Raw genomic sequence first — 72,089 nt, 5'->3', positions numbered from 1 at the left:
GTAAATAATGCCCTCTCCGGAAAACGGGGTAAGACATAGATAAATACGTACTATGTCCCGTGAGCATAGATTTAGATTTAGAGTATTTCATGTTTTGCTTGTTTATGCTTCATGATTTCGGCTTTAGCTTCGGTGTTTGTATATATTTAATATACTTGTCTTGTGTAATTGCTTTTATGCATTATCGGGATTTCAAAGACTTGCCCCGGGGGTAAGCTCGAGAGTGTCGATGATCTTGTCGGGTCTTTTAGACTCACACTTGTTGATGTTGTATGTGTGTGTGTGTGGTTAACGGTGACCAGATAGCCGATATTTGATTCATTCCAGCTTTGTTCAGTCCAATTCAGTCGAGGTGAGCCACCATTAGATCATGGCGGCCTCTTCTTCTTTAGTTGACTTAGTAGTATTCCGAGCTACGTCTCGTACTTTTATATTCAGACTAGTAGTTCCATGACTTAGACATTTTTATGGGGTTTATGGGCAAGACTCAGTATTTGTATTTCGCTTCCGCACTTTTCTTTATATTATGAGACTTTGCGTATTATTCATTTTATTCGTTAATTTTCGCAGATTGCGAAAGAGGATTCCCCAGTTCCAAAGATCATCTCGAGAAATCCCTTTCTCTGCTTATGATTTTACCATATTTTGGGGACCATTCTAATACAAGTTTTAATAGGCATCTGCGTAAGTTTAAACAAACAACATTTAGCAATGATATTTTAATTGCTATAAGATATATAATGTAAAATCGTCGCATAAGTTACCTTGGAGTTTCCTCAGTGTATTTAAGTAAAACATGAGCAATCATGTTTATATCTAAATTAAAATGATCTGCTCGACTTTGTCCCATATCACAAGTGTGCATCGGGTGGAATTTTGTGATTTCCCACAGACCATCAGGCTTAGCAATTCCTGAAAGCAACCATCGATAGCCTTGAGTATGTCGCTTACAAATCAGCCTCCACACCGAGTAGTTTGAGTCATCAACCTTAAACTCCCTCATATACTTTATACAATACATTCTCATGTACTTCGTCGCAACATCTTTTTTTATGTGAACCGTATCTCTTTGCAAGGACGCTTTCGTCACCAGTGGGATTTTTGGTTCAATCCACGTTTTTTGGCGACTTTGATCATCATCTTGTGAAGACAAATGCATCCTCACGACCTGTAGGATGCACAAGATATGGAATATAGTCGAATGCCACCGCACTGTCGTGAATTGGGTTTTCCGGCCATCGGAGGTGGTACGTGGTGGTGAGTTGGTTTCCGTTGCTTCGGGGACTAAAATGCGTATCTTCTTCATCCCCTTCACTCTCTTCATCATCGGTTACCTCTGCATTATTAGCTGGTTCATCGCCATCACTCTCTGATGTATCCACATAACTTGGACAATCAGCGCCATCTAAAAAAGGCCTCCTTCTACACGATAAAAAGCATATGTTAAATTCCAAATTCAAATCTATATATATATATATATATATATTATTTAACGTCAAGGTGATGAACCTACACATATTGATAATGAGCATGGTGTGGAGAATGATCAACTCCACCAAACTGAGAGGACTGCCTTTCATCCACAGTTGGTACCACTGGTGAGTTTTGATAATAATCAGCTGCACCGAACTGAGAATTATTATAATAATTAGCTGCACTGAACTGAGAATTATTATAATAATCAGCTCCACTGAATTGAGAGTTCTGATAATAATGAGTTGCTCCACTAAATTGAGATGATTGCCCAATATTACTCGTATCAAGTCTATGTCATACCCTATTTTAACCAGGGTCAAAATAGTTTACAACATCCGGGTAATTCCGGGGTTATTTAAAGTTAAGGAGTCGCCACCTAATTATTTATGGTGAATTAGGGCACCTAAGGTAATTAAAGTAATTATCTAAAGTCGATTTTAATTTTAAAGTCTACGAAACCGAATGATTCTAGGTAAGGGTTCAACTAACCTAGAGGGAAGGTATTAGGCATCCTCTAAGTTCCATTAACAATGGTTAATCCGACCGGACTCAAATTTAATTAGGCTAAGTGTAAATATAATATTGTATAAAAAATTACTTTATAAATGTTGTTAAAGTTATAAACATAATAATGTTATTTAAAATAAGACTTGTAAAAATATAATAGCATGTGTAAAAGAAGAACTTAACGGCTATTTTAAAATATGACTTATAAAGATTGTTAAAGTTTTAAAGAAAGGATATAATGATGCTATTAAAAGATGCTTGTAAATATTATTAATGCTCAAATGGAAATACAATAATATTATTCGAAATAAGATTTGTAGTAGATATAGTAATTTGCATAGAAAGGGAAACTTTAAATACTATTGAAAGTAAATTAGAAAAACGTAATGATTTGTATATAAATAATGAATTTTTAACAAACTTGAGGTTTGACTAAAATAGTATTAATAGGATAGATGCAAACTAAATCTAGCATTGTTTTATAAGGATGTGAATTTCTTTCTCTTTATTTAACTATGTTTGGCTAAAAATATGCATAATTGGTTCAAAACTTAGAGAGTTATTTATAAAATACATTTGAGTTTATGTTTGCATATTAGTGGTGTTTCGAAATTTTGAAAATAGTAATAAATAAGACATAACTCCTTTAATTCAAAATATACTATTTGAAGATCAATTGTTCTAGAAGTAAATATTATAAATAACTTAAACACGAAAGAAAGACAAAATGAAACTTATGGAATTAATTATTGGTTCATCCTACCCATTTACTAAAGCCAACCCGACTAGATTCGCTAAAGTTCGCCTAATCTAAACAAATGGCAACAAGTAAAATATTAGTAACGTAATTTCAATTTAAATGCATAAGCAAAAATAAGGTAAAGGACTGAAATGATTTAAATGATTCAGACTATTTTAAGTCTGCCAATGTTCACTGCTGTTGGGCCAAACCACTGTTCACTGCTGTTGGGCTTTGGCCCAACAGCCTCAATATGTTCTTTGCGGATGGCTGATGGAGGGCTGACTCGGTGGGAAGTGTTTTGTTGGGCTTCGGCCCAACATTGAATGCGGGTGGAGAGGAGTCCGAGGACTCAAAGGCGATGTTCATGCATAAAAAATGAAGGAAAAGGATTAGTTCGTAATAATGTGAAATATACAAAAATGTAAACTCAAACTAAATCAATAGACTATGCATATACTGTGTATATTTAATGTATATCTCATATACACACTCATATGATGTATGAAAAGAAGAAATGGGCAGCAAGGTCGGGCGATATAGTGATACAGGGTAAAATGAAGCAAAGAGACTATCATTATAACTAAATTCAAGGATTATATCCGGAACACATGGGATGAAATTCCCAACAAGTAGTTAACGGAAACTAAAATTGAACATTGGCATCGGTTTGGAAGATTCGGAAATGTGATCACAAAAAGCCATTTTTCTAATATTCTTGCTTAAACAGAACTGAATTCATACCTTAAGAAAATTTCCAGTTTAAAGATTAAAACAACATATGTTCTTCCATTCTACAACGCGTTAAGATAAGCGACAAAAATTCGATATTTATATCTCTGTAATAATTTTAATCATCATTTTGAATAAGAATGGTTACCATTATACCCAAAATAGATTCAGCAGAATACTTATATTACGCGTTATCGATGATGTGGTTTCCTTATAACAAAGCTATCATCGTAGATTCTTAACTAGCCCATTTGACTTTTAACAACAGCATTTAAGCTAAACATGATCATCAGAAAATCTATTCACATAAGAAATGCACCATCTATCTTTGGCTCGACCAACACATACAAAACAGAATACACAATTCCTTCATGATTTTGTATACAACAAACTTTAAATCATGTTTTCTACCTGGAAACCAAATAAACTATAACTCACATATTCAAATAAACGAACATTTGTTAACACCAAAACACAATAAACGGGGGAAGAAATTTAAAGTTGCGGACCGGTTATTGCTATCAACTTTGTTGCTAACCACCGCATTTTCTTCACCGGTCTTACTTCGGTTCATTTTTTATAAGAAAATGCTAGCGTGAGTGTGATTAGAAATAGCACAAAGAAACTAAGATTCTATTTAGCAAGACCAACTAGTTAATATCTCTTTCCACCTTTATTTATCTTTCAAATTTGGGTCACTCGATTAATTATAAAGAATGAGATTCACGAAGTATTCTCAGCCTCGACAAGCAGAGATCATGCATATGTGAATTCGCACTTAAATACGATAAGCAACACATGCAGAAAGGAAAGCCAATACCAAACATTTTAGGACGGGGACGATATACCGAGCGAGTTCGCTTATACATAGCATAAACATGACCTCGATTAACGGGTATATCGGGGTTATTTAAGAAGACAAATCCCTATAACAAAGTATGCGGGCGATTTTAACAATATGTGCACTAGAATTTGAATTCACTAACTATAAGCAAATGATTAACGTAGAACTTAGTCTATACTTTGAGTTAGTCCTTTTAAACTAGTTCATTTTTTTGAACAGACAAAGGGTAACAAAGCTGTAAAGGGCTCATTTTCGCAAGTTCGATGAAAAGAGAAATAAGCTCAACAAAGACGCAAAGATATATGCATTCACATAAAATCGAAACAAAGCCATAACTAACTCCTATTCCGATTGAGATTAGACGACTAAATCTTAACTAACATTCCGACATCTTCATAAAACGAACTAAAACTATTAAAACACAAGAACAAAATCAAGCAAAGGATAAGGAGGGTTATTGACCTTTTGTTGGCGAAAGGAATTAGGGGTGGTCGGGTCTCCGATCTACCCTCGATTTTTAAGGTAATAACCGAATTGAAAAACAGTAACCCACTTGGTACTTCAAATGAGTGTTTCCAGATACAGTAGTTGAAAAAGGTAGATGTTTTAAGAGAAGTTTCAGCCGCTGAAAAGAACCCCCCCTTTCTTGAGATTTTTCAAGATGTATTTATAGGGTGATTTTAGGGTTTGAAATTGGGCGGGATTTGAAACTTAAAAGTTTGAAATCTCCTCAAACTTGTTTGAAATTCGAACGTTTGAGGAGCTTTTGGACGAACCTGTCCTGTTCACGTGATTTGGTCAGATTCATGCTCGAAGTGGTGAGATTTTGTTTGAGGTCGGGTCTGCTCTGCTCTGGTTTTGATGTGTGGGGAAACTTTACACGAGAATGGTACTGTGGGATTCTGCCATGGCTAAAAGGGAGGTGGGGTTTTGGTTGAAAGAGGAAAGAAGCGAGGGAGATGAGAGAGGACGAGAGAGAGGGGAGATGCCACCAAGAGAGAGGTTGAAAGAGAGAGATTTTTGAAACCTAAAATTTTGTTAGTTTGGGCCGGGTCGGGTAATGGTTGCGGATTGGGCTGAAATGTTGGGTTGGTCCGAAAATGGGCTGCATATAATGTGGGTTGGGTAATAAAATGTGGGTTGTTCATTTGGCTGAAAATTGTTGATCCTTCCTCCGCTAATTATTCTTGGGCTTCTAATTTGATAATTAGTACAAAACATATTATGATAATTAATGATTGATATGTAGAAAATAAAGGACTTGATAAAATATAATTAACTCAATGAAAATAAAATGACGACGAACCCTTTTGAAATTCGCGATAAAGAAGTACTAGTAAAAATAGTGAAAATGAAGGTAACAGTATTAACAATAGTAGAAATAAAAAATAGTAGTGAAAAAAAATAAAGTATTTAGCTCGTCAGTAAATTTAGAAACCCGAGTAAATTAAATAAAGGAGGGACAAAATTGGGTGTCAACAGTCTATAATCCCTAAAAAGATTTAAAAATGGTTATTTACCAATACATATAATAAACACGTGCTACTACACAAAATAATAATATAAGAATGCATATTTACCAAGTTTGATTTAATTGTTGGGTAAGATTTTTCAACGGCACCTGGCCACTCAAAATACCCCCGTAAGAACTAAAATCTTCATACGTGTTAGCTTGACTGGGCTATTCTTGCGGGACCTCTCGGGGTATCTGTTCAACATACATCTCAAGAACATTAAGGGCGACTAAATGTTTTAATTCTTCTGGCGCATTCAAATAATCCCTCAAAAAATCATCATCATTGATATAATGCCTACCATAAAGCACTATACCATTGGAAACTGATTGTGGATATCTGCCTGTTATAGAGATTTCATACTCATTTGTACTAACCTTCATTTTTTCATATATGTAAGTGATTAGTGATTCATAAGACATTTCAAGTGGACATTTAACATGAACGTTTGGTCTTTTATTGTAACGAAGCGTACTATTGTCATCAAGGATAATACTATCCCAATGTATTGAAACCTTATCGTGGAATATCTTGAGCCACTTTTTTGTAGGAACTTTGATTTTTTTTTTTGAATGACTTAAGAGAGGTTTTTTTGAATGACTTAAGAGACTTAAACTTATGAAATTGATGAGTTTTTACCTCGTCCAACATTCTTCTTAAAGAGATTCATATTTTTTATTGCGCATTGAAACATTGCGTAATATGAATTAAATTCAAATAAACGGTGAAAAATGCAGCATTGTATTGTCAAATCGGTCCTTTACGTGTCATAAAAAAGCTCAAATTGGCATGCATGATGTGTTGTCAAATCATGTTCTATTGCGCATTGAAACATTACGTAATATGAATTAATTTCAAATAAATGGTCAAAAAATGCAGCATTGTATTGTCAAATCGGTCCTTTACGTGTCATAAAAAAGATGAAATTGGCATGCATGATGTGTTGTCAAATCATGTTCTATTGTTCATTGAAACATTGAGTAATATGAATTAAATTCAAATAAACGGTCAAAAAATGCAGCATTGTATTGTCAAATCGGTCTTTTACGTGTCATAAAAAAGCTGAAATTGGCATGCATGATGTGTTGTCAAATCATGTTCTATTGCGCATTGAAACATTGCGTAATATGAATTAAATTCAAATAAACGGTCAAAAAATGCAGCATTGTATTGTCAAATCGGTCCTTTACGTGTCATAAAAAAGCTGAAATTGGCATGCATGATGTGTTGTCAAATCATGTTCTATTGTGCATTGAAACATTGCGTAATATGAATTAATTTCAAATAAATGGTCAAAAAATGCAGCATTGTATTATCAAATCGGTCCTTTACGTGTCACAAAAAAGCTGAAATTGGCATGCATGATGTGTTGTCAAATCATGTTCTATTGCGCATTGAAACATTGCGTAATATGAATTAAATTCAAATAAACGGTCAAAAAATGCAATACTATATATAACATGATTGACAAACAACTAGTATTCACTTTAAAACGAGTTATCATGACATTTTACACCCAATTTGGTAATCTTGATTCTATTACATGTTTTACCCCCAGCAAATATATTTGAAGCAATGGGTAGGACATGAGAACTAGATGATGATGATTTTCATTACTGAAATAACCCTAACAAAAGATTACCAAGAATACAATAAAACAATGAGAGAGGAGTGGAATTGGCGTGTTAGGGAGGCTGAAGCACTGGAGCAAAAGTTAGCCACAGGCTTAAACGCCCAAAAAAACGTGCTATGTCAATGCCTCGCGGAACTCCACAAGAGTTTAATTTTGTTCTTAATCCTTTTCGCGAAGAGAACAATCGGATGCAAATACGTTACCATAGGGTAGAATATGGTATACATGGTAGCATAAGATTTAGATCCAAGTGGGATTCAGACTGTGAAATGTCCGATGAAGATTAATATTTTTCTTATAATAAGGTAAGTAGGTAGGGGCATAAATACCCCCCCCCCCCCGGAGGGTATTTGGGGGTTTGCAACTATATAAGTAGCCTTTTCTTTTGCTATTACACTACAACGTATTCAATGTCGAGTAGTAGAAACTCAGCTTGGTCTTTACTCCTTCCAAAAGAACCAAATAGGAGTGATGATGAGAGTTCAAATCATAGCAGTTTTTCGAGTGATACACGTGATTTCAAACTAGACGAGCTAAATACCCACCTTCTTATAGAGCGTAATGATGATTTCTGTAGTGTGAAATATTCAGATCCGCAAGAATATTATTGCGGTTTACGCCGAGAATGGTCACATCGGATTGCCAAATTAGAACGTCTTGTTCGTGACTTGAAAAATCTCAACGCTCCAATCCCAACAAGGTACTCAATAACCATGCCTCGAGTAGGTCCAGCAACTTGCGAGCTTGCCGTACAAAGGATTAGAAAAGAAAACAATAGAATGCTGGCAAGACGTTGTAGATTTTACATGCTAAACTTGGCCGAAAAACAAGCATCATCAACGGGTAGAGAACTAACATCTCCTGAAAAAAGATGTGTGTTAAGAGACCACCAATATCGTTCTGAGGACGATATTGAGGACTTCTGTTCTAATGACGATTAGGGTCTATTTAGGCTCACTGTCTTAGATTATGGGTCATTTAAGTTTCGGACTAGGTCGTTAATTTGTATTTTTATTTTATAATGAAGTCATAAATTTGAATTAGTTTGGCATGTTTTTAATTGTTCAAAGTTTATTGTTAATGTCTATTATTAATTGACAATTTGACAAAGAAACACAAATAAATTAGTACATAAAGGGTGCGGATTACATTATAGGGAAAAAAGTACAACTAGTAAAAAAACATAATCCATACAAATATTAAACTTAATAAACAAAATACATATAAATAATGAACAACAACAAGATGGCACAAATAATCTTCCACAATTTAAGTTTTTTCTTTCAAAGCTATTTTCTCGTGTTGAGCCTCTCTAAGTTTAGCCTTCAGCAAAATTCATTTTTTTTCGAAATCGGTGAGCAAGACCTCCAAAAGTTCAATTTTTTCTTCAGCTTCCACAAGCTTAAATTGCGAGCCCAACTTAGCGGTATCTCTAAGATACGTGAAGTCGCGGTATCTCTATCAAAAAGTGAATTTTTAAACTTCGCCGCCACCGTTTTATCCACGTGAATGCTATCTTCCCCCGAAAGTATTTGCAACCGCCCATATCCTATAAACATTACAAGAAAATCGATTGTTTAAAGTAAAATATATGGATAACGTGAAAAAAAAAAACACTAAAAAATGTAAAAACACTTACTTCGGGCACTTTACAACGGCTTCGAAAATGGCGACCGGATTATCTTGGGTCTTTGATGTTTTTAGTTCTGATAATAACGCATTCACAAATATCGTGTTGTATAACAAACATTGAAGTTTCAAAACTTTGAGACATGTTTTTGAAAGTGCAAAAGTGTGTTGAAAGGGTGAAAATGGAGGAAATGAAACAGAAGAGCATGCATGTGTTGGGGTCGGGGGTTTTTGGTAGGGGTTTCACTCAAAGATTCTGTGCATGAAAGGGCGAAAGTGTAAATGTACACTTTGGCCCTTTCCACCATTTAATCTGTGCAGAAGCCTAGTTTGGTTTTTTTTTTTTTTAATGGGTTAGTTTGGTTTCAATTTTTGTTTTTTTGTTTTTTTGGGTTACAAAAGTTTCGGGCTCTCAAAAGAAACAACATTCTTTATTTCACACAATTCACTATAATATTACTCCCACTCTCTATTTTCTCACGGACTATTTTCCTCAATAGTATGTGTTACTCTCTCTACACTCAATAACTCTCTCTGATTTTGGTGTACATAAAATGAGGGACCGACTCCTCCATTTATAGGAAAAACTTGCCTCAACCTCAGCCAATTAGAACAAAGTATGCATCGCAATTCGCAATTCGCAAATTGCAAATTGGTTGTTAGCAACTTGTTTCCATCGCAACTTGCCGCCCACAATTGCAATCAACCAATCACCTTTCTTTTCTTTTTCCTTTTTTTTTCTTATTTTATTTCAATGTATTTAATTATTTAGGCCCCACAGCCATGGCGTCCATTGGAAAACTTGTTGACAATTTATATGAACAAAAGTGTTTGGCTGGTAAGTTTAGGAAAGAAAAGAGAAAAAGAAATTGGATTTAGTTGGTGAGGTGGCATGCGATATGATATTTATTTTATTAAAATATTAATGTCATGTGGAATTGGGTTTCACTTTGTCACTTTGTATATGTTTGTATATTTTGGGCATTTTTTGTAATGTAAGTTTTGGGCTATTTTTTTGCAATATAAGTGACCAACTTGTATATTTCTGAAATTTTCCCTAAAAATATTTGTTGCCATTTCTTTTTATATTTTATCTTTATTATATTACCCCTTAAGTATGGCAACAAAAATCTAATCTGTTCGGTAACAAAAAGAAAAAAAAAATTGTGGTTAAAAGTTTTATAATATAGTAACGATTGAATCAATTTGTTGCCATTTATTAAATTTACAAAAAGTTGTTGCGCTTTTATATATATTTAGTGTATTTAATTTATTATATTAACTATAGAATATGGCAACAAAATTAATACGTTTGCCAATAAGAAAACTTTTGTGGTTAAAAGTTCTACTAATAATATAGCAACAACTAAATAAAGCTGTTGCCATTTATTTATATTAGGAACAATATTATTGTTGTTAACGAATTGTTGCCGATCCTATATATATGATGTGGTTTATCCTATATTATTCCCTAATTATAAGAGAAGAGAATTTTTCACCTGAATATCGAATTACTCTACAAGAATTTTCATCACTGTTTCGAGGAGTCGAATAAGAATTTCTCTCTTTTATTATCCAGTTCATCGATTGTTGTCTGTTGCTTCATTTATTATTTTGATTATTACCTGTTGCTTCAATCGCTTAAATCAGAGGTTTTATATAATTTAGATTACTTACGCTGCTAAAGACTTCTTTCAAATAATTTCCAATTGATGCTTTTCCAATAAACGGGTTTTAGGCTAAACAGTTTGGCGCCCATCATATTTATATGGATGCATGCATGCACGTATGACTGTATATATGCATGTCAGCTAGTCATGTGTGTGTATGTATGAAATGTTTTGGAAAAAAAAAAAAATCTATTGCTATGTTTTGAAAACTTAATAATATCACCATAGTTTGTTATTAGACGCATAAATAGTGCTATTTATGAAAATCCCTATAAGAATACCCATTTAACCCATCTATCAAAAGCTTACTTCGATAAAAATAACAAATCTCCCTTGCCTTTGCTTGTAGCCTTTAGCTACAAGTCTTGCCTTGTGTCTTTCCACCTCTTCATGGGCATTCTTCTTTGCCTTGTATACCCATTTGACTCCAATTGCTTGATGACCCTTGGGAAGAGCTGTTAATTTTCGAGTGTTGTTCTTCTCTATTGACTTGATCTCCTCCTCCATGGCTTGTCTCCACCTTTTGTCTGTAACAGCTTCATCAAAATTCATTGGTTCACTATCAACAAAGAGACAATACAAAAAATCAAAATTAGTAACTTCTTATGTATCATCATAGAGCCCTTGGATGCTCCTCATTCTCCGTGCCTTTTCACTTGAACCTTCTTGAGAAGAAGAAGATGCAACATTTACTAGAGAAGGAGGTGAGGTTGCATACTGTCCAGGTGACATCGTCTCCTGTTCTTCGTCGTCTCCAAAGTATGGAAGAAAATCATGTCTTTTCTTCCTGAGCCTCCCAATTCCATGTCGCTTCTTCATCAAATTCAACATCACGACTCACAACCACTTTGTTGCTGCTTGGGTTGTATAACTTATAGCTTTTGAATTTGTGTCATAGCCAACAAACAAATGCTTGACACTCCGACCGTCAAGTTTCGCTCTCCCTTGATGTGGCACATGAGCATAGGCTATGCTCCCAAATATTCTCAAGTGTTTAATAGTTTGCTTTCTTCCGCTCCATGTTTCTTGAGGGGTTTGATCTATAACATTTCTTGTTGGAGATCTGTTGCTCAAATACACTGCACAAGGCTTGACCTCGGCCTAAAATTCTTTTGGCATATTTTTTAGCTTTCAACATACATCTTGCCATACTAAGAAATGTCCTGCTCTTCCTCTCCACAACTCCATCTTGTTGGGGTGAGTAAGGTACCGTTAGACGGAGACGAATTCCATGAGACTGACAAAAGTCATTAAATTCTTTTGAAGTGAATTCGCCTCATCTATCAAATGAAGAGATATGGTGAAGAGTTGAATGATGATAGGGTCGTTGCAAAAATACTATGATCCCTAGACTCAAAGTTTAATTATATTGTTGTTGCCATTGAAGAGTCCAAGGACTTGGACACCATGACCATAGAAGAACTCTCGGATTCTTTATAAGCACATGAAGAAAAGTTGAAAAAATCGAAACAAGAGTCAGTTGAACAAGCTTTGCAAGCAAAACTTTCTTTGAAAGAGAAAGATGAAAGGCGTGGCTCACAACAAAGAGGCCGTGGGAGGGGAAGAGGCCGTGGTAGAGGAGGAAGAGGTGGTAGTCAACCTCCGATCAAAGAAAATAGAAGTCAAGACTCCAATTAAGGAAGAGGCAGCGGAAGAGGTAGAGGATGGAGGTCAAATCAAGGAAGGTATGACAAATCAAATATTGAATGTTAAATAATTTGGAGGAGATAAATAATTTTGTGGAGAGAAAAAATGAAGATGAAGATGACACTTTACTCATGGCATGTAAAGAAGAAAGTATAGAAAGAAATAAATGGTACCTTGATTCCGGTGCAAGCAGCCATATTTGCGGGAAGAAGCATTTATTTGAAGAGTTTGAGGAATTTAATGGTGGCAACATCACTCTTGGAGATTCTTCAAAAGCTCAAATCAAAGGAAAAGGTACGATTTTAATTCATTTGAATGATGGAAGTCATCAATTTATCTCCAAGTTCAAATCAATTTATGACATTCATTTGAAAGATAAAAAGTTGACTATGAAAGATGAAAATGGGAGATTGTTACCCAAAGTTCCTATGGCTAAAAATAAAATGTTTATTTTGAATCTTCAAAGTGATGTACCGAGGTGCTTATTTTTATGTATCAAAGATTCATCCTTGGCTTTGGCATATGAGATTTGGCCATTTGAATTTTGATAGTCTAAGATTGATGAAAAAGGAAAGTATGGTGAAAGGGCTACCAACAATTAACCATCCTAATTAACTTTGCGAAGGATGTCTTTTTGGAAAGCAATCAAGAAAAAGCTTTCCTAAAGAGTCATTGACAAGAGCACGATGCCCTTTGGAGTTGATTCATATGGATGTGTGAGGACCTATCAAGCCAGCCTCACTTGGTAAAAGTAATTATTTCCTTCTCTTTATTGATGATTATTTTCGGAAAACTTGGGTTTATTTTTTGAAGGAAAAATCTGAGATTTTTGAAAACTTCAAGAATATTAAGAGCATGGTGAAGAAACAAAGTGGCTACCAAATTAAGTCACTTCGGTCCGATAATGGTGGAGAATTCACTTCAAATGAATTCAAGGCTTTTTGTGGAAAAAATGGAATTCGTCATTTTTTGACTGTTCCAAGATCGCCTCAACAAAATGGCGTGGAGGAGAGGAAGAATCAGACTATTCTCAACATGCAAGAAGTATGTTGAAGAGCAAAAATATGCCAAAGGAGTTTTGGGCTGAAGTAGTTGCTTGTACGGTATATTTATCAAATCGTCGTGACACCAAAAGTGTTCGTGGCAAAACACCACAAGAGGCTTGGAGTGGTTTCAAACCAAAAGTTGCTCACTTGCAAGTGTTTGGAAGTATTGCTTATGCACATGTGCCGGATGAAAAGAGATCTAAGCTTGATGACAAAAGTGAGAGGTATGTTTTCGTTGGTTATGCTCAAAGATCTAAAGGTTATAAGTTACATAACCCACGAAATGGCAAGGTTACCACAAGCAGAGATGTTGAAGTTGATGAAGATAGTGCTTGGGAATGGAAATCTAAAGAGCAAGATTACTCTTTTAGTCCATTCCTTGATGGTGAAGAAGCTATGGATCAAACTACTACACCACCTACAACACCTCCACCACAAGTTCAAGAAGTTAGGGAATCAAATTCAAGCAGCGTACCTCGGAATTAAGACTAAAAGTCTTCGTGAATTGTATGATACAACAGAAGAGGTAACAGCAAATTTAACTGATTTAACGCACTTTTGTTTATTGGTGGACAGTGAGTCTTTAAGTTATGAAGATGTTGCCCGTAATCCAAAATGGAGAGATGCGATGGATGAAGAAATCAAGGCAATCAAGAAGACTAACACTTGGGAGTTGGTGAAAGTTCCAAAAAGAAAAAGCACCATTGGAGTCAAATTGTTACACCTCTCACTTTCATACGTTGAGTTTCGCCAAATGCTAATTGTCCTAGCCTTGGGAAGTAGGACAAATTTTTTCGAGGTCATGGGGATAGATATGTCCATCTTGAGTATATAATGGAGTAAAACCATGTTTAGTAAGCCTCGGGAAGGTTTAAGACTCGTCGGATCATCGGAGTTAAGTTTCGGTGGAAGTTTGGTAAAATGTCACATTCTGGCGCACTTTGTGGCACAACATGCGGGCAGCAAAGCGCGCTTTGAGGCCACGCAGTTGCGCAGCAAAGTGTGACAGTGAAATTTGGTAATGTTTCAAGGTCTGCGACACAACATGCGGCTAGCAAAGCACGCTTTGCGTCTAGCAAAGCTTGCAGCATGCTGTGTCGGTCCAGAATTTTCTGGACCACTATAAATAGACCAAATTCGACCCCAACTCATTATTTTACCATTTTTGGACATAGAAACTCTCTCAACAACTCTTCTTATGAGCTAAGACCAAAATCAAGAGCAAATCCAAGAGAGATCAAAGATCAAACACCAAGAATCAAGAGACTCGAGTGCAAAGAGGCTCACTAGGGTTAGTGGAAGTCAAGAAAATCCTTTGGTATTGGAGTTAGGGGTTTTTCTCAAGCAAAGTATCTTTATCCAAAGATAATTCCTACACTATCTAAGGTAAGTTTATGGTATTTTCATGTTGTTTAAGGTATTGAGAAGTTGAAACACTTGGATTGTAGAAGAATATAGAAAATGGGTCATAAATGTGGGAATAGTGTCATTGTTGAGCCATAGCTTGGATTGAGTCATGATTATTGATATGTTATGATTGTAAGTATGTTATGAATGACATTTAGAACATGGGATAAGTATTATGTGTGAGAAAACGTAATAGTGAACTATGACCATGATTGTGGAGAAATTGAAGTGAAATTGTGAAATGTGGATAATGTAGATGAATGATGATTGTTGCCTATAATATTGTGATTGTTGTTGTGAATGTTTGGGAGTTGATATGGAATACGGAGGAAGTTGTATAAACAAAGGAAATGCTGCCCAATTTTCTCTAGCATTAGTAAGCACGTTCGTATAATCGATTAGCTAATGTTAATGCGAATTCTCTTGAAGGTAGAAACGTGGGCATTGAAGGAAAATGAGCAAGCGATAGAATAGTTAAACGAAAAAGGTATGTGAGGCTAGTCCTTTCTTTCTAAGGCATGAATCTTATGGCATGAATTCCTCATTCTTCATGAATCTCCTATCTTCAAGAAAACTAAAAGTCTGTATTCAAAGATAGTCATATGAGATAAGAGATACACTATGAGTACGATAATGACGATGATAAGCTTAGGTTTAAAGATTATAGAGTCCATAATATGATGTTCCTATAAAGCTAATGATGCTATCTATAATCCATTGATGTTCTCTGTCATATACACTCACCTTATATGCTAAATTCCTTCAAGGTGAGGCAGAATGCTTATGAATGCTCCATAATGTAATCGGGGGTTCACGACCTTATGTCACCCCGATTAAGTGTAGTTGTCCTTGAGTTTCCATGCATGCATTATGATGAGCACATGATGATGACATTACACCGCTCCTATATGGCCGGGCAGACACCGCTAAGGCGGGCGGCGTATACCCATGGCCGGATGGCGAGGGCATACACCACTAGTGGGTGGCATGAGATGGTACCCGGACGCGGGAGGCACGGACGCAAGCTAATGCTAATGATTATCACACCGTACCTATATGGTCGGGCGACTTATACATATATGCATACATGATATGATGATGATTATGAAAGTAAGCCAACATGCATTATTTCTTTTATGATTCACAGTCAGTTACAGATTGTTCCTCATTTGATGCTTCCCTATTTCATTGATGTATTATTATTGTTAATGCCTTACTTACTCGAAAAATGTTCGTACCGACGTCCGTTTTCTTTGACGCTCGTGTTCATGCCCACGAGTAGACGGGGGAGGCGATCCGGACCGTAGGAGCTATTAGTCGTATTCGAGAGCACTCCATTTTCCGGAGGTGCCATTGATTATTCTTTTGGTATATATGTATGTGTATGTTTTGGGCATGACGGGGTCCTGTCCTGTCCCTATGTCTAGCACTCCAGTAGAGGCTCGTAGATGCGTAGTGTGGGTGTTATGATCTCACAGTTTCTCATTATATATATATATATATATATATAATTTTGATAGCCGAAGGGCTTATGCATATAAAGGTGAATATGTTTCAAATGAAAATAGTTTTCTATGATCATGAGCATAAGAAATATGCATGGACGCAAGATGAGTAGTAGAATGAGTGGTGCTCGGTGGTTAGCCCCGGGTGCCCGTCATGGCCCTAGTCGGGTCGTGACACAAATGGATTTACAAGCTAAAGAAAAATTCCAAAGGAGATGTGGAGAGGTACAAAGCAAGATTGGTAGCAAAGGGGTACAAGCAAAAGGCTGGTATTGATTATAATGAGGTGTTTGCACTAGTTGCTCGTTTGGAGACAATCTGCTTGATTATTTCTTTGGCAGCTCAAAACCAATGAAAAATCCATCAAATGGATATGAAGTCAGCTTTCTTGAATGGGGTTTTGGAGGAAGAAGTTTACATTGATCAACCTTTAGGCTATAAGGTTGAAGGACATGAAGATAAAGTGTTGAAATTGAAAAAGGCTCTCTATGGCATGAAACAAGCTCCCTTTGGCTTGGAATTGTAGAATTGACAAATACTTCCAAGCAAATGTTTTTTCAAAGTGTCCACATGAGCATCCACTTTATGTAAATAGTAATGAAAATGGTGACATATTACTTGTTTGTTTGTATGTGGATGATTTGATCTTGACAGAAAATAATTCAAAGATGTTTGAAGAATTCAAGAAAGCAATGACGAGAATTTGAGATGACGGACATTGGCCTAATGTCATACTATCTTGGCATTAAAGTGGAGCAAAAGAAGGATGGCATTTTATATCTCAAGGAGAATATGCAAAGGAGATTCTCAAGAAATTTGAGATAGAGAATTTCAAGCCTGTTAGCACCCCCGTGGACTGTGGAGTTAAATTGCCAAGGCATGAAGATGGAGAAAATATCAATCCCATATAGTTCAAGAGTCTTGTTGGAAGCTTAAGGCACTTAACTTGTACAAGACGAGATATCCTTTTTGGTGTTGGACTTGTCAGTCGCTTTATGGAAACTCCAGCAGCTTCTTATTTAAAAGCAGCCAAAAGAATACTCCGATACATCAAAAGTACACTGGATTATGGAATTTTTTATTCATCTTCCAATGATTTCAAGCTTGTTGGCTATTGTGATAGTGATTGGGCTGGTGATGTTGATGATCGAAAAAGTACTACCAGGTTTGTTTTCTATATCGGTAATTCTGCATTTACATGGAATTCCAAGAAACAACCAATTGTGACTTTGCCAACTTGTGAAGCGGAGTATGTAGCAGCTTCTTCCTGTGTTTGTCATGCAATTTGGCTAAGGAATTTGTTGGAAGAACTTCACCAACCACAAGAAGATGCAACTAAGATTTGGCCAAGAACCCGCTGTTTCATGAAAGGAGCAAGCATATTGATACTAAGTATCATTTCATTAGAGATTGCATATCGAAGAAGGAGGTAGAGCTTGAGTTTGTGAAATCTCAAGACCAAGTTGCGGACATTTTCACCAAGCCGTTGAAGATTGATATTTTTCAGAAGCTGCGGATGGCTCTTGGAGTAGTGAATCAAGTTTAAGGGGGGATGTTGAAAAAATAAACTTGTTCACATTATTTAATTTGTTCACATTATATTTAATTTTGTTCATGAACTAGTAGATTAATGTATTAGAAGATACCCGAATTGGTGAAAAATTCTAGATTAGTCTAGTGAGTTCATTCATGTACTTTGGGAGATGAAGTCTATCATGCATGTACTTTGGGAAAAGGAGAAGTCTAGACTTAAATGAAAATGCATGTACACATTAGCTAGATACATGGTGTAGTTCACCTATAAATACCCATGTATGCTAGCCATTTTGTTGAAGTCAAGTTGAATAGAAATTTATCTTTCCTCCATTTCTCTTCTAGTGAGTTTTTGAGTGTTGTTTGTATTGTCTTGCTCTCCCAAATTTCCAACAAGGAGATCCACTAGGACTGCATTTAGGACATTGGTTATAAAAAATTAAAAATAAAAAACTTAGTATATGTTAATTATAGTTTTACATTTTTCCAATGTTTCAATTTCTTTAATTAATTTATTTTGCAAAATTTTAGATGATATCTAGACATATTCCATGGCTTATAAATACAACCGTCTCAAAATGAGATGTTTGTTCTATTTTCACCAATTATTGATAAAACTCAAATTTCAAGTCTCCGTTTTTATGTATGAATATAATGGTTGTCTAGTAATAAAGTTAAATTGCAAAGAAGCATGCTAGCTTTATTCTTGCTTCTTGAGTTATTTTTCTAATAAATTTGCCTAACGTTTTCTACATATGACTTCTTTTTTCATATTGCTTCCTCTATGGTATGTGGATGTAGACGCGTGGACAAAATCGAGCAATTAGAAAATTCACAATTTTGGTGAAATAACATCAAGTATTTCTTTTTCTTGGATAGGAAAACCACTATACTCCCATTAGCATTCTTCTATCAACTCAAATATTTCTAAGTAGCAAGTGGTTTGAATTGTTAAATAATTTTCTCTTAAAAAGCTCGTTGAGTATCAGAATAAGAATGCTAGAGCCGATCTAGAAGACATGCGATATCTCAAATTGGACACATTTTCATATTTTCTTTTTTATTTTTCTTAAAAAGGACTTAATTTTAAAAAATTATATATTTTTCTTTTATAACTCAAATATTTTTTAGTAGAATTATATGATCGTTTTCCAAGTAGTTAAACTAGACATGCTACCCACTTTGATCAATTAGTCGAAAATTGGCAGGATTTGAAATCATTATAATTTGCTAATTTATTGTTCCGCTTTCAATTATTTTAAGTTGATGAGCGCTTCTTTGATTAGGAAATATTTTTATTATGTAAAAGGCTTAATGTTCTTAAAAAGATACTACTATAAGGATAACATAAAATATTTGTGTAAGATTTTCAAGTGTAACTATTTGATTTTAAAATAAAATCAGGGAGTTTATCTAGAATTGAGATATTACAGGGATGCTTAAAGTAATTTACTCGGATATCTTTACACCGAATTTGTACAGGATTAGAATTAACAATCCCTTATTAGAAAGAGAAACAATTCAACAAGTCCCAAGTGGACTTATTATAGGACTCCTCATGCATGCAGAACTCTTATCTACCTGCATTAACTACTACACTATAAATACATACCCTTTAAGCCTCTCCAAATTCAGTTGGTACGATCAAATTAAAGTGCAACTCAAAAGTCAACCTAGAAACCAATTAATCCTTCTTTAGTTTTCGGCCTTTCTTCAATGGCCGTAAACATGCAAGAAAAAATCCAACAAAACGATCCAGAAAAAGTACTTGTTCCTCAAGAAGATGATGACGAAGAATCGCCAATAGAACAAGTTCGTTTAACAGTATCGAACGATGACGATCCATCTCTTCCAGTATGGACTTTTCGTATGTGGTTTTTAGGACTTTTGTCGTGTGCATTGCTATCGTTTCTCAATACTTTTTTCAGTTACAGATCAGAGCCGTTGGTGATTACTATGATTACTGTCCAGGTGGCGACATTGCCACTTGGTCGTATAATGGCTAGGGTTTTACCAACGAGGAAGTTTAAGATTATGTCATGGGAGTTTACGTTGAATCCAGGGCCGTTTAATATGAAAGAACATGTTTTGATCTCTATTTTTGCGAATGCTGGATCTGCTTTTGGGAATGGACCTGCTTATGCTGTTGGGATTGTTGATATTATTAAAGCTTTTTATTTTAGGAATATCTCCTTCTTGGCTGGTTGGATTCTTGTGATTGCCACTCAGGTATTGAACCTCTTCTAGTTAATAACTCTCTTTCTGAATGTCTCGACTTTCTTTCTCAAACCACCGGACAGGGGTGCGGAAATAGCTTCTTCCGTGATGAACTGTTGGCACCAGTCCTACATTTTGCCTCTGTGGACCGAGGATAATTTTTAATTGCATAGACATACATGCAGGGGCAGATATAGACTTTTGATGCAAAAAATAAGTTTATGTGTAAACATCTATTAACATTGCAACAAATAGTTGGTTTGAAGCCAAAATTTTAAAATAAAATGGATTTTGTGCTTAAAATTTTAGAGGTTGAACCCATAAAGATTAAATCTTGAATTCGCCTATGCATATATGCTAGTAGTCATAAGTCAAATCACTCATACTTGGATTTCGAGTTTCGACCATGATAATTCCATGAGAATGTCGCAAAATTATATGTACCTGATATGGAAAACATTATTGTAATTGATAAAAATAGTAACAACATAATAAACATGGCTCTTCATGTTAATAAAGCGATGGGAGTATCTATTTAATTTGCTACGCCTGAACGGATTACATCTTGAAGATGTTGTGAGCCCCACTATGTATTTGTATTTCATTCTAGTTTATTCAGACCTATTAGTTTATGTTGTTATCTTTGAACTTCAATTTCATTTCTTTTTCAACTCTTTAGTACTCCTACTTGTTAGTTAGTCCTTCTCTAAATTTTTATAAAATCAAGCAAGATTAAAGTAAAATTTCCATGTGCACACCTCATGCTTTAGAGGGTAGGGATTTTTATAATTCTAATATAATGTTTGGTACGTATCAGGTTCTGGGATATGGTTGGGCAGGAATTATGAGGAAGTATGTGGTAGACCCTGCAGAGATGTGGTGGCCAAGTAGTCTGGTTCAAGTTTCTCTATTCAGGTAATTTTCTCAAAATTTAACTTGCATATTAGCTTCTTTTTGAATTGGCTTGCTCATCGTGGGATGATAAATTTTTCTTTCTTCGTTTTTGTTTTCGTTTTTTTCCCAGCATAATCAATATAGGATATTGTCTCAATTTGAGAATTTCCTAATATTTCTGATGGCTCTTTGATTAGGACTTGCAAGAAACAAGAATTGAACTAAATTGTCCTCACTATCTTGCTGCATAGTTATAATCTAAAGTAACAAGTATAGTTTCTCTTGAATTTGGCAGGGCTCTCCATGAAAAAGAAGGAGAAGGGAAAAGCTCAAGAGGGAAATTTTTCTTAGTTGTACTAGCTTGCAGCTTCATATGGTACATTGTCCCTGGTTTTCTCTTCCCAACATTGTCAAACTTATCTTTGCTCTGCTTGGCCTATCCCAAATCAGTGTTAGCCCAGCAACTTGGTTCAGGCATGCAAGGACTTGGAATTTTTTCCTTCACTTTTGATTGGGCAGTTATAGCATCATACCTTGGTAGCCCTTTAGTTTACCCCTTCTTTGCCATTGTCAATGTCATAGTGGGTTATATTGGAGTAGTGTATATACTAATTCCAATTTCCTATTGGGGGTTGAACATCTACAATGCCAAGAACTTCCCCCTATTCTCCTCACAGCTATTTGATGTTCGGGGGCAGATATATAATGTTACATCCATTGTTAATGATAAGTTTGAGATAGACAAGGTATCATATGCACAACACGGACGCATACATCTCAGCATGTTCTTTGCTGTTACTTATGGCCTGAATTTCGCAGCTGTTGTGGCTACTATCACTCATGTTGCTCTATTCAATGGAAAGTAAGTGCTTTGTTAATTATCTTTTTCCCTCCCCCACCCATTATCGACTTTTTAGTCACTTATTTGCCGTGATGGATCTAGACTAGAAAGCACTGCATCTAGCTTGGAGTTTATGTGTATAAAATGTATGTGTGTGAGTGTGAGAAGAAAAAAATTGGCATATATATAAAGAAGAGAACCTGTACCTCTAAATAATGGAATGAGTAAGGGGTTTATACTGCTTGAACACTTAGCTATTTTCAGATAGTTTCCTGTGCTGATAAGGCTTTCATAATTAGTTAACCAACTAGAATAGAACCAATACATGAACTGAAAAAAGAAACTCTCTCACACACATGCAGAGAACCCCCTCCATCTCTTTACAAGGCCAAATATTAATCAACTTAGACATTGTTTCTATTGGTTTAACTAATGAAATAACTAGTGCTGCAAAGAAAACTATACTGATAAGTTCACTGAACAGGGAAATATGTCAGCGATTCCGAGCCTCATACAAAGGAAAGCCTGATATTCACACAAGACTTATGATGAAATATAAGGACATACCTAGCTGGTGGTTTCACCTCATGCTTGCACTTTCAATGGTTTTGTCTCTCGTCCTATGTATCTTCATGAACGATCAAGTTCAGCTTCCGTGGTGGGGGCTTCTCTCTGCAGCCTGTATGGCTTTGATATTTACCCTACCGATAAGCATAATAACAGCCACCACAAACATGGTTAGTCTTGAAAGTTGAAATTATGTTTATTACCTTTTGTGGATGCATTCATTCTCCCTTATTAAACAAATTTTTGCTTCTGATGACAGTCACCAGGACTAAACGTGATCACAGAATATTTTATTGGTCTGTTATACCCGGGGAGACCAATAGCCAATGTTTGCTTCAAGACTTTTGGTTACATGAGTATGAGCCAAGCTGTTTCCTTTCTCCAAGATTTTAAGCTTGGTCATTACATGAAGGTTCCTCCAAGATCAATGTTCATCGTTCAGGTATGACTTTCTTGTTTTCTTCCTCTTCATTTGTTTCCATTAGTAGTATTATCTCTTATCCTATTAATTAGTATTGTAGTAGTTATTATTGGAAGCGTAAGGAGTCAAATCTATTGATTGTATGGAAAAAAAACTATAGCAATTATACTGTTTCTTGGTTCTACGGAAGATGGACTAAAACTTCTATTATTCTGAACCAGCTAATCGGAACCATACTTGGTGGTACAATCAATATGTGTGTAGCATGGTGGCTACTTAACAGCATTGAACACATATGCCAACCTAACTTGCTTCCTCCCAACAGTCCATGGACCTGTCAGAGTGATCGAGTCTTTTTTGATGCATCAGTTATCTGGGGATTAGTAGGACCGTGGAGAATATTCGGACACCTTGGAGAATATAGTGTCCTCAATTGGTTCTTTATTGGAGGTGCAGTGGCTCCAGTTTTGGTGTGGGTGCTATACAAATCATTCCCAAGCCAAAGTTGGATTAAATTGATCAACCTTCCAGTACTTTTTGCAGCTACAGCCAGTATGCCTCCAGCAACATCATTGAATTTCAACAGCTGGATTCTCATTGGAACAGTGTTCAATTTCTTCATTTTCAGATACAGAAAGAAATGGTGGCAGAGGTACAATTATGTCCTATCAGCAGCACTAGATGCTGGAGTGGCTTTAATGGGAGTGGCTCTGTTTTTCTGCATTACTCTTTGGAATGTTAACTTCTCTTGGTGGGGAACTGGCGGAGAGTATTGTGATTTGGCTTCTTGTCCCACTGGCAAAGGCATTTCTGTTGATGGATGTCCCTTGACCTGATTCTATTAGGTTTTTATTTTTAGTAGTATTGTTAGGCTCCATACTTAATTGTCTTTTTTCTTTTGTGGTTATTTTTCGTTAGTAGTTAGCTCATAGTTTTTGTAAATATAAGCATTCTAAAGTAATACTAGTAGTGTGTTTTTTTGGTACATAATACAAGTAGTTTCTCACTAGCAGAAAAAAATGATCTTGTGCAATCCAAATACTTTACTTTCTTTTTTCTTTATTAATTGAATTGATTTAATAAAAGTACTGCTAAATCAACTGAACAATTCAAATCAATAGGCCCTTACTAAGATATCGTTGCGAATTATGTTGTTTGAAATAATCAGTTATGAATTATGGTGTATGGTCGGGTTATTCCATTATCAATTCCATTGTTAGGCTCTTATCGCAATTAGAGCTGTTCTTTCTCTGTGTGCGCGCGTGTATCCTTTTTGGATCTTCAAAATATAATCAAATTACTTGGATGCGTTTGGAAAAGTTCCATATGTAAATCATACATGAAATCACCCAATATCCTTGAAAATGGGTGGTCTTGAATTTTAACCTTGCTTGTTAGTGGAAAATATTAGTATGCAAAAATACACCGTCACTCTGTAAATTAATAATCTACAAAAGCTCTTGGGTTAAGAAGGCCTTTTCTCTTGTCGGTTTTGCTCTCTCAAGTCTGCAGTCTAAATAGTGATCACATAAGTAAAAATCTATATATATGTTGCCGCCTCTAGACTGGCGAAATGCTTTTCCCGTTTGATATACTGATAAGTCCAGTAATTAAACAGTATGAAAATGACAATTGGAATTAAGAGAACAAACTGAAAATCAGTGAGAACCTAATCAATCACTTTGGGGAAATGGAGAGGAAAGAACAGCACTAGTATAAATTGACAAGAGGCAGTGACCATTGCAAGTTAAAAATTCAGTTACACCCAGCCTCAATGTTCCATCAAAAAGGCATAAGAAACATGACTCATCCTAGTACTCCCTTTATGTTGGCTTCATTAATCGTAAGGTATTTGAATATAAGCTGCATCACACACAAATGGAATGTCAGCATACATCCCAGCAAGTGCGCATCTCATGGACTCTAAAACTGTGAACAGATAGGCAAATGCGACAGCGGTCCAAAAATGCATGCCCACCTTGCCCCAGTATACCGCAAGTGGCATCCAACGGCTTATAGTCCCAATAACCTGCAGGGCAATCTCAAGTAGCATCCCCATCACCACATGAAACCTAAAGAAATGAGGCCATTCCTTTCTCCTCACTACGCCAAGATAAGCAACAAAGAAGTATGCCATTAAAAACCAGCTCGGTAATCTCCCAATAGCTCCCAGGAAAGGGTATGTCAGAAACTCAAAATCTTCCAAGAAAGGGTGGAGATGATATGCTGTCTCAGCATACATCCAAGTCTCGTGAAGAGGCATCAAGTAAGGGAGGCATGCTAAAGATCTCCACCACCACCTTGGCTTTTTGGTCATCGGAGGGAATCTGTAACTATAGGGGACATCCTTCGATGCTCTAGGGGCAAAGGACAATTGGCTTCGCCTTGGTAACCAGGGCATAGCATTTGGAAGACCACCATATTCACCACGTAAAAGAAGTGATGATGCAGAAGAAAGATCAAGGAAGCTGAATCCTGCACTGACAACTCAACTTTAATAGGTTTGTTACCTTTCTCAAAAAAAGAACTCAACTTTAATAGGGACAATAGCTTTAAATCTTTCAACTAATAGAGCCAACAGAAACTATTCCAACAGAAACTATTATACCATATGCTTGTAGAGATAAGATATAGATGACTTTCTTCCCTCTATCATCCTTCTTATTTTTTTTATTTTTTTGAGATTGCTCTATCATCCTTCTTATAACAAACACCGAATCCTCTAAAAGAGCTACATATGACATACTGTACTCCCTTAAACCTCTATTTTTAAAGTAGCCGCCTTTGCACATTTGTCTATTTGAAGTGTGTGAGAACAGTAGAAAAAGGGAATGGAAGGATATACATCTCTAATAAGCAACATCCACTAAACATGGGTGCATAAGAACTCGAGCCATTTCAGTTTTTTAGTTTAAGTCTTTGAGGAAAGAAGAGATATATTACTCCTTAAAGAAAAGGAAAAAACAGGGCTAATGAGAACTAACATAAGAATCAGATCTATGCTTCGGTAAAACACAGCTTTCTCAAGCTAAAGGCCAATAGCCTGCTGGCCCCATTAAGAAACCAAATATCAATATAGTTAAGTTGCAGTCATGCGTATGATGCAACAACAAACACCATTTCAATAATGCGTTTATTTTTAACTCAGAAGTATAGATTGAAAATGACATGCAAAAGGATAACCATCAAGAATTCATACACACCATTAGAGCAGGATTTTGAATACCGATGAGGTGCCGGTGAATGTCTAGCACATGCGACTATAACCTTGGAAGGCAGCAGCGGGATGTGTGACGATGCAGATGCATAGGATTTCAAGCTACATGCTTTGTAAGGATTACAAATACCCCCAGAACTCAATAAGCATCCATTTAGGATCATATTCAATCCCTTCGAGAAGATCTACAAAGAACAAAAACACATAGCACCGTAAATGCACCGGAATGCGGGTTAGAGACCAAGTGGATGAAAATGGAAGTATCTCCATAAACTCTGCAAAGAACTATCTGAACCAAACATTTCAATGTAAATTTTAAACGAAGAAAATGCAGATAAACATGACTGACTATCAAATCCAAAAGCTGGAAGTTTTACCATCAATAATTACATAATATGGAGAGTCCCTAATACAATAGGAAGTTTGTCGTTATTCACAAGAAGAAATTTATGTATCCCTGTAGTACAACTTTATGAACTGATGAGCAACACAAACCTTTCGTAATGTTTTCACTAACAGAAAGCTCGAGGTTTTAAACTATATAAACTGCAGTTATTTGCAAGTTTGAGTAAAAATACTAATATCGTTCCAACTAATGATCTAATACTACCCATTGTCCATAAAAAGGGAGTGGTTTTACATTCAAACTTGTCCCTATGATCATAAAGAAAAAGGTGAAATTGTCCTAGGCCTTTCACCAATGTTAAGGGAAGAATTATTCTACGAAATGCAGGATTAACACTATAATTCTAAAATCACTTTCTTCAACCAGCAAGTGAGAAACTTCCGGTCGTAGTCTAATTATTGTTCCATATCACTTACAATCTAAAAGGGAATAAATGGTTATGTTACTGTCAAGAAAAACTCAGTTTATTTGTCAGGTGAACGGTATTTCAAATGTCGAAAAAAAAAGGGTACTTGCTATACCCTTTGAATTTCTTGGCCTTATTTGACCTCTTTTTATGTTTTTCATGCTTTCTATTGAGCCGAGGGTCTTTCGGAAACAGCCCTCCTACCTTGGTAGGAGTAAGGTCTGCGTACACTCTACCCTCCCGCACCCCACGTTGTGACCAGACCCCACGTTGTGGGATTTCACTGAGTTGTTGTTGTTGTTGTTGCTATAGAAGAAAAACAAACAACAACAACAACATACCAAGTGTAACCCCACAAGTGAGGTTTGGAAGGAAAAACATTACAAATTTTTTTTTTTGGTACAAAGAAAAGACATTATATTGGGATGCACAAAACCAACAAGAAGCAATACCAACAACCAGATCCAATTGAATCGAAATAGCAAGTTATAATCAACAGCAACGAGCCCTATGAATGTTATGTGAAAATAATTGAATTTTTCCAACGGAAGAAAGCGAAGAAATCAAAATATGAACTTTTCTTATTCAAATTAAGAAGAAACTTAAATTTAACCCTATATATGTTCGATTCAACTAAACGTTACTACTTTACAACTATCAATTTTTACATGACTGCCATCTCATCATTAAAACTCCTATATTCCAGAGTGACAAGATAATTACTTTCTGGAAGGCGACAAATAGTGGTAAAGGGGAAAACCATAAAATCATCAAATAATATTGTAAAGACGACGTTATTGAGGAACAAAATTCAATAATAACCAAGCATTGATACTGTACCCATTTATGCTTAAAAAAACCCTAGTAACACAAAGGACATTCTTCATTTGACAGAAAGAAGGATTAGGTACCTAATTGAAAGGCATAGAGAATGTAACAGAGTTATGTAAAAGTGCAGAGTGTGAGTAGAGGAGTTCTTTCTTATCTGCTCGGCTAAGGTTTTGGCGAGGCGGAAATGGTGGAAAGACAGAGCGAGCTGTCATGGGCCGTCTTATGGTGTATGGGCTTGTCGGCTCATGTAAATTTGAGTCGCGGGTGTCCTTAATTTTTGCGCTTCGCCTAATACTTTGAGGTTCTAAATTTGAATCCCAGCTTAGTAAAAAAAATTCACAAGGCAGAGTTTCGTAACAAAATTAGACCTATTCGGGCAAAAATTAGGCCTTAAGGCGAACCTTTTCCTTAAGGCCTAAATTTTGTCCGAATAGATCTAATTTTTGGGGAAATGTTAGGCTTTAAGGCAGAGGTTTCGTGAAAGCCTTGCCTTGTGAAATTCTTTTTTTTTTTACTGAACGAGGATTCAAATCCAGAACCTCGGAGTATTTTCGACCACTTTTTTAAGCGAAGAACAAAAATTAAAGACCAGCAATTTGAGGGGCAAAAATTAAAGATCTAGCGTTTGAAGGACAATCCACACAAAAAAAATGAATTATGCCCAATTACGTTGTGTTGACAAGAAATTACACCCATTGACCTTGGAATGGAAATGAGTAGTCTTTAACTTACGTCCTAGGCTTGCCTTATAGAGAAATCTTCCAGATCAAAAGTTAAAATTCGTTAAACATGATGTTTTGTGCATGAGGCAAGCGAAGTTAAAAGTTCAAGATCATCCACCTCTAAAATCATTTTTGTAAGTCACTCATAATTGAAATGGTAAAAAAAGCATGGGTGACTACTTTTTGAACCTATAAGTGCAAAATAGTCGGTGTTTGTAAAGTAGTTGAAAATTGGTTTTTTAATGCGAATGTAATTTTTTTTTTTTAAAAAAAATACCTCTAGCTAAAGTATGGAAAGAGTTCAACACATAAACTCTTGCATGTTAACTCTAGTGCAATGTACTGAAATTTGGAATATTTACAAGTGAGAGTTTTGGGATTCAAAATCACATTCACTTTTTTATCATGTGCTTTCTACAATTAATTAAATTTCAATACTATAGTGAATACATTCGTGTGTCGCTAGGATGGCATCCAATAAGTTAAGGTGTGTGTGTGTGGGGATGTGGGGGGGTTCAACTAACACGAAAATATTTCTTATTAACTTATAAAAGTTAGGTCTTAAACACCCATAAATATAACCATAGCAAGAAAGTGAGGTAAACCATATAAAAAAGAATATTTCATTTCAGTAACAGTTGAATCTTACAAGAATATCGTACATATGATATTTTACAGAAAGTATAACAGAAAGATGAATTAATAAATGAGGTAAATAACCATAAAATCCTGTATTTTCTATATCTAGCCAAAAAAGAGAAAGAAAAAAAAAAAAAAGGAAAAAGAGGTTATAAGCTATGCTAATCTACTGCTCCTTTCAGCCATTTTTCAAAACTGCTCATTCCTTGGCTTAGTGACCAGGTCCTCTAGGGCTAGGTCCTGAAGGTAGTCTCTCAAGCAAAAATGACAAGTTGTTCTTCGCCTTCTCATATATCGATGGGAATGTTGCGAGATTAATTGTTTCACCAGAAAAATCTTGTAACAATAATCTAGCTGCCTCAACATGGTTTTGACTCGTTAGAGCAACAAAGATGGCGAAAATTATCAACAAAGTAAATATTCTTCGACAAGTCATCCTCGAACGCAACAAATCAGAGATTAGAGCAGAACTATCGGAGAATACTTTAACTGTGACGTAGGGTTACAACTCTAAATATTCCACCAATTTCTCTCTTCTTTCAAATATCTCTAAGTCAGTAATTCACAAAAATTTTGGTGCTCTTGAGAAAAAAAGAGAGGGTTGTAGTTGTACTCTACTTTTGGCTAATGAATGTGGATGAAGAAAGTCATTCACGGGCTTTGGTATTTATAGCAATTTGACTGAGGTATCTTTTGTTTAACTTTGAATAGATAATAGTATTTGTTGAATTGAAAATTATGTAGTAAGGAGGACGTGTTGAACAAGTAAACAAGAAAAGGTCTTGCATGTAACACTGTCTCGAATTCCAAAAAAATGCCCTGTTGTGTGTGTTTTTGATGCTTCAGAAAGAGGGTAAGATTGGGATTTAATTTTGAAGGGTGATACACTGATGGGAACAACGTAAGAAGTTCAAAATAGTCCACAGGTTTGAAAGTTTTGTAGTTTGACTTTGACCAACTGTCCTTTAATGACGGAGTAATGAATGAGCCTGAAATTCCGTTATTGCCCTTTTACGTAAGAACTCGTCTGCAACCTCATGGCTAGACTTCACAAAAGGGTGTTCGCGCATTTGGGTTATCAAGAAAATTCAAGGAGCATTACAAAATATAAAAAGTGAGAAATAAACGACTGCATATATCTTATTTTTTAACTACTAATTATCATACAAAAATAAACACCGAAATGAAGTCTAAACGTTTTGATTAGTAACAAAAAGTCGTTTCTTAGGCTTTACCAGTTCATCATTCTTCTTCATAGCTAATTGAGTAATATTGCAGATTCATTGGAATAATTTTGTTGGCAATTACAACCCTCATAATTGTTCATCACAAACTAAATTTATTAAACACATTGTAGAAATTATATTCATGCATATGTCAGAATTTGCAGATCACACCTATAAAGATGTTTAATACTCCCTCCAATTCATTCATAATAAGTGGTGTTATTAGCTTGGGCACCTTCTCTTAAGAAAATTACTCACTTCTAGTAAGTAAGAAGTGTTTTTACTATTTTCCCCTTAATCAGATGTCTTGAAAAAGAAGTACCTTTTTAATAATTTCTTGGTTATGTAAAACTCCATTCAGATAAGGGTAAAATTGGAAGAAAAAATTAATGTCTTCTTGATTTTGTGAAACACCACTTATTTTGAAACAAAATGAAAAGATAAAAACACCACTTATAATGAAACGAAGGGAGTACTGAGTTCAACGAAAGATGTCACAAAAAAGGAAATTAATTTGAACTTATTTCAGGGCGGCTAGACTATAAGGCCAATAAAGCAATTGGGGCCCCATTTTTTCCTTACATATATATATATATATATATATATATATATATATATATATAACTCTTGTCTCGGCGAACGAGAAGTTTTTCAAAATTAAAACTGATAAAATCTTATCTAATATCAACAATGTCTCAAGAGAGATTGAATGGATTAGCTATTTTATCAATTGAAAAGGAATTGCTAGAACAAATCGATTATAGTACAATAATTAATGACTTTGCATCTAAAAAGGCTAGAAAAGTAAACTTTAAATAAAAATATATATGACGATCTTCCCTTTAAAAAAAATTGGGGCCTCTCTCTGAAGTGTGGCTTTAAGCCCCAATGCTGTTGAGGCGGCCCTGACTTATTTGTTTGTCTGGACAGTTTATAATGAAGTCATGTCCAAACAATTCCTTTAAAATTTGAGTTTATCTCATAATAAAGGAAATTATCCAAGTCAAAAAGTGTTATCGAGATCTTGAAAAGGGACACTAGGCCTCGTACAACGACATAGGCCGACGACATAGGCCGGCGACATAGACCGATGTCCGTCCGACGTAGGCCATCGAAATAGACCGGCGTTCAACGACATAGGCCGACATCTAGCATCGCCGGGGCAGTGACATAGGCCGACGCTAGGCATACGCCCAACGACACTAACACGACGCATGTGTGACATGTCACACAATTAAAGATTTTTTGGGTTGTCAAGTGTGAGGCTGACACATAGCGACATCCCAAGGGCAAGGCCGCGACACTAAGACGACACATAGTGACATGTCACAATAAAAGGTTTTTTGGGTTGTCAAGTGCAAGACCGACACATAGTGACATGCCAAGGGCAAGGCCCATGCCAAATGACACTAGGCATACGCCCAACGACACTAAGACGAAGTCCAGCGACATAGCCCAACGCACAGTGGATTGCAAGTTGCCTCTGTTGGGGAGCGCTTTACCCCAATGTGAGATTTTTTGGCACCAAGTTGAATTTAATTGGGCCCAAATGTGAATACCGAACATTGAGGGAAAAAAAAAAATTAAAAAAAAAAAATCAATATCACGATAAAACATCCTTTTGACCAAAAATTGGTGTGTAAGCAATGAAAGTAATAATAAATGTAAAATGTGAAATCAACCTTTAATGGTTCAATCTTGGCCATTCTAATACTGCGGATTCTCATTTCGGTAACATAATTGGTGTATGCTGACATTTGCTCCAAACTAAAAATGCTTAACAATTTATTAGTCCAGGAGGCAATTGAAGGGGAAAGGTGTACATAATAACAAGAGTGATGCTACAAAATTACAGATTTATAGTGAAGCAATATTGAAAAGAAAATTGCTATTTTCAAATTGGTTATGGGGATTCAAGATTAGCTTCTGCTAATATAATAAACAAGAAGTCCATGAAAAAGTGTATATGATCAATATTTACATTCAAAATTACTACTATTACAGTAGCTGACTCTGTTGATTGTTTCAGTTCATAAGAAAATAATCAACTACCAATAAAAACTTGCTTGCAAAAATTAAGAAAAACTTAGACACGAGTACAAGCTCCGTAGGAAAAGACATCACCAATAATAACATTTGAAATACATAAAAGACCACAATAAATTTAGAAAACTATGTAAACATCTCGTAATCCAAATATACATAAAGGCTAATAGCTACACGTACGATACACTAGAATCTTCAACAGTCATGACCAGAAAAAGAAAAAAAAGAATCTTCAACAGCTACAATTTAGGAATTATCCTACTTTGCATTGTTTTTCTTTATTTTGTCCAAAATTGTGTCAAAATAAAATTTTAAAAAGAAGGTATGGACCGATTTCACGTCGTAAATGTCATCAAAGGAAACAAACCGATTCGAGGAAAGAAACAAATTTATTTGATCTGCATGAAGATATTACTTTATTTGCTTAAGCATCTATAGCTGGCAATGGGTGCAAAAAATAAATTAAATTGCATGTATCCATGACAAGGCAATTAAACATTTGAAAGTTTGAATCCATCCCATTTTCACGTCAAGAAGCAGAATCATAACCATTTTTGGGCAAACATTAATTAACTCCACAGAGATTTCTTAAATCCCTCTAATACAATCTATATATAAGTATATCTTCTCATAACACCATATAACCATTCAAATTTCCAAAGAAAAAAAAATACAAAATTTTCTCCATGGATAAGAATCATAAAGATTTAGCATACATTGAAAAAGGAGAAATATGGGAGAAAGTTGATGGTGAAGTAGAGGAACAGTCCCCTGTTGAAGAAGTTCGTTTAACAGTACCAACAAATGATGATCCTAATGTCCCAGTATGGACATTTCGAATGTGGTTTTTAGGGATTATTTCTTGTGTACTTTTATCATTTATCAACATTTTCTTCAGTTACAGGCAAAATCCACTTATTATCACCATGATAACTGCACAAGTCGCGTCGTTACCATTAGGTAGACTCATGGCAAAGGTACTTCCGACGAGGAAGTTCCGTTTGCCAGGATTTGGATTAACTTAATTTTCGCTTAATCCAGGTCCTTTTAGCATGAAAGAACATGTTTTAATTTCAATTTTTGCTAATGCTGGTGCTGGATTTGGTGGTGGAACTGCTTATGCTATTGGTATTGTGGATATTATTAAGGTCTTTTATCACAGGAAAATCTCCTTCTTGGCTGGTTGGATCCTTGTCATCACTACCCAGGTTTATTTCTTAATAATCTTTATGTGTCTTAATCTGTTTGGCGGTGAATCTTAATAATACTTCAGTTGATTGACTATATGAAATACTTCAGGTTTATTTCTTAATAATCTTTATGTGTCTTAATCTGTTTGGCGGTGAATCTTAATAATACTTCAGTTGATTGACTATATGAACTTTCACCTTGTTGGTGAGTGTTCGATTCTCCACCTGACAATCCCCTTCCCCTCCCCCGACCCTCAATTTATAATAATAATAATATGTTTGGCGCATGGGACTCGCGACATGTGTCGTGTGGCAAAATATGAATGTACAACTTACAAGTTCTTTAATTTTAAATTTACAAAGTGTAAATAGTACTACTAAACAAATTGTAACGAACGGAGCATTCTCTAAGGGATAAAGAGGAACCTTTTTTTTTTTGTTTGCAAGTTTTCCCTTTAAAATTTTGTTCGGAGAAGCCAATTTTGAAATTACACATGTGATGCAATTGCAGAAGCACTCGATTTCAATTACGCTGGAATATCTTTATTCAGTGTAAAAAAAAAAAAAAAAGCAGGAATTAGCGATGAATAACTTATGCCATTGAACTACAAAAATTCGTCGTTAATCCGATTTAGAGACGGATTATTAAGAAATTTTGTTAGTTATGGGTTATTTAGCGATAAATTTCATGGTTAATTCCTTTTTTTTTATTATTTTTTATGTAGTGATTTTCTTTTGTATTATTGGCATTTTACAATTGATTCAGGTTTTGGGATATGGTTGGGCTGGTATCATGAGGAAGTATGTGGTAGAGCCTGCAGAAATGTGGTGGCCATCTACCCTTGTTCAAGTCTCTATTTTCAGGTAACAAATAAATAAAAAAATTGCATCATCTAGTGAAAGAGTCCTCAAGTTTTAATTTTAAGGAGGTCTAAATATTTTTGTCAACCCAAATATTCTTATTTCACTTTTCAAAGTTGAAAGTACCACACTGTCATAGAATCTGTAAAAACAAGATAGATAAATGTTCTGCCCGCCCCTTTTATTTAGTCATGAATTTAGTTACTCTTTGCCGGGCGGAGGTAGAGTATTAGCTTTTGCTTAGTCAAAAAATTCATTAAATATGCATAAATACTTAATTGCGAATCCAGTAACTAAAATGAGCTAGGTTTGGTGACAATTTCTGAACACATAAACTTTAAATTTTGTCTCCGCCTCTGCTTATTACTTTGCTTGTAGTTATTAGTCATCCAATAATCAATCTAAATACTTATTAGAACAAGTTTTGGTTCTTGATGACATTTTGCAGGGTACTACATGAGAAAGACAACAGTGGCAATTACTCTAGAGGAAAGTTCTTTTTAATAGCAATGATTTGTAGTTTCACTTGGTACATTATTCCTGGATACCTCTTCAAAACTTTGTCAACAATCTCTGTGCTCTGTTTGGCATTTCCCAAATCAGTGTTAGCCCAACAACTCGGGTCAGGCCAATATGGGCTTGGCATTTTATCTTTCACTTTTGATTGGTCTGTCATTGTGTACTTAACCAGTCCACTAGTCACTCCATTTTTTGCCATTCTCAACATTTTGGCTGGCTATGTTATAATAGTCTACATGATGATTCCTGTAGCCTACTGGGGTTTTAACCTCTACAATGCCAAAAATTTCCCCCTTTTTTCGACTGATTTATTCGATGCCCATGGGCAGATATACAATGTATCAGCCATTGTCAATAACAAGTTTGAGTTAGACAGTGTTGCATATGAGAAGCAAGGACGAATAAATCTCAGCATCATGTTTGCTCTTTCATACGGACTCAGTTTTGCAACAATCATCGCTACCCTTACACATGTCATCTTGTTCAATGGGAATTAAGTGAAAATTATATTTGGTTGCACTTACCTGGTTGTATCAAGTTACTATAAGATGTATGATCACAAGTTATGTTGCACGCATCGTTCAATGCCATTGCATAGGTGTCAAATTATTTAGAAATGCATTATTTTTTCAAGGATCCGAGCAACATAGATAACAAGTATAAAAGATCACACTTACTAGACTAATGTTGAAATTTTTATAATTGAATAGGGAAATATATAGCCGATTTCGTGCTTCATACAAAGGGAAAATAGATATTCATACAAGGCTTATGAGGAAGTACGATGATATTCCTTCGTGGTGGTTCCACACGGTCCTTGCTCTTTCATTTGCTCTGTCCCTCCTACTCTGCACTGTCTTGAAATCAGAGGTTCAGCTACCATGGTGGGCACTCATTTTCGCTTGCGCGATTGCCCTTATTTTCACTCTACCAATAAGTATCATTCAAGCCACAACAAACAATGTAAGTGAATTATTTGTTTAATTTGCCCCTTTTCCCACTCTCTTCACTAACCAAAATTTAATTTTCCCAATATCTCAACCGTAGTATGTCCATTTTGTGACAGGCACCAGGACTAAATGTCATCACAGAGTATATTATGGGACTAATATACCCAGGGAAACCAATAGCCAATGTTTGCTTCAAAACATATGGTTATATTAGCATGTCTCAGGCTGTTTCTTTTCTCCAAGATTTTAAGCTTGGTCATTATATGAAGATTCCTCCGAGATCAATGTTTATGGTTCAGGTATTACTCTAGGAAAAATGAACAATTCTTGACTTCTTTTTTCTTTTAGAACCAATTTATAGCCTGTTGGGCAAAATTTCCAAAATCGGCTTCTCATGTAAAGTGGTTTTTGACAAAAGTGCTTGAAAAAGTATTTTTAAAGAGTAACAATTTGTGTTTGACTTTTACCAATATTAGAACAACCATTTGTGCTTGAACAACATCTGCTACCTATTGTCCCCTTAAATCTTGGTCAAATACCTCAACTCTCTAAAATAAACATATTAAAAGAGAATAAGCACTTTTAGCTTACCAGAAGCTTGGTCAAACAGACTAGTGATCCTTTTTCTCTGATTTCATTTTTCAAATTTGCTCTCTGACATCTGATTTTGCTATCCATTTTCAGCTAGTTGGAACCTTCATTGCTTCAACAATCAACATGGCAACGGCGTGGTATATGCTGACACACGTCCCGTACATATGTCAATTGGATTCACTCCCTAAAGGCAGTCCATGGACTTGTAGAGGTGACCATGTTTTCTATGATGCATCAGTTATCTGGGGTTTAGTAGGACCAAAGCGATTTTTCGGCCCTCTAGGAAACTATGGTGCATTAAATTGGTTCTTCTTTGGAGGCGCAATAGCTCCAATATTAGTATGGCTACTGCACAAATCATTCCCAAAACATAGTTGGATCAAACTTATAAATATCCCTGTATTACTTGGAGCAACAGCGGCGATGCCACCAGCTAACACTTTGAATTTCAACAGTTGGATTGTGGTTGGATTTGTGTTCAATTTCTTCATTTTTCGATACAGAAAGAAGTGGTGGCAGAGGTACAATTATGTTCTTTCTGCAGCATTGGATGCTGGATTGGCTTTTATGGGAGTTTTCATATATCTGTTTTTTGGACTTACAAATCATGATAACATCAGTTGGTGGGGAAATGTTGGAGAATATTGTGATTTGGCTCATTGTCCAACTGCCAAAGGAATTCAAGTTGATGGTTGTCCATTGCTTTGATCATTGATCTCTACTTATAGTATTGTTAAATTTCGGCTAATGTTTTTAGAAGTATTATTTGGTCTTTGGCTATGTATATATATGATGTGACAACAATGGGTTTGATATTTCAACTATTGTGTGTTTTTTTAATTTTAATTATGCTGTTATATATATTTTGTCTTCTGAAAACATATTACTCCTATTTGGGTACGAGAAGACAAAATCACATTGGAACAAACAACCTAAATTAAGTGATTCATTTCTCCCAATTTTCATAAAGAAATCAGACAATCAGTCCAGAAATCAAAGTGTAGTAGCACTTTACTTCCCAATCTGCAAAACTTCAAATTGATACACCATACAAGAATGACAAGTTATATACAAGTTCATACGGGAGAATTCAACAATTAAGATAAGTGGCTTCGCCTTTCTTTATCGATTTCACAGGGCAATTTCCCTACATATTGTAAGCCAAAATAGGTAAAAGAAAAAAAAAAAAAAAAAAAAAAAAAAACAAGAAACTAAAAAGTTGGACAACCATCAATAGATATGCCCTTTGCTGTAGGACAAGATGCTAAATCACAATGCTCAGGGTCATTATTTCCCCACCAATTTATGCTTCTATTCTCCATCCCCACACTAAAATAGAGCATCACAGCCATAAATGCAACTCCGGCATCTAAGGCCGCTGAAAGTATATAATTATACCTCTGCCACCATTTCTTCCTGTACCTGAAAACAAAAAAGTTGAAAATCGTCCCGACCAAAATCCAAGAATTGTAGTTTAGTGCAGTTGCTGGTGGCATCATAGCTGTTGCTCCAAGAAGCACAGGAAGGTTAATGAGGGGTATCCACGTCTGTTTAGGGAACGATTTGTGTAGTAACCATACTATAACTGGCCCAAGCATTCCTCCAAGAAAGAACCAGTTTAGTGCTGAGTAATTGCCAAGATGGCCAAATATCCGCTTAGGACTCACGAGACCCCAAATGACTGATGCATCAAAGAAGACGTGATCATCGGGGCAAGTCCAAGGGCTGTTGGAAAATTTATCCTGGTGACATATGTTGTCAATAGATCCCAAGAGCCACCATGCGACGCCTAGGTTAACTGTTCCTGCAATTATGGTTCCAATAAACTGGAACAGAGAGAACGTCAAGTGGTGATTCTAAGAGTAAGGAACCACACTAGCGAAAAGGTACGAGTTAAAATCCATCTTGATATCTGTTGGAAATAGCTGTTGCGTCGGGTCCATCCATAAGGGGTGCTAATTAACCTGTTAGCCCATTAGCTTGTCCTGTAGCATATAAATACACCATTATGGGCGTTGGAAAAGATGGTTTTTCACATTAATATGACGGTTGCGATTAGTTTTACAAAGAAAACGCTCTGCATCTTTTGAGGGTTCTTAAACTGTGGAAGCAAGGGAACCCATCCGCTTCGTGAGGATGGACACGAGTCATGGTTGTTGCAGATTCGCTTCCACCAAGGAGAAACCCGTAGGTCTCCTAACTAGCATCTAATCGATTTACTACAATATCCAATTACATGTTCCGGTTCTGATAGTATTTTTGTGTCTTCCGAACTTTTGCATCACCTGATTTAATTTCACATTTTTGAGCTTTTGCGCTCTCTACCATAAATTAGTAACTTTAACACTTTAGAATTTGGAAGGTTATGGCAGATTTACAAGCTAGGTTGAAGTATTTAGCATGTCTAGAACTATGCATAACTGATCATGGATAAAATTGTACCTGAACTAAAAACATTGACCGCGGAGGTATCTTCATATAATGACCAAGCTTGAAATCACTGAGAAAGGAGATTGCTTGTGTCATGCTCATAAAGCCATAGGTCTTGAAGCACACATTCGCAATAGGTCTTCCAGGATATATCACCCCCATGATGTATTCAGTGATTATGTTTAGTCCTGGAGTCTAATGTAACGAATCAATACACAAAAACAATCAGTCATTTGGAACTTTTCGGCCATATCAGATAATCAAAGAGAAGGCTATATCAGCGTTTCGATCAATTACCTGATTAGTGGTTGCAGTAATGATGCCGATGGGAAGGGTGAATATGAAAGCAAGTGCAGCTGCGAGGAGGAGTCCCCAGAAAGGCATCTGAACTTCGTTCTTCAGGAAGATGGTAAGGGCGAGCGATACCAGAATTGTCACGAGAAGAAGCAAGTAAAACCACCACTGAGGTATGTCTTTGTATCTTCTCATCAGCCTCGTGTGGACATCAACCTTTCCCTCTGAGGAAGATCGATAGCGTTGGTAAATCTCTCTTCATGAGATACAGGTTCATACATACACAAATTCATCAGTCGACTTAAAATAGGAGGCAAAATACAATCTAATTCCAACAAAACTACCACGACAAGACTAATGTGCATACTAACAATAAATGTGAAATGTCGGGCTTGGACCATATAAAAAAGGGCTTTTTTTTTTTTTTTTCATTTTTGGCCCGCCAGCTGAAATTAATTAGGGGCGCTAGCCGAAATATACAAAACATATACACTGATCATATATTTATATATAAATATTATATGTATATAAGATGTATATTATATAAATTTATCTTAAATATACAATGCATATACGTTTGTCAGCTATTATTTTTTTGGAAGGTCCAAAAAGGTAATTATCCAAGGGAAGCTCACAAATTTAAACCAAGTAGAATTGCTTATGGAAAGGAAAATGAGGAGAATATTACCTTCCATAAAACAAGGCGACGTGAGTAAGAGTCGATGCAATGGTGGCAAATCCAAATCCATAAGTGAGAGTAAAGAAAAGGCTCAGGTTTATTCTCCCTTGCTTCTCGTACTCGGCTAGATCTATATTAAATTGGTTATTCACAATCCGTGTTATGTTATACTCCTGACCTTGTGCAGTGAACAAGTCAGAGGAATATAAAGGGAAGTTTTTGGCATTGTAGACATTGAACCCCCAGTAGGATATAGGAATCACTACATACATTATCAAGGCATAGCCAACAAAGACATTGGCTATTGCAAAGAATGGACAAATAAGAGGACTGAATAAGAATGAAGCTACAGTGGCCCAGTCTAACGTAAACGCCCCGACTCCAAGGCCATTCAGGCCTGATCCAATTTGTTGAGCTGTGACAGAGTTTGGATATGCCCAGCATACCCATGAAATACTTGATAAAGCTTGGAAGATATAACCTGGGAATATGTACCACGAAAAACTGCATACTAATGCTATCACAAAGAACTTTGCACGGGACATAGGCCGCTTTTTTCCATTGCCATTCACAATTTCATTGTCATCTTCCTCTTTTTCATGTAGTGCCCTGTAAAATTAATCACTTTGTCAAGAGTGCTTGTTAGCTAAATAACTACTCAAAAATATTACTGTACTATATAAACACTGCATACCCTTTCATACATCATCGACTTGCTTATTATTTTCATTTTACAAATTTTTCCAAATTCAAAGCAGAGATTTTATCCATATGTTGATCGGTGATGCAAAATCAGTATGAGTTTCATTTATTTATGAATGACATGGTGGTAACATGAGTAAGTAAATACCATTTACTTTTCTAATCTGGTCCTTAATGATGTAAACTTGATAAATAAACTAAATCACCATCTAAACTCTTGTATATGAGTTATGACGCGTATTATATATATGTATATAATAATTTTTTATATTTTATATGTGTCTTACAATTTTTTCTTGAATAAAACAACTAATACAAGGAACCTTAGAAGACAAAAAGAAAAATAATTTAAAATTAGATGACACTATATATGATTGTGTCCATAAGTCATGTATGGCAAGGAGAAAAGTTCATAGGCTTTATAGTATTTTCTTTTTGGTTTGTTTTTCGAATTGCATACAAAAGTAAAGTAGACAAACTTATCAGTTATCATAATTCGTGACCCAGTTAGTGATTGTCAGCATCTTGTTTTTTTCTTTATTTTCAAGTGATTGTCAATATCTAATAATTGTAAAGAGATGGTTCACCATAAAGACACAGACAGCATTGAAAACTAAGTTTTGTATTACTATATCATGCTTTTCCCCCTTTTTTCACCACTCCATTTAAGAAAGTACAATTGAACTCAACAACAAACTACATATCCTGATAAGCTATGAAATTAAATTAATCAGTAAGGTGCATTGGTTTAGGGTACAAACTCTTTATTTTCTTCTTTAATTTTTCCCACTAGCTTTTCTTTATTTTTTATTTTTTTGGGTGGGAATTCTTTTCTCCGAAGATATTCGTGTTCGATTAAACCAAAGACAATTGGCTTACTATTCAAAATAATAATAATTTTAGAAAACAATGATTATATGAAAAAGGTTTCAGAATAAGATTCTCAATCCACAATAATTTTCAACTAAGCAGAAATAAAAGCGTGACATTATCATATTGCAATTTGCAGCTTGTAATTATTAGATAAAAAAAAAAAAGAGTATGTAAAGAAGAAAAACGCACCGAAAAAGTGAGATCTGAACAAGTGTACTGGGCCACCACATATGTGCCGGCTCAACTACGTATTTCCTTAAAAGCCCAGCCCAACCGTATCCCAAAACCTGCCAAAATCCACAATTACGTGCACATGAGTCATCAATATTTAGTACTCTATTTACCAAAGGAATAATAAAAGCCAAGTTATGTAAACACTTGTATAAATTGGACCGATACAACTATCAATGTTTTGATTGCTTTTAAAATGATAAATGAATAAAAAGATTCACCATCTCAATATATAAAGTGTTACTTATCATAGTGCTCTGAAAAGGAGGAGGTTTGACCTCTTTTAATAAAATGAAAAAAGTTCATAAGAATAATGATAGAAGAAATTAGGGAGAATTTGACAAAAGATTTTTAATTAAAAATGAGTGAACTTCGAAATTTATAAAGAAGGAACAAGGGAATCTAGCATGTCAAAATTCTTCACTATCGGTTATCACTAAAATAAAATACTAGTACTATATTTAATCATACTTTACAAGATAAAATAAGCCAGAACGTAACTCAATATGCGTTTGGACAATTTGGTTGGGGAAAAGGGTCAAAAATGGCCCTCTATTTTGGGAAAAGGGCTAAAAATATCCTCCATTATATATTTGGGTCAAAAATACCCTTGTCATCATTAAAATTTTCAAATATACCCCTGTCGTAACGGAAATCCCCAACATAACCCGATTTCAGTTTTAAATCTGCTCCATTTAAATCCGACCCAACTACATAAAAAACCCATATGCGACCAACTAGTTCTCGAGTACTACATCTGGAGCCACTAGCATAGGAGCGGGTAACCCATATGGGCTTTTTATTTAATTGGGTCGGGTTTAAATGGAGCAGGTTTAAAAAAGAATCGGGTTATGTTAGGAATTTCCATTAAGACAAGGTATATTTGAAAACTTTAATAACGAGAGGGGTATTTTTTATCCAAATTTGTAATGAAGGATATTTTTATCCTTTTTCCCAAAATTGAGGTGTATTTTTTATCCTTTTTCCATTTGGTTGAGATTTGAAAAATAAAATAAAAGTAAAGTTGAAAAATAATACACTATTTAAAAGTCGAAGTTGTGTTTGAACATATTTAACTTGAAGAACAGTTGTCATGTGAGTGAAGTTTTACGAGGGAAAATCTTTTTTTTTTTTTTTTTTTTACTGAAAAACTAGTTTTGGCTCATTTTTAAAAATTAACAAAAAAATCAATCGACAGTATAATCAAATAATATTTTTATTTTATTTTAAAAAATCTATTGGCCAAGCGGCTTCTAAGTTATGCTCAATCGTCTTCTCAAACCAGAAAAGACAAATACACACATGCCTGAGTAGTGCCAGTGTCTCCTCAACAAGACAACAACGTCCATTTTTTGCTGTCATGACCCAAATTACCTAGTTAAATTTTCATCTTTTACTACATTTCTTCTAATTTTGTCGTTAGTTTTTCATTTACTTAGCAGAAAAACAGAGTACATAACATGAAATTAAAGTAGATATAATACAAAAAGAATAAAAATGTAAAACCTGTGTAGTAATAATGAGAAGCCAACTAGCACCAAAAGAAATACTCCTTCCATAAAAAGCTTTAATAATATTAACAATTCCAACAGCATACGCAGACCCATTTCCAAAAGCATACCCAGCATTTGCAAAAATAGTAATAAGTACATGTTCCTTCATGTTAAACGGACCCGGGTTAAGTGAAAACTCTCTTGACCCGAACCCAAGGATCCGAAATTTAGTAGTAGGTAATACAGCTGCCATGAACTGACCAATGGGTAGAGTAGCAACTTGAACGGTTATTTGTGTAATAATAAGTGGTTCTTTTCTGTAAGAGAAAAATTGGTTAAGAAATGAAAGGAGAATGCAAGAAAGTAAACCAAGGATCCACATTCGGAATGTCCATACGGGTAGGGTCGGGTCATCTGTGTTGGGTACGGTTAAACGGACTTCTTCTATAGGTGAGAGTTCATCTTCGTTTATATCTTCTTGTTTTTGTTGTAATTTGGTTGTTGGGGATTCTATTTCCACTGTTCCCATTTTGGGAAAAATGGAAAAGAATGGAGAAAAATAGAGAGGAAAAGAAAAGAGTGTAGGGAGGGAATTGTATGTAGATAGAAGTAGGCAAGAAGGAGGGAAATGGGGTGTTATTTTATAGAGGGTATAACACAATAATTTGGTATTGGTTATCTTTTGCAATTTGCAACTTGCAAGACTGGGTAATGATTAAATTGGTGCTAGTTAAATGATGACCTTTCATCTTTAGCTTTACACCTTGTTTGGAACGTTGGTACCCACCGTATCGTGTTGTATCGTTATCATAATTATAATGTTTGTTTTGATTGTTATTTAAAATGCATTATATCATATTATTAAGTTTCGTCGTTACGTAACGATGAAAAGCCCTATTTTATATAACAATTGATTTGATATTATTTCATCGTTACCTAATTCCTCTTTCCAATTATGTCCTTACTTAATATTTCATAATCTTATTTTACGCTTTACCCTATATTATTTAACTCCACTCAAATATGCTTATTCACTTCTTCTTGTCTCCTTCTAGGTTTGGACGTTTGCCTGCTCTTTTTTTTTTTCATTATATATCTCTCTCTCTCCTTTTGCGTGTTGGTAGAAATATTTTTTTATTGATTTCAATTAATTATTAATTGTTAAATTTTGTTCTCCAAGTGCTATTTTGTTCGTTTATGGACGTAGTATTGCCAATTTGGGTTTGTGGGGGGAGGGGAGGGGGGGGCACGGATGCTGAGTTTGTGCGCTTTTGTTTCGCGACTACACATAAATAAAGAAAAGATTTCTTAATATTATGTTTTACTTAAGCATTTGGCCATAAAAATTATTCACTTTTTTCCGGAATTTTTTTTCACTTTTTTTACTTTTAACGTTTGGCCATAAAAATTATTCACTTTTTTCCGGAGTTGTATTCCGAAATACTAAAAACAAAAAAAACTTGTTTTTCAAAAAATTTTCACTTTTTTACACTACATTTCACCGAAAACTACAATTTCAAAAATTATGACCAAATACAACTCCAACTCCAACTTCAAAAATTCCAAAAAAAGCGAAAAAAATTTTGGTATTTATGTCCAAACGGCACCTTGCACGAAACATGTCACTAATTGTTATCGAACTTAGTGAACTCCGACTAGCAGGCTCTTTGTGGAAGATGGTTAAGACCAAAAAAAGAAATAGGGAAATGGAATGACAGAAAGGTTATTAACAACCTCTTGGCCAAAGGTAGGGAAGAAGTGTCTAAAATAGGCGTTGATTTAGAGGGAAATTGTGACGTATTCGTTCACCCTTTGCTCTTTTATTAATCTCGTTCCTTTCAATTGTGTGGTATGATATTTTCTAGGCGATATATTAATTAAATTATGGAGATCAAATGACATGATATTTCCTTAAGTGAAACGATCGACTAGGTAGCCGTATCACCTTATCAATCAAGCGAATGACATTTTTTAATTGCATTTTTTAAACACTAAAGATTTAGCTGATTAAAGAAAATAAATGTGGCCATGTAAAACTATATGAGAAAGAATAAAGTCCGACAATTCGTAATACCTTAACTTTGCCAAAACAGGTCCGAGTCAAATAAGATTTGACTAGGAGTCAATATTATGAATATGTAAAATACAAGATTTTCCAATCAGCCAGGTATAAGAAGGAATATAGTAATAAGGGGGTCGTTTGGTTAGTGAACAACGAGATTAAATAATGACATAATTATTTAGTAGATATACTTCCGTTGGTAAATATTTGGTTTATCAAATTAAAATTTGTCACGACCCAATTCGCGCGTCGTGGTGGCACCTACACTATCCCTCCGAGTAGGTGAACCACATTACTATTAACAAGTTAAATAAGCGAAAAATTGAATAAGAATAAGTTATCAAGTCTTAAATACTTATCATAACTAGAAATGTCACGACAACCCCAAAATCTGGTCAAAGGGCACAAGAGCGCTAACATAGGTTGGAATAAAAGTCTGAAAATACCCGAAGGCTACATACTGTCTGTCGAATAAAAAAAAAACTGAATTAAATAAGAGGGTCCTTCAGGGGTCATGGATGACCAAGTAGCTCACCCTGAATGACCGAAAGATGTCACCCTCGCGTATTAGCCACGGGGCGTAGAACTGGAGCCTGGATCGTACTCTGCACTCAACAAAAGTGCAACAAGAGTAGTATCAGTACAACACTAGTATCGGTAAGCATCATAGGCCGACAATGATTAAATAACGCATGAAGAAGTGGAAACTAACAAGTAGCACATAGAGCAAACAGGTATGGTCACGTATCATATATAAGTAAAGTGTAAAGGAATCATGAAATCAACCAAGACAGATATAGTTCACCAGATGATCAGTCAAATATATGAGTGAATGAATGCAATGCAATGCAACAGTCACCTTTCTCACTCCACTCTCGTACACACATGCTAAGGGCAGTGCCTCGAAGCCATGATCCATGGGGGACCCGCAAAGTCCATGTACCACTCGTGCTCTCCGGCAGAAACCTCGGAGGCTATCAATCACTCTCAATCTCCGGCAAAGACCTCGGAGTCTTTCTGTCACTCTCAATCTCCGGCAAAGACCTCGGAGTCTCTCAATCACTCACCTCACCAATCATCACAACAATAATATGGAAAGCATGTCATGCATGATATCAGTCTCAACAATATCACCAATATAAAATCAACAAGTACAAATCATATTACTGTCCCCGTTCAATTATCAATATTACCATTCCTTTTTATGTGATGAGTGAGCTAATATGTGACGGAGATACAAACGGTGATAATCACGAGAAAATAACACATTTGGCGACAAGCCAACGGTGACAGAACCAACCTAATTAGAATTCATCCGCACTTCATGCCGAAGGCCTAACATGCTATCCCCGTCAAATTCTACAACTACATACGATTTTCTAATCAGAGTCTAACTAAAGTAGACCGTAACCTACCTCAATGCCGAGCGGGTGCCACGAACAATCAAACTAATGTCTTCCTTTGCGTAGAGCCTCTGAACGATCAAAATCTATAAAATATGCGATCTACGTTAGAATACAAATTTAAGGACACCCACATTGCTATATTTATATTCGAAACCCAAAAATGCACCCCAAAAAGTGGCCTTGGGCCCACAAGGGCAAGATTGGAATTTTATTGAAAAATAATTTCACCCATTATCTAAGGATCGTATATTTTTAAAATTGATCAATTTCATCTATAAATGGACTCTCAAATCATTAATTCTCCTTTCTTAGGACTAGGACTCGAAACCTTTAATTTACCCCAATATTCAATTACTACACCCACTATATAAAAAAAGAAAATATGAAACCGAAACTAAGTTAACAAACCAGTAAATTCAACCCCGAATTAAAAATATGCAGAACATTAACCTATGCCCTATTCATCCATTCTATATTATTTCTCAATGATTAGCTCATAATCAATATGTTACTCAATTTGAAAACTCACAAAATTGGCCCCAATTGTCTCTGCCTCTAACTTGTCCGTTCCCATTTATTTTGTTGACTAAATCGTCACTTTCTTGTAATAATATACAAAACTATTAAAAGTCCTTCTGTACTTTCACATGTGATAATAACCGGATGAGTTGATAATATCATCTAATAATTGATAACCATTCTTGCGCGTCAACAAATATAATTTTAGTCAAAGAAATACAACTCCATACCTGATGTCCCTAAAATTTACTTTCAAGAGAAGAAATTTTCTTTCAGTTGTTTGCCTCCGTGTAGTGTCAAAGTGTTCCCCTTCCTTTCTTTTCTTTTTCTTGCTAAAAGTTAACTGTATTATTTGATAGTTGATACCCTATGCCACTATGCTATATGGGTAATGAGAAGTGGGCTAAGCCCAATAACTTATTCTAATAGTTTTTACAATTTAATTATTCACTTAACCATTTATACAAAATAAAGTCATTCGGTCAAATATTTTATTTACCAACTTGTATCTTAAATGAGCAAAACTCATATTTCTATGAATAAATTATTCACATATATTAAATAAATAGATTTCAAAAAGTACCGCCAATTAAATTACCGTGCCACCAATTCCCGCAAGTCAAGAATACCCTTTAAAACTACGAAAAGGGTATTTTAGCAAAAACGAGTTCAAAAGTGCTAAACGACCAAACGGGTCGTTACAAAATTGGTGTATGGGGTGTTATATCAATCTTGTATTTGGTTTTAAACTAGGAGCCTGTTTGGATGGGCTTAAAATAAGCGAACATAAGTGGAAAGCTTTTATAAGCCAAAAAAAAAATAAGTTGGGGTAGGCTAATTTATTTTTTTGGCTTATAATTTGTTTTCACTTATAAGTGCTTTAGATAATCTAAACCAAACGAGGCCCAATTATTTTTTTGTCTTATTTTACGCATAAAATGACTTTAGTAAAGTAGAAACACTCAAAAAAGTTGAAAACAGCTTATAAGCAACTTATAAGCCAATCCAAACGGGCTCTAGATTAGTTAGGATAAACTTTTATTTTCAAATTTAGTCTTAGACCTTCTTAAAGGACTTTGGAACTAGAACATCTTTGTCGCTTCAAATAATTGTCTGACTTCGTGTAAGATGGCAATTTTCTTCGTAAGAAACTAACAAATTTTGCGGTTTAATAATACTAAGACCTTTTTTCATCAGCCAATTGCTTACATCCAGTACTGGTTTATATTTCAAAGTCAAATGAACAGTTGGTCCAGCAAAATATGTGAAATATATATGCATCTCTTATTTTCCACGGTCATTATGAGGCATGTAATTCAACTTTTCTTTATAATCCACTCTCCACTAAATCTAACCTTATGGTGTCCAAATATCAAGATGTCGACCTACGATTTTTTTCAATTGCAGTTAGAATTTAGAAACAGTAAATTTTAATTGTCATATAAAATTTTACAGCATAGACATTTGAAGGTATGACATGTATCTTCCTCTCACTTAGGCCTCGATCTGGTCCCTTTCGCATTGTTTTTGTTGTTTTTCCCCTTATTCCCCCATTAAAAATCAATCAGATCGTGGTGGCTTTAACTTTTAGAGTTCTTTTTTCTAGGTTATTTTCTTAATTTTTCACTCTAGGTTAAAGAAAGTTGAATATCCCTAACCTTAAAAATCCTAATTTCGCACTACTTCAACTTGGACGGATTAATATCAGTGAACGTAACTATTAACTTTGACTCGAACATGTGTGTGTATAATAAATCTTATTCCTATCTACTTTAAACGGCCGAATGAAACAACATGGGTTGTGGTGGAGCACTGCCCACAAAATGAGCCCTGCAACGCGGGATTCAGATTTAGTCGAACTCCAACAACAAATAGGCCCTATGACTTGCTATCCAGATTTAGTCAAACTTCAATACGAATATCAGATACCAAACAGAAAATTAAAAAATAGCCTAATGATATCTACGGCCGGTTCCAGATTGGAGGAGCTTCAATTATTAGTACGATGAATTTGACTTGTGTAGTTGTTTTGTGAAAGTGTAAGTCACTGCTTAACCAATACTGAGATAAATAAACAGTACCAAAATGAATGATTGTGCACAACTTGTCTTCGTATGACAATTCCCAAAAAGAGGCGACCGTCTTTTCTTTTGTACTCCTTTGCGTTTCTTGAATGAACCCAATGTATCAGTATATTATGACTGAATACATAGATAAACCCTTGAATTTCTCACCAAATTTTATTTTAACTTTTGGACTAGTCTGTTCCAATTAATGAGCACATAATAAACTGTTCATACACTGTAATTGCGCGTGGTTTTAAGTATTTATTACGTAGATAAGTTAACCACATAAAATATGTCATCTCCTTTAGTTATACAAATCAACCTCAATTAGAACAAACTTGTGATTTTACAGTTTATTGAGACTCATACGTATAATTAAGGGATACCACATTTTAATTAGTTGTTAATTTATCGATGTAATGACCGCTTGAGAATATGCGTAATTGTTTTCTAAAATTTGAAATGAAGCTAATGAAAACACTTTATCATACTTTAAGATGCTCAATCGAAACAGACCGTATTTCGAGTGTCTAAAATAAATTCATTCATAAATTTATGCGCTTGAATTATTCAGCCTGTATTTAAATTCATGTGGTACGTCATTGGAATTCTTAGGTTTGATATTACAAGGTTCAGAAATGTGGTCAATGAAGCGTGAATCTGAATACAAAATTACTGGTGGGATCGAAATAATAGGGCGTCATGCAGAAGCTTACAATTGCAAGTCTTGAACATCATAAATCAGATTTCAAAGAAAACTTATAAAAAAGACTTTAATAATATGATATGAGTTTGGTCAATTGACCTACGTATTGAAAAACTAATATAAATAAGCATAAAATCTACTGGGAGAATAATCTCCCCCCTAAACAAGACTCTTTTAGGGATTATATTGTGGATGCTATTGTGTTGTTTATGAGAAGAGAGATCTCCTATTTATAGAATTCCAAAACTTCTCCTCCAAGAAAAAGATAGACATGTAGAATCCTTTTTCACAAAGAAAATCTTTTCCACCAAGAAACATTTTTGAAGTAAAACACAACAAAGGTAAAATTCAAATAAGGCAAGAAATTCAGGTCAAACCCTAACAAATCTCCCCTGGCCTGAGTTCTCTGGCAAAATAATTTTGATTTTTCATCTTCACATAATCTTCATCACTCTTTGCTTGCATGGTTAAAAATAAGGTTAAAAATATTATGGTTTAACAATAGTTTGCTTTATTTTTAAAGATATAACAGTAGCGATGTTGAAACAATGGTTGAAAATTCATCTCCACATGTAGTATTCTGGACAAAATCTTCATTTTCATGAAATTGGTTACAACTTGATTTGAACACGCCATGAACCTGTCTTCAACCCACTAAACCATTGGCTCGAATACTACTTGTTGGGATCGAAATAACAGGACCTCATGCAGAAGCTTACAATTGCAAACCTTGACCACCATAAATCAGATGACAAAGAAAAACTATAAAAAAGACTTTAATAATATGATATGAGTTTGGTCAAGGACCTATATATTGAAAAACTAATATAAATAAGCATAAAATATATTGGGAGAATAATCTCCCCCCTAAACAAGACTCTTTTAGGAACTATATTGTGGATGCTATTGTGTTGTTTATGAGAAGAGAAAATCTCATATTTATAGAATTCCAAAACTTCTCCTCCAGGAAAAAGATAGACATGTAGAATCCTTTTTCACAAAGAAAATCTTTTCATCCAAGAAACCTTTTTGAAGTAAAACACAATAAAAGTAAAATTCAAATAAGGTAAGAAATTAAGGTCAAACCCTAACATTTACTTGTGCGGAGACAAAAGCCCCCCACTCATTGGATAACTTGATCTGGTTTTCACGGGTACATATTTTGACATAGGCAACTTGTTCTAAATTCAGTTCAATCTTCTTTGATTGTCGTGTTTTTTCTTGTTATGTGTGTTTTCAGTATCTATTTGTTTGACCCATGAATCCTGCATTATTCTTGTAAACTAACATGGGATTGCCCTTAAAATTCGACGTCTCCCTTATCAAATCTTTATGTAAAAATCTAAGACCCAACGTCCAGCTCTAGTTCAAAAAGAGGTTTAACTTTTACTACTATATCAGTTTTTTGTACTATCAGATTAATTAAATCTTAAATTTTAAAAATCGTTACTACAAGTAATTGTTATAGTAAATGCTTATAATATTATGGAGAACACTCATGCGGTAATAATGTATTGACCTTGGAATGAGCAACGAGCATCGTCAAAAGTTGCTCACACGCTCACTTAGAAAGAGTTTGAGACTATAGACGATATCAATCTATATATAATATAAAGTTACGTATAAACAATCCTATGTGGCACCTCTTTATGGTCTCCATTGACATTTATCTTTTTTTCTCCTTTTTTTGGCCTTTTCTCTATTTTATTGTATTTTTTTCTAAATACATTGCTCAATTAATGAGGAAGACATTTAAGAAAATAAGTTACCAAGACCATTATTCTTTTCCTCAACTTTTGACTTTTCATTTTCACCTATACTAAATGAAGAAGGAAAGAACGTGATGTAGCAAACAAAAACAGCCAGCATTTCCTTTCAAATTAGTATCATTAATTCCTCTCATTATTCTTTTACCGAAAAGGCTATAACGTATAAGTGGGTTGTATATATACTAATTTGAAGTTTTTGAACTAAAAAATCAGATCTTTAGTTTGGTCTTTGTAAATGAGTGTTGACAATGCTCATTGTTGACAGGCTGTGTTTCTAGGGAATGCAATGAGCGAATAGTGGATCCCAATCCAAAATGGAGGTGTCGTATACAGTGTAAACATGAATGGCATGCGTGGTTGTTATTTTTTTAATCATTTATATTTGAACATTAGGAATTTCGATTTTCAATAATTATATATTGAATAATTTCTCCATATATGATTGGAAAAATTTTAATGTCTTACTTGGGTTTCGTTAAAAGCGGTCGTAGGGAAAAGTTGAGCATTCGAACTTCCATTGGTTGACTTTTTGAACAATATTAGAGAAGAAGTTTATTGTCCTTGAGAAATACTCGAAGGTGCTGATTCTTCATCTTTTGATTGGTGTTTTATTTCATGTAATTATGTATTAAATCTTCTCTTTTTCTTTTTTACAGGGAATTTGGCAGAGTACGAAGTATGAAAACTCTAATCAAAATTTTTCTTGAACATCATCTCTTTAAGAGAAACGATAATGGAATTGGTTAACAGTGAGGCGATAGAGGTATAGAAACAAAGCCAATTATATTTTTAGCAAATTTTTTCATAGTAAAATTCATTTTCAGCAAATTTTTCAGTCATCTCACCATCATGAAATGACCCATATTTTTATTTATTTTTCTCCTTGAACTTCGCTTTGTACACGATTTTATTCTCATTTTTGTGTTTTTTCCCTTACTTTGTTCTCTTAACTCATTTAGTATGAATTTTCTTAATTGATCAATCTACTAGTTATTTTCCTTAAAGTTTAGGATGTTGTTTTTCTCATTTCAGGATTAGATGGGAACCATCAAATTAGGTTGAAGCAATTTAATTTCAAATGTTCCGAATATGCATTTACAACAAAACAAAGGCACTTGAACGTTTCTCTGTGTATTACTACTTTTCGGTCTTTGTGGGGTTAGATTTTGAGTTATTAAAAATTATTGTGTTGGTTTAGTTGGGAGTTGAACTGAAATCAGTTAAAGATAATGATCAAAAGCATATAGAGAGAATGTATATGAAATTTGATGTGCCAAAACATTTTTCACTTTACCTGTTATAACTATTGTAATAGTTTTATAGTAAATCATGAAGAAATATTTGATCAAATCATTTTCTTTTACACGACAAGAAATATTTAGTTATACTTTATTTTTCGAATAAATATATATGTTTTCAATAATTCTCTATTAATTAAAAGAAAAAAGAGAAAAAAAAGATAAATCACTTTCTTGAGCCAAAGAGAGGTGCAGAAAAAGTGAACTGGCACCTCTCTTTAGCTCAAGAAAGTGGTTTGTCTTTTTTCTTTTAGCGTCTCTTTTCATTTTTTCTGTTAAATATATGTTAACCATTTCTTCCTTTCGCAACAATTGTAATGGTGCAATTAAAAAGTAATAAATAATCTCTTTAAATTTCTACAATAAGAATATAGAATGTAAAAGGCTAATGGATTATTCAAGTGTAACTGTCTAGGCTTTCACATTTATTTTGCAATTAATATATTTAATTTGCTTCAGCCATAAATCGTGAGAGGTCAAGGATTATTCATATCCCTTTTGTTCGTACTAATTTTCTCGGGGAGACAATTGGTAGCAGTCAATGCGATCTGTACTCAGAGAGAGATATAGAGTTCTTTTTAATAAATTTATCGCTTTTATATTTATTAGCAGGTTAGTTTTATTCTATGCATTTATTTTGTAGTTTTCTTTTTCTTGGTTGAAACAAATGTTTTAAACTAAATATATATATATATATATTTTCGATAAATTTTTTATATTCAATTTTTACAATTCTAAGAGAAACTATATATCTCACAACCACGCGAAGCGCGGACCTTTTCACTGGTTTACTATAATAAAGTGGTATATTGAGGTGATAATACTCCGTACGGATCAAAAAGAGTATCCACTTAGCCATTTGCACACCCCTTAAGAAAATACTAATTCCGAGACAAAAATAAATAATTTAACTAAACTGTCCCTAATTAAATAGGTATTGAAATTTGATCACTAACACTTAATTGGGGCAAATCAGAAAAAATAAGGTTAATTTTTTATTGATTTGATAAGTGGACACGCTTTTTTACCCAAAAATAAAAGTAAGTGAAGTGGACACTCTTTTTGATCTGGAGGGAGTATATACTCCGCATTAATCTCTCGAGATTAGTGATAAAAATACATATGAAAGATACACGCATGTCATGCTTTCATAAGTGTGAATAAGTTTATTTCCGCATTACCCGCAATTGGCTTCTCATGTTTTTTAGCCCCACATAGTTAAAAGGAGAAAAAGGTCTATGAGTACGTCGAAAGAGATTGATGCAGTTGTTTTGGTCCCTTTCCGTGAGAAATATGTTATATTTAGACTATTTACAGAAGTATAATACCATTTTAATATAGAATAACAATGTATAAGTTTAACATACACCGTCGAACCATTGAAAATTTGTGAATATTATGATTTTGGAAGGAATGAAAAAAGAATGGATACATACGAAATTAATAATTATTTTATGATTTGGAAGAAATATAATAATTCGATTCCATTAGAACCTTAAAGACTAATTAAAATTAGACCAAAAATAGAAAGGACCTTCATCATCGGAGAAATTAAATACACAAAAAACATATTTTTGGTTTGGAAAGGGAAATCCAATAATTGCACTTGGTATTAATCATATCAAGGGAAAATATCAAACCAAACGAGGAGTTAAATATCATATTAAACAACTTCACTGTGAATATTTTCGCAGAATTAAAAAGAAAAAAAGGAAACTGCTCTCCATTTCTATTTCTTCTACACTTTTCTGCAGGCCAACTCCCATATTCTGAAGAGTAATTCGCATAACTACACAATGTTAAAAAACACATTGTACATTTTTAGCACTAAAATTAGTATATCAGTTTTTAGCCAAATCAATTTCCCTCTTATTGCTCCCATCTAAAACCGAAGCCCATAGCCTAAAAATCTCACACTTTAAGGATTAGTTCCTTAATTTATCTCCAAAATCGTGAATTGTAAACAAAAAAGATACCCCAATCGATTACCTTCCTATTTTTTTATTTTTTTTTGGATAAAACCTTGTATTACTTAACTTGCACAGATTTGGTTAATTATTTCTTTGGTGATTTTTTATGTATAAATATTTAACTTTTTAATGATAGCATATACCAAGTATATATTACTATAATTAAGTTCTAAACTATAAATATATCACAAATATACTATGTATATACATACACACACGCACACATGTTTTTTTCTTTAAGCTTTTTATAGTATGCTATATTTTCTAGTATAAATGTTTTATATTTCAAACATACCATGAATATACTATAACTTTGTCAATTTCGTATATTATCTAGTCATAATCATGCATATCCTTAAAAATATTTGTTATGTGGTATTTACCATCAAAATAATATCAGAATATGCTTTTTATGATGTTTTAGCATTCATTCCCTAATTTAGTTTGGAAATAAAGAAAATAAAAAGGAAACAAAAGCCCAACATTCAATCCCTAATTTAATGGGAGAAAGAGGTAGATAGTATTAAGAATAAAAATTAACCCTACATTTATGAATGGGAGAGAAAGGGGATGGATTTGTGGGACATAAGATTTGTGATCTCTTCGGCTTCAAGCAGCGTAAATCTTCTATGTATCATGCGCCAACGGTCTCCCCGAAGCGTTCAATAAGACTTTGTGTAACTTGTTGAAGAAAGGTTGTCTCAAGTCAAACGAGATTGGCATGAACGAATGAAAGAAGCTTTGTGGGCATATAGGACGACTTACCGCACACCAACGCAAGCAACCCCATATTCGCTTGCTACGGAGTTGAAACGATCTACCGGTTGAGCGCCAAATACCTTCTTTTACGACTTGCTATTCAAGAAGGGCCGACCGAAGAGGAAAATGCTCGATTGCGTCTTGCGAGTTAGAAGCACTTGATGAGAAAGGCTGGAGGCTCGACAAAATCTTGAATGTTATCAAGCCCGTCTATCTCGTGCCTTCAACAAAAAGGTTCGCTTTAGGTCCTTCCAAGTGGGAGATCGAGTCCTTGCGTAGAAGACCCATCATCGTTTCCCATAAGTCCGGGAGCAAATTCACCTCAAAATGGGATGGACCATATGTCGTGCAAGAAGCATATTCAAGTGGCGCTTACAAGCTTGTTGATGCGGATGGCCTGAGGATCGGTCCTATCAACGCAAAGTTCTTGAAGAAGTACTATCCTTGAATAAGATGACACTCCTGGCCCGCAAGAATATAAATTGTGCACGGCACCCAAAAAAAAATAAAACCAATCCGCTAGGTTGAAAATCTCGCAAGAGGCGGCCTAGTCAAAAGTTAGGACACAAAAAAAAAAAAACTCACTTTTCTGAACTACGGTATGACTTGATCCTCTTCACCGAGGTACGTAGGCGCTTAGAGTTTTATTCTAAGTTCAGTCGCATGAGTAAAAAAAAAAAAAAAAAACACATCCCCTATGCGTTGTTCAAAATGAAGTTCGCGACTAGGCGCATGGGAGATGGTACATACAAGCATCCTTTTGCTTGATTTGGACTTTCACTAAATATCGGTGGTCCAACGAAGGCAAATCTCCATAACAAATGGGTTTCTCCAATGGAATGTTTGTAATCTCTCTTAGCAAGTGGTTAAATCAAGGAGTTAAAGTACGCAAAGCCATTGTTCTCCAAATTGAAGGCCTCAAATCCGGCAACCCTTTGAGTTGAAGTCCAAAGCCATCGTAATCGCGAAGCCTTCAAATATGTTAGTCTTCAAGCTAAAGTTTTAAATTCACCATGTCTGCAAGTTTAAGTCTTAAAATCCAGCAAGCCTTCAAGTTCAATCCTTCAAATCCGTCAAGTTTTCAAGTTGGAATCTAAGGTGGATTTCCCGAATTTATACGGGATGATCCGAGAGGGTTTCCAACTTTGATTTTTGGATACGTATTAGATTAGTAAGTCTAGTTTCCCGAGAATTTAGAGGCTCGTGATTTTGATGTTCCTACATCGAGATATGAATTTTCTCGACGAAACTGCGCAGGCTGAAACTATCGACGTTTTAGCATGTATTGTCAACTTCTTGAATTTATCTGGAACTATTCAGATTGTCGTTGGCTTTGATTTTTTTGGATACATGCTAGATTTATGATTTTAGTTTCTTGGGAATTTTGTGGCTCGTGATTTCAATGCCCCTACGTCGAGATATGAATTTTTTGGCGAGACTGCTCGAATCTGAGGAATATTGGCGTTTCAGCATGTAGAGCCAAATTCTCAGATTTATCTGGGATGATCTATACGTTTGTTGACATCTATTTTTGGACACATGCTAGATTTATGAGTCTAGTTTCTTAGAAATTTTGCGGCTCGTGATTTCAACGCTCCTACATCGAGATATGAATTTTTTGGCGAGATTGCTCGAATCCGAGAAATATTGGCATTTCAGCAGCTTCCACATCCTTATCATGTAGAGTTGATCGTGCCTGGTCATATGAAGCAGCAAACTCAAAGAAGGAGTTCAATAATTTTGTCAAAGGTGAAACATCCACATCCTTGCCATCCATCTCTTCGAGGATCACTCGGATCTCATCTTGAGGGACGAAGCGCGGTCACATCACTTCTCGAGAGCTTACCTTGAATCACCTCCCAAAGAGTAGAGATAAACTTCTTTCGATAGTCTAGGACAACCTTCTTTCCATCGAACACAGACACCGAAGCTACTGGACGCTTGTGTATACCAGAACTCAATCTTTCTCTAACTTCATCACGAGGAAGGGAAGTTGAATCTTTTCCTACTCGTCGTAAAAGGTGGTTGCATTAAGTCCGGACCAGATATAGACTCAGTACTATCTTGTGACCCTTCTCGTTGCAATACTCTGAGACCACTTGACTGTACAAGAAAGATGAATAATTAGTAAAGGTCACTGAGGTATACCTGGTAAACTAAAAGTTAATTTTATCATACCTCTTTAATAGGAGCTGTCATAGTCTTCGAAGGGCTACCAATGTTGTCAGAGATTTCAACCACAGGAGTTTTAGTATCTTCCAAGCTGCTTGGATGTGCTTTCACTCTCTTAAAGTTACGATCTCTATTGCTACTCTCGCTCCTTTCTTGGGATAGTCTTTTAGAAGTATAGACGACTTGAGCAGGGCACTCTTCTCCTAAAATATCTGAAGGCAATTGGGCTTCCTTTCCTTGGTGCTGCCCAGACAAATTAGCATTTGAAGCACAAGGGATGTTAGTATTGGGGACTTCATTTGCATATACTTCATCTAATTCTTCCGAGAGTGCGGAAGCAATTGGTCGAACAATATTCATTAAAGTCCGGTATTTGTCAAGGAAATCTCGATGCGTCTTCTTCCGCCGTGTCCGGTAGTCACCGAAGAGTTTCTTTACATTGGAAGTGATTGAAGGAAAACTGCTCGTGACATAGATCGATCCATCGTGCAAATCCTTCAAAACACGAGCCCTTCATCTAGAGATACATCACGGACATCATTCCCCAAAAATACCAGTGCTTGTTTTGATAAAAACCCAAATTGGACCGAAGCGATGTGGACTATATGGTTCAATGATGAATGAATTATCGCACCTCGCAGGCGATAGTTAAAACGGATATTCATAAAATAACTTGACTCCGGCCGCGCTCTACCACCATCTATATAATAGTAAGGGTGAGAATTATTTAGCATGGTTGATGTCCAAATAGCGCTTTCCCCAATATGAATGCGTCTTCTCGCGTTGCTTTTGTCAAAATACTTTGCACCACCTTCCCCTGAGTAGGCCACCATCGTGGGAATAGATGGTCAATGGGTAAGTGGATAATGAGTTTTAAAATAATGGGCAAGCCGGCCATAAACATAATGAATAGGAAAGCAAACTTTAATTTGATCAAGTTGCGAGGAAGATGAAATCTTATTCAATCCATTGTAGATACTTGCCAAAACTGGAATAGCAAGGCCGACCTTCCGTCCACTCGGCATCATGCTTGCCATCTTAAAAGTCCCTGGACGAATGAAATCACCTTTCTTATTTGGGAAGACGAAAGCGCACGACCAACAGGACAAGAAAGCTGCCAAATATGTATCGTCTCTTTTGCCATACATCACCCCAAGCTTGGAAAATACCGCGTCTTCCGTGTTTGACCATGTTTTCATATCGAGTAAAGTCCCAGTAGGGTTATGTGTCGATTTGAGACGAGCAGATTTCTTTTCCTTCCTTGGTGGAGCAGGTTCATACCTTAAAGGTCTCTTGCACCAAAATTTTATCCACTTGCTCAACGAGACTTCGTCAACACCCGGAGATGATGGAAGGTTGCGAACAAATATTCACAAGCTCGAGAAACATATCTTGTTCTTCTATGGTCTAATCCGTAAGTTCCTTGGCCTCGAGAACACTTCTTCATAAAGAGAACCCCAAATGGGTAAGCCTCCAAGAACATGTAAGTCCCAAAGGGAAATGGATAATTCGCCGAGATGTAAGGAGTGTATTCGTCTTGGGGCACCAAGCTTCGCAAAATGCTTGCAGATATCCGAATTGCGATCGTAAGTAAAAAATGAAGCGTAAACCGCATCATAAATACGAGCGTACCCAAGATTTCTTGACTCCTCCCAAGTATATCTTCACCCATTCCCAATACCCGGAATGTGACGATACTCTCCCTCAATAGTCACGGTGTCTCCCCAGCGTATCTCTCTTTGAATTATACGACGAGCTAAGCACAGTAGCGCGGACGCAATGTTGGCATGATGATGGTTTGGTGCTTGGAGTAACCACATCTTGGATGATCGATTAAAATTTTGGGTTTTCTCGACGTCCAATTTGCTATAGAGCGGATTCCTCAAAGAAGGCCACGGACTCGCATATCGCCCAGCTAGTATGGTATGAATCAAGAATCTAGTTTGGTCCGCGCCATCTTCAGTCTCAACTACGAGATACCTTAGTTTGGTGGATGGGGAAGTGTAGTGTCTGAAGTAAACCATCTCTTGGTTGCAAAGGGCAAGAGAAGTTATTAGTAGCAGACTTGGACGTATATCCATAGGTACAAAGACCTTGACAAATGAACTCCCTAAATTTTTAAGGCAGGGATAAGTATCCATCCCTTTGCGCTGTAAGATTACCTTACCATTCTTAGGGCGGGAACGAGTGTCCATCCCTTTGCGCCGTAAGATTACCTTACCGTTCTTAGGGGGGGGACGAGTGTCCATCCCCGCGCCATAAGATTACCTTACCGTTCTTGGGGCGGGGACGAATGTCCATCCTTGCGCCGTAAGATTACCTTACCGTTCTTAGGGCGGGGACGAGTATCCATCCCTGTGCGCCGCAAGATTACCTTACCGTTCTTAAGGCGGGGACGAGTGTCCATCCCTTTGCGCCGTAGGATTACCTTACCGTTCTTAGGGCGGGGACGAGTAACCATCCCTTTGCGCCATAAGATTACCTTACCGTTCTTAAGGCGGGGACGAGTGTCCATCCCTTTGCGCCGTAAGATTACCTTACCGTTCTTAGGGCGGGGACGAATATCCATCCCTGTGCGCCGTAAGATTACCTTACCGTTCTTAGGGCGGGGATGAGTAACCATCCCCGCGCCGTAAGATTACCTTACCGTTCTTAAGGCGGGGACGAGAATCCATCCCTTTGCGCCTCAATATTACCTTCTTCATGCATGGGTCATTCTCTTGAACAAGAACTCTTCATTGTCGTTTGGACAAAAAAATAAGAGGGAAGGAGAAAGACGATAAAAGAAAAACGCAAAATGAAAGAAAAGAAATTACCTCGAACTTTGATGCTTGCAAGTCGGGTTCTAAACTTATTGCGGAGGAGCACAAACAATTTTTTTTTATGGTAAAATAATGAGGAGCAAGCAGGTATTTATAGACCTCAAAAGGCGTCTACCAAAAATATGTCTCCTACACGAATTGGGTCAGCAAACGGCGGCAATATTGGTACGTGGCGCAATTAAAATTGTCTCCTACAATTTGAGTTATAGAGAAATTAGGAGTGCAATTGCCGACCTAAATTAATTACACATGGGCCTCGTGGAGGATGCAAGATTTAGATGTAATTCATGCAGCATGATTACAATGAAATAAGGAATGTTAAAAAAAAATGATTGCCAAACGTGTGCATAACCTTGTCTTTATTCATGACAAATGGTCATTAAGCCGTTTGCACTGTCAATATGTGGTAATACATTGCATGGATAATTCTCAGTTTAAATTTGACCCAAATTTCGAATTACGCTTCAATAATACTTCAAGACTGATCTTTTGAGGATCGACAAGTCTATATCTCGATAAGTCTTGTAAAAGGGGCATTTGTAGATAACGAAAATTTTATTGAATTTAAATCGGTAAAATTCGGATTATAGTAAATTCAAGATATATTAGTCAATTAATATTACGGATTAATATAATTGGGTTAATTATTTAAGTCAATAATACGGATTTAATTAAAGATCCCATTTCTATTGGGCTAGTCCGTTCATTTGGGCTATAAATAATGAGCCCCGCTTTGTTAAGCGAAAATGTTATCTTCCTAGAGGCCAGCGACTTTAGTGCCACGTGTCAAATGACGTGGCACGCCAAGTCAAATAAAGGAGCCTATAGGGTCACGCCGCGTGTCAAAATGATGCGAAGTCTCAGTCGAATCAAGGCCAACGAAGATGCGCCATGTGTACAAGTGACGTTACGTTCCGATCGAGTATCGACATATCGACTTAAATCGATTGGTCGAAAGAAATCTGTCCTTATTACAACTCCTCCATCCTACAACTATAAATAGGAGTCTCATAATTCGTAAAAGGGACGAAATTCTAACACGAAGCCCGGGGAGAGCTCGTGGATCAAACACGCGATTTCTCTATAAGCCGAAAGCATTCAAGCACTCAGTATTTCTCTAGAAGTTCTAGAGATCCAGACGAATTCAAGACCAAACTCAAAAGCCCTTGAATTCAAGTCCAAGTCAAAATCAAATCCATCAAGTTCAAGATCAACCTCAAAAGCCCTTGAATTTATTGTTGAAAAGACGAATCAGAGGAATTATAGAGATTGTAACACTCATATTCTGAAATCAAATACAACGATTGTTGCGATATTTTTCTGTCCTGATTATTATTTTCTCGACGCAAATTTTATTGTCTACAATGTCTACTAAAAGTGTGTCATTTGAACACAAATTTGACAATTCTAAACAAACTAGAAAGCGTGATATTTACTCGCCAGTGACGTGGTAGAACAAACCAATTAGAAGCTAAGGTATCAGCAAAGAAAAGAAAAGTGCAAAAATCTAAAATTGAAATAAAAAAAATATATATTTGCCCATCGCAATTGTTAGGGCTGGTGACGGTGATACCATCAATCGAAGACTTGGATTCTTCTCTCCGGCGAAACATAAAACCTAACATTCAAGTCAATAGCAAATCATTAGAATCGATTTTCGGACCAAATTCTAATTCTTCGAGTTGAAAACTCAGCAAAAATGGAAGTTTTGTGGTGAGATGGTGGAAATAATCGTTACAATTTGAACAGACAATTATGTGCTTTGACATTTTAAAATTAATATGAACCCATTAATATGAACCCATATATATTCTTTCTTTTTAGTTCTTCTTCTATCATTGATCAAAATCAAAACTGACAGAAATAGCTTTCTGATTCTATAATGAAAAGGATATAGACCAAGAAAAATCGAAGAAAGAAATAGGAGAAAGCAGTTGCGAAAACAAGATAGAATACTCCACAATTTTTTTTTACTCCTCCACAAAATATTCCTTACCCAATATTTTAACATTGTATTTAGAGATTTATTTTTGTTTGAGAGGGTGAGTTTTATTCCATCTAAGCAATTTTGAACAAAGTTCACGCGCTCCTGATATCTGATATTCACACTTAGTGTCACGTTTGTGCTCCTTGTTTTGATAGATACATTTGATATTATTTAAGGCGTTGATAAGAACGAGCGCTAGTAAAAGTGTCCCCAAGGAAAATTGACCAAATTTAAAGAACATTTGTATGTATTCAGCCATAAGTTTTTTCTGCATTACCCGCAATTGGCTTCTCATGTTTTTTACCCCACATAATTATAAGGAGAATAAGGTCTATGTTTACTTCAAAATCAATCACATTCAATATCGTATAACTATCATTTACAACTGAAATTTTGAAGTTTTGACTAGTGAATAGTTTCCATTGCAATTAGCTTCACACAAATGCTTGTGTCGTCTATTGATCATCTTATCATAAAATTCGTTTCCATTGCAATTGGCTTCACACAAATGCTTGTGTCGTCTATTGATCATTTATCATAAAATTCTCCTTAGCTAATATTAATGCTAGTACTATAATGAAGACACCAGTCTGTATCACGTAAACTTCATGTTTTCGTATTCAATGAAATAAGTTGACGTTAAAAGTTGTAAGATTGTGATACAGTTTGGCAGAAAATTTCATCCATCATTTAAAGAAAATTAAAGTTTTTTTTTTCTTGGACCCATGACAGATAATTCGATGACGCATTTATGAGTGAAGTCTTTTGAGAAAGATTATTCTTAGGATGATTCAAATGCTTTTGGAAAAAAACATGATGAAATCTTAATCACTAGTAATATAGTCTATTAAAATGACAGTGATATTGCAGCAACTAATTGGAAAATAAATAATAATGGCTTTGTTTTCTCCTTCCTGCAACACATTATTGGTTCACATTGAACTGAAGTGTTTTTTACTGCACGACTTGGGAGATAATCACTTTCAATCTGCTTTCCATCTTGAAGACTAGAAGAACAGCTTATTAAATTCCAATCAAATCATATTCTATAATTCAACTTAGCTTGGCATTTACTAAAATGATGTAAGTGATTGAGAGAAAGAGACTGATGCAGTTGTTTTGGTCCTTTGTGTGAGAAATATGTTATATTTAGACTATTTACAGAAATATAAAACCATTTTAATATATTGGTTCAGATTTTTTAAACACCAAACCAAACCAATTGCGTCGGGTTTTTAAATTTATACACCAAATCAAACCAATAAAATTCGGGTTTTTCAACCTCGGGTTTTTCTAATTTTTTTTCCCGGAATAGTCTTGATACAAAACATATAACTTTTACTTCAAATATTTCTTTAGTCCTAGTAAGATATAACTATATAATTAAGGTGTTTCATAAGAAAATAACACAAAATGTGAGAAGAGTGATGACATTGTATTAAAATATTCAACAAAAGATAATAAAATCGGTTAAAATAAATATTGCTAATTAATAAGCCATAAAGAAAATGACCAAAATCTAAAAATACTAAGTCATGCTAAAATAAGTACGGCTAATAAGTAATAATTACATGACAAGAAAAAAAACTTAAGTTATGTATTTTCACTCTCTAAACCAATTATGCAAAGCTAAAGAATAGATATCCAACATTATTGTCGTTCTTAGTGGTAAATTGAATTTCTTTTGTTAGTATTAGTGTTGTGTTGGTTTTGATTTGGAGGATATAAAACTTATTGACATTCAAAATTCTAAATTCAAGCTTGAATAATATGATAATTGATTAAAAAAAACTACGAAAAAATTTAAGAAATCTTTATAAATTACATTACAAATAAATATTTTTATGTATAAAATATTTTAAAAATTGAATACATGTAATGTCGGGTTGGTTTGGTTCGGTTAGACTTTTTTTAGCTAAAACCAAACCAATTATGGTCGGGTTATTTTTTTCAACACCAAAACAAGTCAAACCAAATCACTAGTCGGGTTTTTTTCTCGGTTTGACTCGGTTTATCGGTTTGGTGCGGTTTGTCGGTTTACTTTGTACGCCCCTAAGTTTAACATACCACATATATAATTAAACCGTAGAACAATTGAAAATTCTGAAAATTTGTGAATATTATGATTTTGGAAGGAAGGAACGAAAAGAATGGACACATACGAAATTAATAATTATATTATGATTTTAGAAGAAATATAATGGAGTAATTCGATTCCATTAGAACCTTAAAGACTAATTAAAACTAGACCAAAAATAGAAAGGGCCTTCATCGTCGGAGAAATTAAATACACAAAAAACATATTTTTGATTTGGAAAAGGGAAATCCAATAATTGTACGTAGTATTAATCATATCAAGGGAAAATATCAAACCAAACGAGAAGTTAAATATCATATTAAACAACTTCACTGTGAATATTTTCGCAGAATTAAAAAGAAAAAAAGGAAACTGCTCTCCATTTCTATTTCTTCTACACTTTTCTGCAGGCCAACTCCCATATTCTGAAGAGTAATTCGCATAACTACACAATGTTAAAAAAACACATTGTACATTTTTGGCACTAAAATTAGTATATCAGTTTTTAGCCAAATCAATTTCCCTCTTATTGCTCCCATCTAAAACCGAAGCCCATAGCCTAAAAATCTCATACTTTAAGGATTAGTTCCTTAATTTATCTCCAAAATCGTGAATTGTAAACAAAAAAGATACCCCAATCGATTACCTTCCTATTTTTTATTTTTTTTTTGGATAAAACCTTGTATTACTTAACTTGCACAGATTTGGTTAATTATTTCTTTGGTGATTTTTTATGTATAAATATTTAACTTTTTAATGATAGCATATACCAAGTATATATTACCATAATTAAGTTCTAAACTATAAATATATCACAAATATACTATGTATATACACACACGCACACATGTTTTTTTCTTTAAGCTTTTTATAGTATGCTATATTTTCTAGTGTAAATGTTTTATATTTCAAACATACCATGAATATACTATAACTTTGTCAAATTTCGTATATTATCTAGCCATAATCATGCATATCCTCATAAATATTTGTTATGTGGTATTTATACCATCAAAATAATATCAGAATATGCTTTTTATGATGTTTTTGTTATAAAATAATAAAGCAAGCAAGAAGAATATTGTGGAGAAAGAGAGAAGAGGGGAGAGTTCTTATTTCTCTTGAAGGGATGAAATACAATGAAGAGAACCTCTCTATTTATAGGAGAGAATTGACTTGGTGCCAAAGTCACAAACCCTAACAAACCCTAAAATTCCTCCTAAAGATAGACATCACAATATTATAATAATATTTATAACACTCCCCCTTGATGTCTATTTTGATAGATAATATGCCTCATTAAAACCTTACTAGAAAAAACCCAGTGGGAAAAAATTCTAGTGAAGGAAAAAGAGTACACATTTCTAATAATATGCTATTTGGTTGCCTCATTAAAAACCTTACAAGGAAAAACCCAGTGGGACAAAAACCTTGAAAGGGAAAAAGAGTACAACGCGTATTAACTCCCCCTGATGAGAACTTCAGTCCAAATATTTGAGTCTTCGCATTCCAATCTTGTGCACCATTTTCTCGAAAGTTGCAGTTGGTAGAGACTTGGTGAACAAATCAACCATATTATCACTTGAACAAATCTGTTGCACGTTGATATCACCATTCTTTTGGAGCTCGTGTGTGAAGAACAACTTTGGTGAAATGTGTTTTGTTCTATCTCCTTTTATGAATCCTCCCTTCAATTGGGCAATGCATCCGCATTATCTTCATATAAGATTGTGGGTATTTTATCACATTTCAAACCACACTTTTCTCGAATGAGATGTATCATTTATGACCACACAACTTCAGTGCTTCATGAATAGCTATTATCTCGAACATGATTTGATGAGATAGCCACAATAGATCGCTTTGTAGATCGCCAAGTGTGGAAGACCCCCACAAATAAATACATAGCTTTGTTTGAGATCTAGCTTTGTGTGGGTCGTATAAATATGCCGCATCGGCATAACCAACAAGAGTTCGCAATTGCTAGAATAAAATAAGCCCAAATCGATAGTCCCCTTTAGATACCTCAATATGTGTTTAATTCCGTTCTAGATGTCTCCTCTAGGAGCACAACTATATCTTGCTAACACATTAACTGAAAATGCTATGTCAGGCCTTGTGGTATTGGCAAGATACATTAGTGCACCAATTGCACTAAGATATGGTACTTCAGGACCAAGAATTCTGCAAGTTTCTCATTTCAACTTCTTTTAACGAATAATATACTCTTTTGAGAACTCTTCAAGAGTTTCAATAATATTCAAGTAATCAACTTGCACCAACAATATGACAGATTTTGATTTTTCACAAAGACGTAAGGATAAATAGAGTCATTTGTGACCTTAGTCGAAAAATATTCATTAAGGTGATAAAATCGCGTTCACCTTGCTTAATTCATATAAGAATTATGAACAAATTTCTACAACATGTATATGCTTCTGTGCATTTAAAATTCTTTGAGAATTTTCATATAATTTTGTCAAGTAATTCATATAGGCTGTGACAACATCTATTTCTATTTAAATATGTGACATCTTCTGGTGTCTGGATAACAGGTCCAATAAGCTTTACGCTTACCAAGATGCGTCGTTTCACTTGATAATAATTTCTGCATTAGCATGCTTTAGTAGACGTAGAATTTAGATCCTCACAATCTTTTACAATATTGCGCTATATTGTACCAAAGATATCATCGACGATATATCATTTGTATCGGTTCGCAATGTGACATAACTTATTGAGATCTCATCACTTCCATTATTTTTAGGTACCTAAACCTCTCATGAGGTTTCATGAAGTGTTATGTCGTAGGCTCTTCAAGAGCACATTGCCTCCTTATAATGATCATTGATCATTTGCTCCTCTTTCTTTTCCATGATTATTGCGTTTGGAACCGATTAGTCTACCACACTTCATGTATGCTATAGACTCGTCCTTCGAGGACATGAATTTAATAGAGCATTTTGCGGCCTGAAGTTAGAAATTAATTTTGGGTCGCAAATGCTTCTAGCATTTGAGTAGAATTATCTTTTGAACGAGGATCATACTAATGATATATAATTTATCACATATTCCTCACCGCTTATTCTCTCCCCCTTATGTTAGAAAAACTAACATACACCCCATTTTCTTTGAGGGGAATCCATCTTTATGCATCATGGTAGATTAATTAATCGTATACCACATATAAAAAATCGTTAGATGGAAATATCGTGTTCCTAACCCTGAACCAATTGTGAGGGGAAAATTTATCATAATTTAGCACATGAAGCATTGTTCTCATAAGCAATGGTTTAGCTTTTTTATCGGAGGCATTCAATGCCAAACCAACTTGGATATAAACTAGCATTCACAATATGAATTATCTTGATTACATAATCTGAAAATTACGCTCTCAACTCAATCATTTTTGAGCAAGTAACTTTGCATATGTCAAAACTGCAGGTTGACAATAAACGCACATGTGACTGTCTTATCGATGCATCTATTTAAGACATCACATAACAGGTGAACGGGCCCATATTCACCTTTTCTATATTTTCAGAATTTGGGAAATTCAATCCCAACATTAGCCAGTATAATCCACTTATCATGAGAACAAGCTACAAAAATAAATTCTTGAAGAATCTTCTCGGTTCTTCAATATATGTCGAATATTCAATCCGCACATCATATTTGAATCGGGTGGCCAAATTGCTCATGCCAATCGATAAAATTATCTATACTAGTAAACTTCGTGTTTCCCATGCCATGTGCTATTTGTTTTAGTAAACTTCTGATTTACTATGACATGAATACTTTTTCGCATCGATAAACTTCTGGTTACCGTGACATGTGATTTCATCATGCTTATATCGTAGTACACTTTGGAGAATAAGGCATGTAACCTTTCACATAGATATTTCATGCCCACAATGATTTAGAAGATATTTAATCCTCCCATCATTTATAGCTTCACTATGATAGCTATTTACTTCAGTAAACTTCGGGTTTACTACAACTTGTGTTTCGATCATAACAACTTCATATATTATAATATAGAAGGAATGCCATAATAGTATGTAAGCTCTTCGGGAGCATTTAATTTATTCTCCATAATCACACATTGTTTGGACAGTACCTAGTGCCATGATCTTCTAGATAAATAGTTTGCTCTTCTGGGCCCTTAATTGATTTTGTACCATCAAATATTACCTTCACATCGTTGGTGTCATGACAAAAAAAAAAAAAAAACGTTGTAACCAAATGAATATTATAATGACATTCCTAAATTCATACATGACAAACGTAAACATTAAGTTATACAGTCTTTGGTACTTTTATCATCAACTTATATGGTAAATGTCTCCTTCAGGGAGAATACCCACTAACATCCGAATATTTTTTATCAAAGTGACAACCACATAGTTATTTCTTTCTTCAGGAAAGTTTTTGTACAAATTGTTATTTCCTTCGGAAAATCGTAAGTAAACATAATATATAATGTGGTTCGGGGTAGAAAGTATTCCACAAAATTTTGTATCCTTTTGCCTTAGAGGAATACACAATAAAAGTATCCAAGATGATTAACGTACGACATGCGTACGTGCAACAATGACCTTCATACCACAAAATAACATTTATATCCTTTGTTATTTTATCTCTTCAGGAGGTGTGTTGTGGTATTCCTTCATTCACTTCGGGAAATGAAACTTGAGTCATTTAGATGAGCTTTTTACATAGTTTTCAATAGCTCATTATTTCTCTCAACCACAAGAAACACCGCTTCAATATATTTCTCAAAAATTTTCTACTTGTCAAAAGTTATCCTAATACTTCTAGACCATCAAAATACATATAGAACTATTCAACACTTTAAGAAAATTGCAGCAAATTAAATATAAACATTTCCTTCGTTAGTTTGCCACCTTAAATAAGAGAGTTTGTCCCTTTAAAAATTTAAAGTAGAAGTAGGTGGCTGGCTATATTCTATAAGTTTGTTAACGTAAGAAAGATCACACATGGCATTAGAAAGTAGCCCGTTGACATCATCGCTATAGTATCCACAAATTATAAACATATTTAAACTAAATTCACTCGTGAACTTATATATGCACACAATATCATGGACATCACCAACATGTAAACTTAAAAATCTACAGATCAATTACGTGGATTTTAATCATATATAGTTCACCATCTTCGGATCGCATTATAGAATTAAATAGAGATTAAACTCTAAAATAAAACCGAAGCTTCCAGAAAAATAAAAAATAAAAAAACCTTTACATACATTATAAAGTCACAACAGATTTTGGGGAAAAAAACTCATTATTTTACTACTTCAGGAGTAAAGTCCAAAACTTGCTACTTCGGGAGCAAATTTCTGAGTTTATTTGCTACTTCGGGAATAAAACATAGAATATTTAGAATATTTTTTCTTCAATTATTCTACCTCTTCTGGAGGTGACTCATGATAGCTTCACAACCAATCGCACGTCCTTATTTATAATCTTTACTAAATATCATCACATTCACTTCGGGAATGGATCTGTATTTATAACATTTGTCAAAAATTCTCATTCTTCGAGAACGTAATATAATCATTTGAATGTGCCTTAACCATATCATATTTATGATAGCTTAGCACCTCTTTAAAAATGTTGCTACTTCTGGAGCAAATCGACATATGCATACAATATAGATGACTTATCCTCAATATAATCACAATAAGACTATTAAAATATTACCACTTCGGGTGGTTATAAGCATAATTTAGTCTTAAACAGACTATGACTGTTTCACCACTTCAGGTGGTTAACATGAATTTTTTCATAGTGAGCCTCCAAAAATAATTGAAAACAAAAAATAGATAATGATTTAATAAATTGACGAAAGGATAAATCAGATGAAAATATTGCAAAGAATAAATGTGGTTCTTTTCAAAATTTCTTAACATAAAGGAACGTATCCTTCATAACCGGCATTCTTGTATTAGTGTGACAAACTTTTATCATCGTACTTTGCACAATAATTATGTGTAAACAGCAACGCGCACAAAAAGGAATCAAGCTATGCATCTCCAATAATCCATATTTAATTAATACGTCAGACTCATCCATAGATCTATATGTTGAAATCAAGTTTTGCTTTAAAATTATTTTCAGGGCCGCGTGAAATTAAATCTAGAATACAACTATATGAAATAAACTTTGATTCGTCAGTAACTATCCACGAGATAGAGAATAATTTGATATCACTGTTAAAATGGCTTAAAGTAAACTTACCTTTGATCTTTTCATAATATTTGTCCGAGATGTTAGAGTCTCGTGCTGATAACGTGTTATAAAATAATAAAGCAAGCAAGAAGAATATTGTGGAGAAAGAGAGAAGAGGGGAGAGTTCTTATTTCTCTTGAAGGGATGAAATACAATGAAGAGAACCTCTCTATTTATAGGAGAGAATTGACTTGGTGCCAAAGTCACAAACCCTAACAAACCCTAAAATTCCTCCTAAAGATAGACATCACAATATTATAATAATATTTATAACAGTTTTAGCATTCATTCCCTAATTTAGTTTGGAAATAAAGAAAATAAAAAGGAAAAAAAAACCCAACATTCAATAGCTAATTTAATGGGAGAAAGAGATAGATAGTATTAAGAATAAAAATTAATCCCACATTTATGAATGGGAGAGAAAGGGGATGGAAGTAATAAGCAGGAATTAATCAGGTTCTTGAGACATCATTCACGTTTAAATTGTTGGCTATATCAGTTATATAATACTCACTCGGATAAAAAAGAGTGTTCACTTAGCCTTTTTTTCTTGGGTAAAAAAGAGTATCCACTTATCAAATCCAGAAAGAATTAACCTTATTTTTTCAGATTTGTCCCTATTAAATACTATGTGATCAAATCCCAATACTTATTTAATTAGAAATAGTTTAGTCAAATTACCAATTTTTTTCTAGGAATTAGTATTTTCTTAAGGGGTGTGCAAATGGTTATGTAAACACTCTTTTTTATCCGGAGGGAGTATGTTGTTTTGTAAATATTTAAGAAGTTCTTATATTATTGGAAATACCTATCATAAAATGAGCTATAACGTAAAATTCTCCATTCTTTCTCTGGTGAGAGCCAAACAACACCTATTGGGCTACCGCGCAAACAAACCAAATCAAACTGTGGGCCTGGAATACGAGATATTGGTCCCAATTAAAGTCATTTGCACTTTTGGCCTTTTCAGTGCTGGTCTTTAATTTTTATCCCTCAAGGCAAATAATTTTTTTGTGGGACATATATTTTGCATCAAAATACCACACAAGTTATGCCCCGCGCTCTAAAGAACTACTGTCCAGTTTGAC

At 34.9% G+C, this 72,089-nt stretch overlaps 3 protein-coding genes and 1 pseudogene across 3 annotated transcripts; 2 read left to right on the top strand and 2 right to left on the bottom strand.

Annotated features, from left to right (window-relative positions):
* The first annotated feature begins 19,536 nt into the window (after positions 1 to 19,536).
* On the top strand, positions 19,537 to 23,872 carry LOC132033578 (oligopeptide transporter 2-like). Its single transcript, XM_059423583.1, has 6 exons — positions 19,537 to 20,111; positions 20,917 to 21,014; positions 21,289 to 21,855; positions 22,319 to 22,571; positions 22,661 to 22,843; positions 23,044 to 23,872. Exons 1-6 carry the CDS (start codon positions 19,599 to 19,601, stop codon positions 23,656 to 23,658), a joined length of 2,229 nt encoding a protein of 742 aa, XP_059279566.1. The 5' UTR covers positions 19,537 to 19,598; the 3' UTR covers positions 23,659 to 23,872.
* A 647-nt stretch (positions 23,873 to 24,519) lies between these two features.
* On the bottom strand, positions 24,520 to 27,910 carry LOC132033579 (protein TIC 20-I, chloroplastic). The gene is made up of 3 exons (XM_059423584.1): positions 27,763 to 27,910; positions 26,026 to 26,224; positions 24,520 to 25,297 (listed from the first exon to the last, which is right to left on the bottom strand). The coding sequence occupies exons 2-3, from the start codon at positions 26,201 to 26,203 to the stop codon at positions 24,660 to 24,662; spliced, it is 816 nt and encodes a 271-aa protein (XP_059279567.1). The 5' UTR covers positions 26,204 to 26,224; positions 27,763 to 27,910; the 3' UTR covers positions 24,520 to 24,659.
* Positions 27,911 to 32,740: 4,830 nt separating this feature from the next.
* On the top strand, positions 32,741 to 37,170 carry LOC132033577 (oligopeptide transporter 4-like; annotated as a pseudogene).
* Positions 37,171 to 37,413: 243 nt separating this feature from the next.
* On the bottom strand, positions 37,414 to 43,766 carry LOC132033576 (oligopeptide transporter 4-like). The gene is made up of 6 exons (XM_059423582.1): positions 43,145 to 43,766; positions 41,597 to 41,694; positions 39,842 to 40,441; positions 39,157 to 39,409; positions 38,872 to 39,054; positions 37,414 to 38,255 (listed from the first exon to the last, which is right to left on the bottom strand). The coding sequence occupies exons 1-6, from the start codon at positions 43,658 to 43,660 to the stop codon at positions 37,641 to 37,643; spliced, it is 2,265 nt and encodes a 754-aa protein (XP_059279565.1). The 5' UTR covers positions 43,661 to 43,766; the 3' UTR covers positions 37,414 to 37,640.
* Positions 43,767 to 72,089: the final 28,323 nt, after the last annotated feature.

Source organism: Lycium ferocissimum, chromosome 10 (genome assembly GCF_029784015.1).
Source record: "Lycium ferocissimum isolate CSIRO_LF1 chromosome 10, AGI_CSIRO_Lferr_CH_V1, whole genome shotgun sequence".
NCBI lineage: Eukaryota > Viridiplantae > Streptophyta > Magnoliopsida > Solanales > Solanaceae > Lycium > Lycium ferocissimum.
Note: the sequence above shows the minus strand (reverse complement) of the source record. Positions and strands in the feature narration are given on the sequence as shown.

What these genes read in the sequence shown, in the direction of transcription:
- LOC132033579 (XM_059423584.1), bottom strand. Translation starts at nt 26,203, where the DNA reads ATGATCCTAAATGGATGCTTATTGAGTTCTGGGGGTATTTGTAATCCT. An exon ending in TTCAAAATCCTGCTCTAATG is followed by an intron (nt 25,298 to 26,025) that starts GTGTGTATGAAT and finishes TTGTCAGTGCAG; the next exon opens with GATTCAGCTTCCTTGATCTT.
- LOC132033576 (XM_059423582.1), bottom strand. Translation starts at nt 43,660, where the DNA reads ATGGGAACAGTGGAAATAGAATCCCCAACAACCAAATTACAACAAAAA. An exon ending in TTCTCATTATTACTACACAG is followed by an intron (nt 41,695 to 43,144) that starts GTTTTACATTTT and finishes GGATTTTGGCAG; the next exon opens with GTTTTGGGATACGGTTGGGC. An exon ending in GTCGCCTTGTTTTATGGAAG is followed by an intron (nt 39,410 to 39,841) that starts GTAATATTCTCC and finishes TATCTCATGAAG; the next exon opens with AGAGATTTACCAACGCTATC.
- LOC132033578 (XM_059423583.1), top strand. Translation starts at nt 19,599, where the DNA reads ATGGCCGTAAACATGCAAGAAAAAATCCAACAAAACGATCCAGAAAAA. An exon ending in GTTGCTCTATTCAATGGAAA is followed by an intron (nt 21,856 to 22,318) that starts GTAAGTGCTTTG and finishes TTCACTGAACAG; the next exon opens with GGAAATATGTCAGCGATTCC. An exon ending in TAACAGCCACCACAAACATG is followed by an intron (nt 22,572 to 22,660) that starts GTTAGTCTTGAA and finishes TTCTGATGACAG; the next exon opens with TCACCAGGACTAAACGTGAT.